Below are 72,089 nucleotides of genomic sequence, written 5' to 3' on the forward strand. Positions count from 1 at the left end.
TGTTGGAAGAAAAATCCTACACTATTTCAACAAAAGATTGGCAGTAAACAGATCAGTCCAGAGAAATGAGAGCAGAGTATAAACTTCCTTCCTTACTTTTATCCAAAGATGCTCATGATCTGCAACTTTTGAATACACCTAGCCATCTTCTCTTTTTTATGATTTGGTCCTTGCTTACAATTTTATGCATGTCTGCAGAGTATATCTGCTCACTTAAACATAGAATATAACTCTCTTAGAAATGTCCACTTCCCTTCCTTGGGTGGAACTAAAGGGATTATCCTCTATTTTCTCTACAGCTACTGGATTTACTTTCTCAATTCCATGGCCTTTCAATGATATGGCAATAAGACAAATGGAGAAGAAAAAGGAAAAATATTAAATACAACATTTATCTGTAGCAATTTCAGCAATGGAGACCTTTTTCTGGACAAGGGCTGTGTTCTGAACTAGTAGACTAGATTAGTGATACAAATATGGGACAGCTGGCCATGATACTGAACTCAATACAGTAATACAGCTCCTTTTCTTTGTAACTCCTCCTTATTCCCTCCCTTCCAGTTCTGGCATTTCTGTCCTCTGCTCTTAAAGAGGAGTTCCTCTGCAAAACCAAATCATTTTCAGTGAAAAAATGTATTTGTAATGAAAGGTTAGTTGTTGAAATGTTTGATCAGTTTTAAGGCTGAAAAATGGGTATGCATTTGTGCTCTGTGCATATTATGTCTGAAGTGTCTGTGAGGAAATATAGCAATTCTATATGTGTCTGGTATCTGTCTCACCAGGTATAAATGGTCAAAACCCACTGGAACAACCTTCTCATAAAAGTCAAAGAGCAAACTAACAACAGTTATTATGCTGCTGTTTCCTATAAAAATTTGCACTGAGATTGCATAGAAATAAAAGAGGTGCTCAATTTGTAAGGGGTATTTTGCTTTCAGTCTCTTTACCCAATATACTATAGCCCAAAATTGAGTCACTGTACATTTTTGATTACTATTTTGCCTTTTCTGTTTATCTCTGCTTTGCCTGATGTATTGGCTTTGCATGGCCTGAATTTTTTATAGTGGGGGAGCTGCAGGGGTGGCTTCTGTGAGAAGCTGCAAGAAGCTTCTTCGATATCCAGCAGAGCCAATCCCTGGTGGTTCCAAAGATGGACATTCCACTGGCCAAGGCAATGAAATAAGAACAAAAAGTGGGTGCACAATTTTAATTGATGCCAGAGAAGAGTGGAGTGAGGACATGTAAGAGGAACAACTCTGCAGACACCAAGGTCAGCACAGAAGGAGGGGGAGGAGTGCTCCAGGCACCAGAGCTGGGATTCCTCTGCAGCCCATGGGGATGGCCAAGGTGAAGCAGCTCTGCCCCTACAGCCCATGAAGGTCCATGGGGATGTAAGAGATCTGCCTCCAGCCTGTGGAGGAATCCCACACTGGAGCAGGTGGGTATCTGAAAGATGGCTGTGAGCCCATGGGAGACCTGTGGGGAGAGGGGCCCTGCTCCTGTACTGGAGCAGCCTGTCCCTGAAGGACTGCACTGCGTGGAAGAGTGACCCACACTGCAGCAGTCTGGGGATGGACTGTTGTCTGTGGGATGGACCCACACTGCAGCAGTTTGGGGATGGACTGTTGTCTGTGGGATGGACCCACACTGCAGCAGTTTGGGGATGGACTGTTGCCCGTGGGATGGACTCACATTGCAGCAGGTCACAGGGAGCTGTTGTTCATGAGATGGAGAAGTTCATGAAGAACTGTCTCCCACAAGAGGGACCTGATAGTGGAGCAGGGGAAGGACTTTTCTCCCTGAGAGCAGGAGAAGCCGTGGGTGAGGAAACGACCATAGCCCCCGTACCCTGTCTCCTTGTGTCGCTGGGGTAGGAGGTAGTGCTGAAAGGAGGGAGGGGTGGGGGGAAGTGTTTTTTAAGGGCTTAACTAAATTCTCATTATCCTGCTCTAATTTTATTAGAAAAAAATTGATTTCATATCTCTAAGTTAAGCCTATTTTGCCCATGGTGGCATTTGATGAGTGATCTCTCCCAGTCCTTATCTCAACCCATGAACCCTGTGTTATATAGTCTCTCCTCTTTCCCGTTGCAGAGGGGAGTGAGTGAGCAGCTTTGGTGGGTGCCTTGCATCAGGACAGCGCCAACCCACAACACCTGATAATGCAGTCATTATTATTTTTAGACAGCACATATTGACAATTAGGGGTATGGTTTAGTTGTACACTTGGCAGTGTGGAGTTGACAGCGGCACCAGATTCACTTAAGGATCTTTAACCTAAATGGCTCTGTGATCCTCATAACCCTGTCAGTCAGAGATGGCTAGAGAGGACAAAGAGGTGGGAGGTTGCAATGGATTAAGATGGTTGAATGGAAGGATAAAGAAGCAGAAGACGGGTTGGAAAAGGGGCTGGTGGGACTGAATGTTAGGAAATAAAGATTGAAGTTTGATAAGTGCAGAATTTTTTAACATATTGAGAGAGAGCAATGAAGAAGACAACAGGAAAAAGGAAACCTACTTGTAGAGCTGCACAAGTGAAGCATTAATTCCGCCTTATTTAGCCCACATACAGAAATCTGTGGAAACTACATGGTTTAATGTCACAAAAAATGCCTGCAAACATAGTGAAGCATTTTCAGATTTTTTTGGGAAAAAACTCCTGATGACCACAGTGATAGCTTGCCTGTCTCCAAATTAAGCAAAGCAATGCCTGTAGCTGCAAAATCAGAGTTTTGGGCTGCTCTGATTAACAGCTTTGTGGTTGAGGCCCATGTCTTACAGAACAGGGTGCCCTGTATTGCATGGGGGTTTTAAATCATCATTACAGTGGCTAAATTTCTTCATGATCTGACGTTAAAATAAACTTGCAGTCCACTTCCTTATCTTTTAGACAGCATAAGATCCATAAATCCTCCCTTTTCTGCCTCACTCTGTAACATCTGTATAAGGATGCCTGTGTTCTGTCAGTTCACCAGAAGGCATTGAACATGCTCCAGCACTGAACACGCTCCAAGCAGGGAAACTGAGTCCAGCCACTCAGAGCTGGCATACCCAGATGTGGGGACACTTTGAGAGTGATGGTACCATCATTTGCCTCTGTTTTCAAACTACAGCTCCCTGAACTGTTCCAGGCTGCATGATGAAGTGGAGCACCTGGAAGTGCTCAGGATCAGCAGGTGCCTGAACACTACCAATCTAAACACTAAGAAATGGGGGGCAGTAATTAAGCACACTTAGAAGTAAGAGTGGATTTAGATACATCCGGGTGGAGAGACATGGGCCTCCTAATACTGAAGAGAGATTTGCTTCCTTACTCCCTTGCCATATTCCTTCAATCATGTACTTTGGGTCAGACAGGATCAGCATGATAGGCAGCAGAAAAATAACTGGGATAATTGTCTGCATTGAAATATTGAAGTATGCACATCCTAATAAGGTTCTTTTCAGTATGGGAGTCAGTGCTGCTAAAATGATGGCTCCTGCCTAAAAGTCCATCTTGTGAACAGAGGAGCTACAAACACAATTCCCTAATACAACTTCCTAATCTTAAAATGAACAAAAATTTCTGCAAAATGGAGAATTATTCTTCTATTTAAGAGAATGTTAGAGGTCTATTTGTGTTATTTGCTAGAAAGCAGTGAAGTTTGGAAAAAGTTTTATATGTGAAAGTCACTTAGTAGGGAACTCATTAAAACTGTTAAGATTAGTCCTTTTGGAGTTGGGACATGTTCTTATTGTGTATAATAGTCTGCAAGCACACAGTCCAAGATATGTTGACACTGAAGTACCAGGTTTTTGTGTTTTGCTGCTTGGTTGTTTTACACTGGTTACTTCATTAACGGATCAGTGCCATGTGCAACATACGCACCTTGAAAGATCATAGCTGGAGGGAGTGGCAGTGAATTATAAAATTTGTTTTGACTGCTGTTATTGATATCTCTTCCAGAACACAGGTTTAAAGAAAGGTGCTCTTTAGACTGTTAGATTGGGAAATAAATCAACTCATTTGTAGGTGTGCATCAAATTTTTCCTACTTTTTCAGGAGCTCAGTTAGCCAACAGGTTTGCAAAGTCAAACTCTGTTAAAGTACTTTGAGCTCCAACACATATATTTGCATTCAGTGGTTAAAATTGCATATTTAAAAGTATTTTTAGAAGAATCTCTAAGGAAAAAAAGGTCTTCGTATTATGTCTTATTTCCTCATCCATGAAAGAAGCTGGTTAGTGTTCTCACATATTCCAGGCAATTTTTAACCAACATTTGTATATGTGCAGCCAGCAATTACAGAAAGTTGCAGGACATCCAGAGACACATAAGAAAGCCTCTGCCTCTTCTAGTAAAGCAGAAATGGACTTCAACAAACAAATATTTATTCAGATCTGTGAGTCACAGATGCTTTTACTTCAGGTTACAGCTTCGTCTTCGAGCCTGCAAAGTTCATCCAGTTCATACTTGCCAACTGCAGCACTGCTGTGTGTGCTCTTTTGCTTTCCTCCAAAAGCATGAACTCTATGACTTAATTCCATGTGTCTTTTAGGTAAAGATATAGGAATCATTTATATAGAGAATTTGATGATGTACATTTAAGAAGGTAGTTAATTTTTCCAATATATAATATAAGGAAAAAGAGCAAGATTTAGCCTGTTTGTTATTTCTGTGCCTGATCTAAATTTGACATATTCTTGTACTCAGGGACTGATCCAACACTTACTGAAGTTAGTGGAAGAATTCTGTGCTTTTCCCATAATAGATGTTCTCAAATTATTTTATTTGTGATGTGCTAATGTAAAATAACTTCTCTTGTGTTCATTAACAAAGAAAATTACTATATATAGAAACAAAATTCTTAAAATGTGACAAAATTTAAAGTTCATAAATCCCATGTTTGCCAAGGTAATTAATATACACACTCTTCAAGAAATCAGTCATTTAAAATATTCAGATGGTTGAGAAGACATGACTGTGTTCACAGGATATAATTTTTGGTGATGTGGTATGAGAGTTGTTGTCCATGGGGTATAATGATCTGTGACCACAGACAAACTGACCCCAGGATCATCAGCCAGCCACAAACACAACACTGGGATTTAAATGTGGCTTCCAAAACCACAGGCCTCCACCCAGCGAGCTAAAACAGCAACTCTACTAGATCAGCTAACAGAGGTCTGACGAGCAAACACACGAGGAGATGCATCATGTTTTCACTGCAGCACATGTGTACTTCAGTGATCACATCATTAACAGGTACCAGGTTAAGCAAAATAAAAGCTTCTCACACAGATCTATATTTGACAGCAGCCTTGGGATATGCTTGGTCTGTTTGGAAATAGATGAGCATTCTTCTTGGCTAATGGCTCCTTTGGAGTCTCTTCTCAGCCCTGCCTAATTCATAATGGTTCAGTGTTTTCTGCCTCTGTAACTGGAGGTGGAGTGCTGTGATAGAGCCAAATAAACACGAAAGTAATGGGTGTAGTGTAGAAAATTGAAGATTCAAAAGGCAAAGCAGCAAGTCTGCAAAACCCATGACTCTTGTCTGATGGAAGAAGTTAAAAAAAACAAAAACTAAAGAAGGAGAAAGGGTATAATTTTCAGTATGTCCTATAACATTATCACCTCCAACAAAGAACTCATCCCCTAACAGGATTCCATAAGAGCATATTAAAACTGGAGAAAGCGAAATGCTTCTTCTGAGTAGCCTTTGTCAAGAGCCTTTGTCATACTTCTCAACTCACTTGTGGAACTATTACAATAAAGTTACCCAAAGACAATATTTACAAATATTCAACATCAACATTAAATATGAAGTGAGAAGGAAGGTGAAAAACAAATAATATTTGGTGGAAACTCTGAAAGAGTAAAAGCAAATTGTGCCATGATATTGCAGAAGTGTGACTGGCTGGAAATTTAAAAATATTTAAAAGTGTACTCATATTCTCCTTTGATGTTTACATTAAAAGCTGTAATCCCAAAGGATTTGGAATGAATTTGTTCATCTTGTTCAATTTGCTCTGTACTGAATTTTGTTAAGAGACATCTGTGTTCCTTAGATAGATTTTTTCAGAAAGTTTTCAAGTAATTTCAGTGAAAAATGTATAAAATCAACAATAGCTAGATCTTCAATGGGTATAAAATCAGAACTCTATTAATCCCATCATTCTGGATCAGGAGAAAAACTACTGTTTAAAAAAATAAAAACTAATATGAAAATGAACTCTAATTTTTTTTTCTCCATACTTCCCAGTCTTTTGACTCCCTGTTGTTATCCAACCATTAGACATTAAATGGTTTCTTAAGCATTTAAATTCAATAAAAATTTAATTTCTAGTCAATTCTGGCAATCAAAAACCTAGGACTACCAAAACTTATCTCACTTGGAGCCTGTATTTGCATTGCTACTGTTGCTATGGTACTGAACTCCTTGGTTCAGTATACCCCTTGGGCATGTGTATATCTGCTTGCAGTCTGACAGCAGGAGACTTGAGTTCCTCTCTCATAGCTCAACTCCTTCAGGGCTCATAAAATGCACATTCCTCCACTTCTCCCAAAATACAGTTTGATTTGGTAGATGATCAGACTTATCAACACTTGCCCATGTCCCCCCTTCCTGCACATTCCCAAGCTAGCTGAAAGAGTGACTCCTGTTTTACTCAACAGGCCAGTCATTAAAGTTCTGGATGATTTTTAGCATTTTTCATCCCTCCTTCACCAGAAGTTTCTTCCCACTCTATTAACAGCCAGGCTGTGGTATATTCCAGGATTATCTGTGTGTCACTACGGCAGAGCCTTGCACTAAACTCTTGCATTACCACAGAGTCCTAGAGCTGAGGTTTTGATCACTGTTCAGACAGGGGCAGGGACTAAACTTTGAATCCAGTCATCACGGACAAAACAAGGACACTGAGAAGTGGCATTGATCTCTATAACTAAAACTGTATCCTGAGCTGCTGTTTTGGAAAGGACTGATCTGTTTGCATTATCCACCAGATTAAATATCAACCAGAAAAGTCTGGAGAATTTATAACTTCGCCTCCAGTTTATATTTAGAGTCAAGTTATTTATTCCAGTAACAATAATTTTTTCCGGCTAATGGAGATAAAAAAGGCTATTTTTGCTGATTTGAACCTTTATAAAAACAGGTCAATGTAGTAATTTAGTTTGGATTTTGTTTTTGAACAAAAGTCTCTACATCAATCACTGAAAAATATGGAAAAATATTTTATATACATAGAGTAATATATTTAATGTGTGTATACTGAAACAAAATAGTTCTCTAAAACATTGGACACAGGAGGAGCAAAGGCAAAATTATTTTTGACCATACTTCTGGGTTAGCAGAGGAAAACAACAAAAACATTCCTTTGGAAGTTTTGAATGATACCTGAGAAGTTCCAGGAATTTGCTATCAAATACATTCAGTATCTTCTGAAAGAAATTAATAACATAAATCTCAGATCAAAAGTCTTTCTCCCTCAGGAATGGTCACTGTCTATTCCTAAAAGACCATTAATTGTGCTAAATTCTGCTTTTCTACCTGTTAAGCCACAAAAACATGACTAAAATACTCTTCACTAGTGCCTCTATAATGAGATAGTAGTAATGTCTGTGAGACATTAATGAGTAGGGCAATGCCATGGATGGTTTGATATCACAGATGGTTTCCTGTCCCTACAAAGAGGTTTAGAGTTTTTTCAGTTGATGGAAGGTCTTTCCCCCTTTAATGAGCATCATGTTTATGATGCCCTTCCATCTCCAAGGAATGAAGCAGCTAAAGATTAATGTCATGTTCTCCACCAGAGGTGCTGAAGTAATATTAAAAGAAGCTGCCTCCTTGATGAGACAATGAAGTTGCATGGTGGAACTGCTGGGCCTTTTCCATAGCTTGACTGCCTGGAGCTCCCTCCAGTCTTGTGGTGAGGGCACAAGGCAATTGCCAAGGAGCTAATGAACTTGGATACAAGGGGAGGGACCAGTAAAAAAAAAAAATAAAAAAAGGAAGTGTTCAATTAACACCTATTTAGCTTTTATAATAATTATCAGACATAATTATACTGTCTGGTGATAGGCATATGTGTCTTGTTAACAGCATTATATATATTTATGTATGTTTTGGCAAGAGAGACTGAATCCTAGAATTTTTCATAATGACAACCTTGTAGTTGTTAACTTCACACTACATTCTTGTGATGGCACTTCATTCCAATATTTTCATAGTTTCTTTCCTACAAATAACTCGGTTGGAAATACAAGATTGTTTTGAAACCAACTGTTATTTTCTGTTGAAAATAAACATCTCTTTGCGTTTCTCAGTAGGAGACTTGCTTTGAACTTACACATGGTTTTCAAACTGTTCCTTCAGAGTGCCTCAGGTCTAAGCTTTCTATGCCTTCAGCTTGATCTTCAAAAAATGGAGCACTTTACAAGCTACACCAAAAAAATGCAGTTTCAAACTCCTATAGCAACTGCTATGGTACAGCACATTTTCCCTGCAAATTCACACGTGCTCAGATGCAATGACCTCTTCACAGAGCTGAACTGATGCTAAAATGTCCCTATGATGCTCTTACAGTGATTTCCTAATTCTGTACCTCGTGGCTTCATCAAGCCACACATGTAACAAGCAACCATGAGAGGAAACTAACAGGATAAAGTTTAGCAAAAACACTGGAATTGAAGAAAGAAACATCCTTGTTTTCATTTTTTTACAAAGGTCCTATAATTATTCAGATGGAATGTGATCAGTAAGAATTTCATTTACTCTGCCTTCTTAAGGAATTTAGACCCTGATTAAGCTCTTCTGTTCCTTAATATTCTAGGATGGGCTTCTCACCTCTTATGTTAGCATTTCCGGGGGACATGGTTTAGCGGTAACCTGGTGGTTTGGGAACAACAGTTGGATTTGATGATCTTACATGTCTTTTTCAACCTTACTGATTCTATGATTCTTTTCTCAATTGACATTTCACATCCTCACCCAGCACAAGCTGTTTCACACTCTCTATGCACCTGAAACCTAGGCCATAAGTTCTTCAGGCAGATGTTAAAAACATAAGTTTGTGATTTTTGACTTCAAAGGATTGCTCTTTGACAGCATCTTTTAGAAGAATCACCTGGGCTTTCATAGAGGACTGGCAGACAAATTGTTCCTGTAAGGTGTTGACAGGGAATTTCTACCCGACTGCTAAAACTACTCTCGTAACTCTTTACTCTTCTACCAAGTTAACAGAAATTCTGTTTTTATTTCATGAAAAATGGTGTTGTTCTTACAGAATAAGTATTAGAGGTTTTACAGTCTGCCATTTTATAGGATTTTGCAATACTTGATTATAAGGTATGTTAATAAATAATGAGAGGAAGTTTAAACTAGTGAAATTTGAAAATTGCAAAACTACAATGGCATAGTTGGAAGACACTCAATCATTAACACTGCAGGAGTAGTACAAAGTAAAATACATTGCATAATCTCAACCTTTTGTTAGTCCAAAAAAAATATCTCACAATTAAGCAGCAATAAAAAAAATATTATATAGATCTTGGCAAATACAGCTTCTGAAAAGATAATTCATATATTTTCTGACTTGAAGTGATGACAACTGCAGTATTCTATTTACATATAGTTGTCTAGGACACTTTGTTTTAAGGAAGAAGGGTGGGTGGTGAAATTACCTTTGTTTAGTCATACTTATTTTCACATGATCTTCGAGATACTCACCCCTCATTAAGTTGAGAACAAGAAGGCTCATTATGTGGTGAAACCTTTTTTTTTTTTCTAAACCTAAAGTTTAGAAACTTTAGGATTATTTTCTTAACATTTTCAACTCATACAAATGTGATAAACACTAAAATGTTCATTAAAGATGCAGCATTAAAGCTCTCACAGATGGACTCATGCTAGCAATACAGCATGAGAAACTGGCCAGAATACTCAAAAATAAACTGGAAAACCTTTTAAAGTTTAGCTGTCTAATAAATAGCTCTTTTGTTTAAAAATAGCATATGTATATAAAAAATGTATCAGTGTATGTCCCACAGATTTTAATGACACTTTTTTCAAATGTGTCCACGTCCACTTCTCCAATGTTATGGTTCTATTCTTCTCATTCCTATAGTTTCCCCAAAAACTTGAATGTCTTTTTTAAATAATTGATTGGATTCAGTTTACAGTGGTTGTTGTTGATATAACTCCTTCTGCCTATATAAAATGGATCTTATTGGTTTCCCTTTTCAATGTATGAACGCAGACAGTGGAGGGAAGGTTTTATGTAGCAGACCATGTCTAGATGTGACTGTACTATTGATGAAAAAGCTGTCAGCTTCTCCCCTCTGCTTCAAACAAAACACAGCAACATCACATGCTGAAACTGTAGGATTATGAATTTTCCTCCTTCCCTGAAAGTCTTCTTTGGTAGGCTAACATCTGAAAGTTCAAGTTTGACCTATGTTTTGTTTTCTAAAATAAGGACTCATTGATTCATTGATTCATTGAATTACTGCTCGAGAGAATGAATCTATCACCTCTTCAATAAAACTCTAATGACTACAAATTGCCATAATTCATATCAAATGTTGAATAAAAGCTGGATCTTGTTTCTATTTATCATTGCCATTTTCTGAAAGTTGGCCATAAAGACTCTCTTTGTCCTACCAAGGACATTGACAAAGCCCACTTCAGTAGTGATAAAGAGGTGAGAAATACAAAACATAAGAAGATAATAATGAAAAGTACTGGGATGAGCAAAATATCCCAGACTAGAAAAAAAAAAAAAAAAAATTGAGTATTCTTATTTTAAGGTATTCCATTTTTCAATAATGAGTAAAGGCAGAGAGGCATTCTCCATGCCTGTAAGGCAGGACAGAATCAGTCAGGACCAGGGGCAAGACACATGAGTACTTGAGGCAATGTTCCAGCTGTGGGAATTAATGACAACTGCTTTCTGTAGAAGAGAAAATGGTTGTGTGAGGCTTGACCAAAATGCTGAATATCCATACTCAGGCCCCAGAAATATGTGCTGACACTGAATTCTGCAGCAAAAAGATCAGTAAGCAGAGAGGCAGACAAAATATCTATATCTGCTCATTTTCTTATCCTACAGGTGTGGAAACCAGGGACCTTTTTGCCGAAAGGAACAGATTAATGCTTAGTGGTATAAAAGTGGTGTAAGATGAGAAAAACGTGAAATGAGAGTGCCAAAATTCCTCTACATTCCTTCCTTAGGGGAAGGAAGCAAGCCAGCTGCCTGGAAAAATAGTGAGATTTCTTAAAGATAAAATTAAGCAGCAATACATGTTGTCCAACACACATGTTGAAGGAAGCAGAGGCCAGGCCACGTCCTTTGCCCTTGGTGGAGGGGGTGGTGGGTATACATTGCAGTCTTACTTTGTCTTCATTTTTACCCTTAGATGTTTTTCTCTTAGAAGAGGTATAAAGACTAGAAGTTAGAACTCCCAGCACGGGGAGGACCAGTTTAAATATTATATATATATATGTATATGTATATGTATATAACTTTTTTCTTTTGTTAGGTACTGTCACATGCTTCATGTGACCAACTTGTACCTTCACTGCATTTGGAAAAAGTATTGTGTGTTGGAACTACTCTGCTGAACTTTTCTTCAGTACAGTTTGGCTTCTATGATATTTTTTTTTTTTTTTTAAAAAAAAAAGGATAAAATAAATCTTCTCTCCCTGACTGGCTATTAGAGGGCTGAATGTTTTTCAAAAGGAAAAGTTGAAATAACAGTTGTAATGACAGAGTGATATAGAATGTGGGGGAAAGTTTATTTTGGTATGCTAAAGTGGGCCATAGAATTACAAGTTACAGGGATTAAAAATGATTTTACCAAAAATGGTTTATCTCTGCCAGCAGATAATAGAAGCTAGAGGTTTCTTTTAACTGTCACTCCAGTTAAATCTAATGTGTATGTTTCTATCATCTTTGTGTTTATTCTGCCTCTTACTCTTTCCACAATTCCTCCTTCTCTCACTTTCTCTGATTTCTGCCTTCTCTTGGCTTTCTGCTATATGCCTGCTTCACTCTCATCTTACTTTGCTGATCAGATCCTGCAGTCATACCCCTGCTTCTTACTTCTCCTTACTTGTATTGATCTACCAGATACATTTTTAATGCAAAATCTATCAGCAATTCCATCTATGTACAAACAGCTCCCAAATCTTATTTTTTTTTATTTCTTCCTCAAATTCTAATCCCTATATCCAGTCAGATTTATATCTTTTATTTTTACTTTAAAATCACCTGGTTCAGGGACTCTGACAGAAATCACAGAAAATATTCTGTAGAATTTTAATCTCCCATTTTTAGAATATGTAGAGTCCAGGAGCACAGCTCAGATGTATGCAGATCTTAAGATTCTGAAATATAAAGGGAAGCTACTTGCTGGAGGAAGTGGCAGTTTTTGAAACATATCTGAGCATGCTCATGTACAGTCTCAGAACTGATACAAAAGTATGAACAATACGATTTCCTCTACTGTGTGAGTCAGTTTATTTTCTCAAAATATGCACAGCTCAAAAATACATTTTCATTTTGATGAAGGAGCCGAAAACAAGCTATGAAAAAATCTGATCTGAGGGTTGTTTGGTAGAGCTTTGTCTGTTTAATTTTCAGTGGACCATGTCAAGAATGAGACCAGACAGATGCTAGGAACTGTCATCTCTTTATCTATGTAAGTTATTTATCCAACTGTATTTCATCAAGTTTGCTTTATTCTGACACTTTCTTAATGAATGTGCTTCTTTGCAAACTATTTCAGCTGCTAATACTGCCATTATGTCATTCACTGTACCTACAGTCAGCTTACCTCCTAAAACAAAGTGAAATGACTGATACAAAATTGATTTTTTAAGTCAAACAAATTTACCACCCCATGGTTATGACTAAATAGAAGAGTGAGAGCACAAAACAGAGAAATGGGTTTGGATGCCATCTCTTCTAGCATGCCTTTCTCTCTGTCTCACACAGTTTAGTAGAGAGCAACTGTTTCTTTCTTCAGTACCCCTAAACGTAATAGTTTCCTCAGGGTATGAACTCCCTGACTTTTTGAACAATATAGTTTTCAAAAACTTTGATTCTGCCTAATGATTAATTCTGGTGGCCAGTGGTACGTTTTGCTGTTGGAGATAATCTGGCAAATTTTTCATCTTCCTCACAATGTCAGGTGTGCTGTTTTAATACCAGCAGGAAATTAAACTCCAAATCAGCCACTCCCCTTCCCTCACCCCTTCCAATAAAGGAGGGTCAAAAAGGATTAATTATGGGTTGATATAAGTGTTTACTTATTATAAGCACAAAGCAATGGAATAAGAGCAGGGAAGAAAAGTCCAAGTGCTAGAGACAGCGAAAAAGGAACTTTGTGACTACAGAGGAGCAAGATGGCAGCCTTGCTCAGGACATCTTCAGATATCATTAGTGTTTAGTTAGTGAAATTCTGGCCTTCTCCATCTATGCTCTGCCTTCTTACCAGCTTTCACAGGTGTGGTGGCATGACATGGCAGCACAGGAGAAATCTTCAGTGCTTCTTCCACCACACACACTGTTGGGCAGATCTGAACCAACTTCTACTGGAGTGACTGGCAAACTTTGCTTCCTGGGATAGTGCCAGATCAGACCTATGAGACTGAGCTTAATTGAAAGCCATTTAATTTAAAGGATGAGTGTCCTAGTTTAGGGACATGAGACAAGTAGTAGGACAAGAAAGAGCACCTCTGGTTATTAAACCAGAGTAGCTCTGGTTATTAAAGCATGTATAAATGCATTAAAGCATTAAAACAGAAGCAAACTTAGCTGGTGATATAAATCAAGTGGCAAATAATGGCAAATTTTTGTTCTAACTGCAGGAAAACCAAAGTCATCCTGTTTCAATAGTTGTTTCAAAAACAGCACTGATAGCACTTGCACTTAGATTTTCTGACAGCAATTTTTTTTTCAATATAAACTCTCTTTGTGTATCTGCAGCTTTCATAAACCTAGGTGTCAAGAGTAGCACTGGAACAAGCCTCAGTGCTTTCATTGTGCAGCTTATGGGTAGGTAGAGACAGACAGTACTATTTTCTTTGGGTTTATCAGACCATACTTTCATTTGGCATCATTTACAGAAACAGTTCTCAAAGTGTTGCTTGCGGAACACTCACTGGTGGTCCATGAAGAATTAGCTCATCACATCATGCACATTTTGCTGCCTTTCTTTTCCTTCCTTCTGCTTTCTAAAAAGACAGCTAAAGCTGGATTCAGTGCTTTGCTAGCACCCCTTCTCAGGGCAAGAAAATGCTGTACTACTTCCTGGAATGTTACAGGTTTCTGAATTCATTGGTTTAAAAAAGTTTATCAGTCCTTCCACTGGCATCTCCTGAAAGCTAACAGCTGGCCCTCCTTAGCTATCTGGCAAGCACCTGGTGCACAGCAATAAGAAATTATAGTACTTGTGTTCTTTTTTTAAAACATGACAAGGAGGCAATACAAAAACAAATCACGTTAATGCACAATTATTCCAGCCTTGGTTTGTGCACAGTCAGCATGCTGAGATAGTCCAAGCCAAGAGGATTTTTTCCTTGCTTTTAAAAAAAGATTTATTCATAAGGGTGAAGAGGGCAAATTCCCAACATTTCAGCCCTCTGCTGGCTTTTGTCAAGGGTTTCTTATGCACACACATGGTGAAGCTTGGCTAAGGTGCAGGGGGAAAAAAGTTATGAAGTAAATCCTATGGAATAATATATACTCTTTGTAGTAATGTTAAGGTTTGCCAAACTTTTCATGGATGAGAAACATGAAAGCTTAGAAATATATGCAGATCCAAATATACTTTTACATGCACAGATAAATACCATAGTCTTTGTTTTTCTAGCACGATTTTACCATTGTATTATCTTACTTTGCTATTAATCCCACTACATAAAGTCAGTAACCCTTTCAACTACACAGCTGGAATAAAAGTAGCAATATCTGGCCTTCTATGACCCTAGCACTACATGGCTCACATCCCTACCTCCCCCACCCTATCTGTGGGGTAAGATCCATGCTTATCAGATGAGGCTCTCTCTCACTTTAAGTTCAGAAAACATCCAAGAGACTGCACTCATGATGCTTAAAAATCATTCAAATTTATGTCTACTTCCTTTTTTGAATTTTTTTCTTCATGGAATATTTTTTCTGCATGAAATAACACACACTTCAGAGTTGGCTTCTACCTAGTGACTCTGGGGAATTGTCCAGTCTATGTAAGGTTTAGAGATGAAGTGATACCCCAATCCTCAGGTAAGACATACACTCTTCCAAAGCAGGTGGTGGATTCTAGTCTGTGTTCCTTGAAATGATGCATTTTACATTCTATCTTTAAAAATAAATGCATAATTTTAGACATTTTGCATACCAAAATCACTGTCTACAGCAGCCACAGTCCTGAGAGCAGGGGCTGAGGTTTGTAACTCTTCTAGTTAGGTATCCAAACCACCACTTTTGTTTTCCCTTGGGCCTCTTACTGTACACTGCTGTACACCTGGCTGTGCAGCTGTAGATCCTTGCCAATGATTTTTGACAACGCTCTTCTGCACTTATAGAAAGCTTTATTTGGGAGTCTATGGAAAGTGTGATAAAGGACTTGAATCCCCTCTGGACAAGGATGAAAGTAACTCCGAGGCACCTACTTCTCATAAGGGTTATCTAAAAAATAATACACAGTATATAAAAAACCTAAACATTTATATAAGCAGCACTTTCTGCCAAAACTTCAGCCTCTTCTTTCTAGACAGCAAAAGGAACAATCTCCTTGCTCTGTAGCTCTTCTGAGCTCTGTTTCTTCCTAGGAAGAAGGCTCTAGCCCTCAATACTTGAGATGTCAAAATTCAGTTATCATTTTACCATTGAAAAGAGGTGAACATGCTCTGCTTCTATGGAATGTCATTTATATTAGGACATTGCTGGTAGAAAGCAAGAATTATTAGTCATTTTCTTAGATGTAGGTACTTATATTCTGTCTAAGTAGCTCTTTAAATAAACAAATTACTTCTTGAAATTTTGCCTTTTTTACCCAGCTGTTGTACCACGTGGTGCATGAACTACCGTTTCAGTACCTCTCACTCTTTGTGAGGAAGTATGAGATTTTTACTAATATAATGGTAAGAAATTTTGAAAATATATATCTATAAAGAGAATACTGAACTATTAGTTAAAACTAATACATAGTGTTTTGAAAGCACATAATTTATAAGAAAATAGAGAGAAAAACATGTACTGCAGTTTTAAGTACTGCTATTTTCTGACTGGCAAACCCCAAAGACTGTTTTAACATTGAAAAGTACATACCATAACACTAGTTAATGTAGATGAAAATAATTTAAAGTCATAGTTAAAATTTAATTGGAGAAAAATTGTTGAATAAATTCAATACTATTGTAGGAATTTAGAGTAGAAATTAATTTCTAATGTAATTTGGTTTACAGTAAATAAATAGCATTGTTTACCTTAAGAAAATAAGGGCCCTTAATGAAGAAGTTAATTTTTTACCCAAATCAGATATTTTATTTATAGCATCCTTTTCAGTTTAAGGACTTTTACTAGTTTTGTTTCTTCTGTAAATGCAGCTGTCGGAAATAAAAGTATTTACACTTAAAGTGAGTTTGACAGTATGAAATCTTCAGAGCACAAAATCAGCATGTGCTAAAGTAGAAATTTTCAAAGATTCCAAGTTAAAATTATCTTTTCCATTTGTATAGTTTCATGAAGCTGGGATTTTACTCCTTCTGATGGATTTTCTCCTTTTTCTAACCCTTTTCTCTCTGTTATATGCTCATGCACCTTTTGGAGAAGAATATAAAACTTGTAGGTATTTTTTAAGTTTCTTCACTTGCTGAGGGAAAGTGATACTTCTTAAAATGATTTGTGTGCTGGTTTTGGCTGGGATAGAGTTAATTTCTTCATAGTAGCTGGTATGGGGCTATCTTTTGGATTTGTGCTGGAAACAGTGCTGGTAATATACGGTTGTTTTTATTATTTGTCAACATCAAGGCTTTCTCTGCTTCTCACCCTAGCACTCCAGCAAGCAGCTGGGGGTGCACAAAGAGCTGGAAGGGAACACAGTTGGGACAGCTGACCAAAGGGATATTCTGTACTGTTTGGTGTCATGCTGAGCATTTATAGCTGAGAGAAGAAGGAGGAAGGGCAAGTGTTGGGAATGATGGTGTTTGTCTTCCCAAGTCACTGTTGTGCAAAATGGAGCTCTGCTTTCCTGGACGGTTGTGGAGTGTCCCTCACCGGAGATGTTCAAGAACCACCTGGACACGACCCTGTGCCATGTGCTCTAGGATGATTGTGCTAGAGCAGGGAGGCTGGACCAGATGACCCACTGTGGTCCCTTCCAACCTTGCCTATCCTGTGACTCTTGACTTCAAAAGATTGATGTTTGAGCCCATTGCTATATATCTACAGAGAAGCACATGCACCTAAACGACATTATTTCAGAGGAGAGTTCCTTCAAAGGTATCACTACATGGGCCTCTGCGAAAAAGTTATTAGCACCCATAGACACCAGGATACTAGCTTAAGATAAGAAAAAGAGACAAAATCAGATAACATGATGTCCTGCAGGAAACACAGAGAAAGTTATGCAATAATATCAGCAAAGTTCAAAAATATCAGCATCCACAGAGCATGAGTAACAAGCTGTGAAGATCACACAAAAGAGAGATGATGTGTGAGGGACAATTGGTAACCCAGCTGTGAGAGTGGGGAATTATCTGCCTCAAAAGCTGTATTGGCCACCATAAGCCTCTAGAAAACACTTGAAGAAGAGAATGACATAAAAAGAAATTAAAGTACCTTTTATGGAGGAATAAAAAGCTGAAAAGAGCCAACTAAGTTGAAAACTTATGCATATATCAATGATTGCAGACCATAGTTAAAACATTTTCTTGTCATGCAAAGATAATAAATGGATTGAAATAGAGGGAAAGATAATTAAAAAATTTGGCTTCTTTTTATCCTGAAACATTCCTCACATTATTCTCAGAGGACCTACAAGTAATAGAAGATGAGTGGATACAATTCAGGTTGAGTTTATTCCCACAAAAGAGTAGAGGAATTACATGCCTGGGTAATTAAATTATGGGAATCATAGAAACTTCAATAGAAGCTGAGTAAAGAGCTGGGGTTTTTTTCATTAGAAGTATGTCACCCCATTGGTCTTATGAAGAAATTTCATAGAAAAAAAAAGAAGCTAAGCAGGTGAGGAATTTGACATTTTCAAAGAGGGGAGGATCTTTCACTGCTGTGCATTCTCCAGTCAGGCTGTTCCAGAAATAAAAGATGCTTCCCACCTATGACTCCTGAGTTGCCATAGGAATTACATTTAGATCTTTAGCTGATGCTTTGTCCTACAAGCAACAAGGCTGCTTCAGTGTGATAGTTTCATGATATGACTTATGGAAAGCAGCGAAAGAGACTCTGGAGATAGAAATATCACAGTGTCATCATGAAGTCCAGCTATGAGGCCCATGTAGACTTGTTTAGCAAGGAAATAAAAGTATTCCAGGACTGCTAAAGACATCATGTGTTCCTGAGCTACTCTTGGAGGATCCCTTGCCCTCAGCTTACTGATCTATACTGTTCCCAGGCATTAGATTTTGGTATACACCTCCAGGTGACTACACTGGGGTTAGAATAATGGATAAAACAGATACACTCACTTAAAACCAGTGTGCTTATTTTTGCTTTTGGACATACCCAAAATAATCAAACAGATAAGTAGAAGAGGCATATTTTCCACTACCTGTGACTGGAAAAATCCTTCAGGGGATAGCTAATGGCAAACATTTTTCCATGTCTGATATATCAGCAGGATTCTGGCACTGCCTATAGGAAAAAACCCCACATGTCTGTGCACATTCAACACACCCATAGGAAGACACTGTTTTTTTGCAGACTGCCATCACAGTTATTTTGGCACATATGTTTTTCATTGGAAAATAGAAAATGCTGGTGGTATACAGCACACTAAACAGTACACTTTCTACTGGGAGGAGAATGAAATGAGAATGACTACAAGATCATGCAGCTATGGGAGAAGCTGGAGATTTTGGGTAAAGCTAAAAAAGCAAAAACCACTTCTGTGTACTGAAAATAGAAAATATGGGGAGTTTACATGCCAAGATCTGCAGGTAGATCACAGTTAGTATGCAGAATTTATCAACACATCTGATCCTGCAAACAAGGAGTATATAGACTCTTTGAAGAATGATGCAGAAAAAATGGGCCCAAAATAAAATCCAATTTAAAGCAGCCAGCCAAGGGCCCTACAGCACCTAAACAGATGTAGAGATATTAAAAGTTCACAGAACACAGAATGTTACTTAAATAATGCAAATTATTTTTTCACCTTCTACATGTATGTTAGTACATGCCTCTCTTTGTTCTGTTCTACGTCCTAGTACAACAGTATGATCAAGTATAGACTCAGTTGCCACGGCTGCTAATGAAAGTGAATTTCAATACATTCACTTAAAGAGGAGAATTCAGATGTTACCTGGGTGAAAAAAATCTCCCATCATGAGTCAAGGTCCTTGTTGGCTGAAAATAACATCGCCACAGTGTTGCCAATGTCTACAAAATGCTGCGAAACAGCACTCCAAGGCTGTTGCTGCAGATGTATGGACTGCAAACTGGCCAAGCAAGTCCAGTGCTAGATTTCACAGACAATGTCAAATAACCCTGTCCTGCCTCAGATGAAAAGAGGATTCAAAATGATGGAATTAGAGCTCAGGATGAAATCCCACAGAAAATAAAAGAAAGCCAAATAAAATAAATAATATTTTTTATTTATTATTTATTTATTATTTAAATAAAATTTAAAATATTTTTTATTTATTTAGCCAATAAAAGAAGACTGCCAAGTTGAGAAAACACACTCTCTATTGCTATTATCTGTTAAGAACTCTTCATGTTGTTTTCCATTAGATGTTTTCATGTTTCTGTAAAGGCCTGTCATACATGTAAGAAATGCAACTACTACAATGGTCCCCCAGTGAAACACAAGGTAATATGTTAAAGATACAGGAAAAACTCATCTGGAGGAAGAAATAATTTTCAGGTTATTGTTACTAATAAAAAAAAACCAAACCAAAACAAAACAAACCTAACAGGAAAAAAAGCACCAAATTATAATCAATTAATACCTCTGATGTCAAAGTCATTGGGGATTTGGAGACTTAAAGATTAGGGCAAAATTTGTTTTAACTAGACTCTCAGGCACAGCATGATTGCACAAGAAGTGGTCTGCCTCTCTCCTAGGTTGTAAATGGCTATGATGCCACATTGACTATCTGTATACATACGTGGTTATTACCATGTGGACACATGCTTACCCAAAAAAATAAGGAAAACACAATTTCCTAGTTCACATGAGAGGTTCTCAGCCTGACCATAACCAATGTGCAGTGACATAAAGGTACACCAAACCATGGCACCACAATGAAATGTGGACTTGATGCCTCCTGGAAAGAGTGATGCAATTTTTCCTGCTGTAATCACAGCTTAGAGTACCTCCATTACATCTGAACTGTGGCTTCCACAAGTGCTTTCAAACTCCCATCTTCATCTACTCCCTGTATTGGTGTCTGACCTACATACACATCAGCTTTTCCATGTTTTGGGTCCTCTTGGAGAAAAATCAAGGTGTGAAGGCCAGATGGAAACCATGATTAGAAAACTGGAAGACTGAGACTTAGTACTAAGTGGAAATCTTCATTCTCAGATCCAGATAAAAGGACAACAATAAGAAAATGAAAAATACTCTAGAGGATTGATGTCTATCAGCATTGTCTTTCCAAAACTTGCAGACCAATTCATAGATCATGAAAAAGAAGGGATAGAAGCAAGATAGAAAGAGAAAAAAAGAAACAAGTCTGTTGAGAAATAAGAAATTACGCAAAATCACTTTCTTCTTGTCACAGTGCAAACAATACTGGGCTCAGATGAGGTGGAGACTTGCAACAACACTGAATATTGTTGCTCGGATACTGATATTTGCCATAATCCCATTACAATTGCCCAGAGACTGCCAACAGCTTGTGCTGTATTTATTCAGTTGTTCATAATATTAATCCCAAATTTCTTTAAACTTCTACATCAGAAACAGGTGTGATAAAAATCATAAAATGTCATTACACACAAAATAGTATACTAGGGAAAATGCACGGTGGCATTCTGAAAGAATCTGCTCTCCCTTCTTTTCTTTCCTATATTCTGTAAGACTGTGTCCTCCTAGCTGAATGTCTAAATGATACATAAAATAATTAGTGTCACACTGAATTTTAAGAAAAGTAGTTTTTGTCCAGCTTGTGATGGATGAACCAAAGAGAACCAAGGATTTACACACTGAGCTTGAATAGCTTTTGTGAGGCTATGTCTAAGCATTTTAAAAATGCCTTTTCTTCCTCCCTCTTTTCTCCCTTGTCCTCATGACACAGCTTCCTTTTTATTTTAAAAATGTCTGAATTTTGATTCCAAATGTAGTTTTTACAGATTTGGTACAACCTTGGGAGGAAGAATAATCATTCAGGAACAAAGAACTACTATTTTTCTGCCTGTAGCATGGCTCCTTCCCTGGAAAAACACTTGGCCAATTGACCATCATTCCTCTGCGATTTTCTGTGGATATCTCCTTTGGTCACAGTTCAGATTTTTCTTCTTGGCCAGAGGCAGATAAGAAAATATACCCTGAACACTAATTCTAATGAAGAGTTCCATCTCTCAACACCAAAAGACAGGCTCCTATCCATATGGGTGGATACATCGAGACAGATTTCAAGTACATCATGGAGCTCCAGTGTAAAGCATATGCACTTACACAAATATATTCAAACTGATTTAAAATTCAGTTTAGATCTGTCCTTTACTGTCTCCCTGAAAACTTGCTGTCTTTGGGGTACAAATGGAAAAAAGAAACAACAAAAGATGTCTCAAAAGAACATAAACTGTAAATATTGATGATTTTTACTTATTTATTTAAATGCATAGATGCTACAAAATAGATCAAAATGATGTACAGTTTCATAGCAATAGAAGTTGAAACAGGGATACAAATTTATATCTCAGGTATAACATATATATAGAGTCATATGACAACACAAATGATACATTGGTAAGTTCACTGCAACACGTGTTAGACAACAAGCTTTCTTCTTCAAAAAACCAGATACAACCCCACCCACACAATTATCAAAAAACCTAAACAATAAAAATGAAAAAATATAATTTGCGGGGGAAAGAGCATTTCACTCTATAAACACTGAACATTTTTTTTGACATGGGTTCAGATAAAAAAAAGCATAGAAATATACTTATTTCCAAATCCCCAGCATCTTTAAGCCTCAGAAAAATCTTTCCTTGTTGCACACGGAAAAAAGCATCTGTAGATGGTTTGCGTCTTAAATGAACCCTGCCTTTAAGCACCATTTCAATTACAACAGAGTGCCTTACATGAAACAAAGCTTTTTAACTCCTAAGAGCTATTGATTCCAATATTACCACTCACTCTTCAGGAAAAATTTTATTACTTTAAACATCACATCTAACATAATTCCTGACTTGCAGGATGGTCTATCAAAGCTGTAGTGAGTTAGCAGCATGATGAACAGACAGTGATTTGAATGACAATTGCTGTTGTGAGCTAAACATATAACCTGAGAGAGATTCCCTCTCTTTCCTGCTGGCCAAAATAACCCCAAGTATAATTTATATGCATTTTCAGTATAAGGCACTTTAAAGAATTTACAATCTTATTACCCAATTATAATGTGTCAAAATCTTCTTCAACTCTGAATTTTGTCTTTTGGCAGAAAGAGATAATGAAATGAAACCATTTCAGTCTGGATTTTTCACATATCATGCTCAGAGGAACTCTGCAGAATATGGATAACAATCAAAACTTTCTATCTCTTCCACTGACTTGTGTGAATTTAAAAATGCAACACCTTGTAATTCTTTTCTAACAGAAAATAATTCCACCCTGAGGGAAAGTTGGGAAATGAAGTCTAAAAAGAAAGAAAGTATTCAAATTACCAACAGTAGTCAATCTTGTTTATAATTTCTTGAATTAAAAAGATAGGCTGTTGCCCACCTGTTGAATTAATCAGATGGGTAATTGTTACTTTTTCTTAATTTTTTCAACTGTTTTCTATTGAAAGAAAGCAGTTTGAGAAGGTTATTGCTATTTCAGGCTTCTATTGATAAAATTTCAACATTCTTCTTGCAAATTTAAACAAGAACACTTGTACACTTTAGGACCACCAGATCAATTATGTATGATCTGAGAAGCAGAGCATACAAATTTTCAATTCTGCAGTTTTAAAAAGCACCACAGTCATTTTGGATGCTTGGATTCCAAGATCGTCTCATTTTTGAATAGGAAAACAAGAGTTTTATCTTGAAAATTTAGCAATAAAGGGCAGATTGCAAGAGCAATTTGGGCCTTTAAAATTTTATTAGGGATCATCACAGTTCAGTATCTGAGTAATGAGGCCTCCCACACCCTGGTTTTTAAGAACTATATCTGACTTAACACTTCTAAAAATTCTCCTGACATCTGAATAACTCTGTTTTACCTCATACTCATAAAATTCTGTATGTTAGGTAGTCACCAGCTAATAAAACTGTAATTGAATTCTGTACTTAAAAATCATGCAAAACTAAGAAATGGAAGAGCTGTGCACTGCAACTCTTTTCTCAAAGGAAACAGATGAAGTCATGCCTCTAAAATCAATGCAAAAACTTTAGATTTTCATTTGTTTTCCAAAAATCCTAAAACCTCTTGAATTCCTATGTATATGGGTAGTGGCATTCTAACCCACAAGAGGGCATCCATGTTTGCAACCTGATCCTCAGAGAAAATGTATAAACACATATATCTACCTACCTATCCACCCACCTACAGCTATAGATATGGATATAGACACAGATATATTTCTGTGCAATCACAGTAATTTTGCTCTGGGAGGTTTCCTCTTTCAAAGCCACACGGTATTTCCCAGTATTAATAGGGCATGGCATATGAAGTCTAATTTTGTTGTTCACAAAGCTCTCATGGAATCCAAATTTTTCATTCCTGCAGAAGTTATATTAAAACTCCTCCTGTTTTTCATTGATCAAACTCACCTCAAATTCGGAGGGAAAAAAACTGATCTCAAAGAACAGATCACAAGGGTAAGTGTGCAAGGTCAAGCCCAGGTTTTCTGAAGTAATTTATTTTTCAGAGAGACGATCTGGAATCCGAGTCTAAAACTTGCTCAGCATCAATCTGAAGTCATGAATCTCAGAGGTCTTACTCTCCCCATAATTTGTTCCACAGGCACTTGGCCGTTGTGATGAGGGGAGGGTACTGTTTGTTTTGGTTTTGAACTGGAATACATTTTCCTCTCTGATGCACATAAAACTCTTATTAGAGCCTGAAACAGCCATAAAAAGGAACCCTGAAAGCAAATCTGACCTGGTGGTAAGTTATATGTTTAGCTGAAAAAGATCTCTCAAACACTGAGTTCATATGGTAATATTTCCACAAAAAATAATCTGTAACTTCAGCACCAGAACACAGAGGTTAGCACCAAAAGGTATCAACTGCTACCCATCGCCTTAGATGTTTAAATGAGGCAAAAAGTCACAAGCAGGTATTATTATAAACAGCTGCACTCAATAATTAATTACAGAAATTTTGTTATATGTAATTTTTACTCTTATGCATCTCACAGTATTTTGACCAAAAATAATTTTTGCCTTATTTTAACTTCTGCATATTTTTACAATTTTATATTTAGAACAGAAGTCTGAGCTTATTTCTCTGTCTTTAAAGGCACACCCCTCTACTGATAAGAAATTAGTACCTCAAGGCCATCAGAATAGCAACTGGAGTTGGTTTGCCTTAGCATGGCCTTGAACTCTTCAAGCTCAGCATGTATTAGAGCTGCCAAAGACATCTGAAGTCTTCTGCACATTTCAGTGCTTTATCTGTAGCAGCACTTGGTGTCAGGTAGTCAGTCAGGAAGCACTGGCACTGGCAATCAAAATAGAGCTTTACTGGCATTGTCATTACCTGGCCCAAGAACAAAAAGATAATAGAAATTGGGGCAATTCAAATGGGCAATACAGAAAGGTCTTCTACTTTGAAGTGGAGATTTCATGTGGCAATCAAATTCCTGAAGATCTGTAATCCTCTCTGTTAAATGAAAAATATTCAGCTAATGCTTGAGTGCTTGTGGCTGGTTTTATCAGGAGCTGCTCGTATGAAATAGCTTATTTCCAGATCATATTTTGCTGCTGTCAATTACAGTGTGATTACAATATTTAATCCCTAGCACCATTATGGGATGTTGTGAAAAAACCTGTATACCTGTTTGTTAAATGCAAAGTTTTCTATATTCACAGAAAACAAAATATTCCACAAAATCAAGGTATTTGTAGCAACTTAAAATGTAACAGATACGATAACATATATATACCCGTGATAATAATTTCAGCTGAATTACAGAATCATAAATTAATTTACAATGTCTAGTCCTGTTTGGAAAGTGTACCATACAATATACAAGTTGCAAGTTTCAAAGTGCATAGTCATTTATTGTTAGACCTACTGTTGAAGGCTCCATGGCTTAACCTGAACTTTCTCTTATGCTCTGCTTCCTATTTGTATTTTAAAAATAAAAATACATGAAAATGGCTAGATGCACTGCTTTAACTGTGCTGTCTTTACCACTATAGAAGATTTCTTATGCAGAACAAAAATGCATTTTTCACCTGCATCTTTGTCAAAAACTATGCTGGCTGAGGGGCTAATGACCCACCAAGTAGTTTTGTCTCACTCATTTATTTCAGTGTGTACACAGATAATGCAAAGAGGTTGTCTTTCACTCCCAAAATAGGACTGGCTTTTACTCTGCCAAAGTATTTGACCGATTGAGTACTGTTCAAGTCCAAACTCCTTTGAAAACAAAAGGAAAAATGTTTATATTGTATAAGAGTTAGTAGAATATTACAAAGAGTTATCCTTTTACAACATGGACACATCTAAAGGTAAAATACCTGTCTAGTTCTTGACCTGTCAGATACAGAAGTGTCACTGACCAGAAATATCTGAAGAGCCATAGATCAGCTGCTGACGTTCTCTGAGGGATCAGAGTTTGGACAGATAGAGAAGGGCTGCTACATTTCATACACTATACTGCCTGTTACAGATATCTTGCTGGAGAGAAAGAATAATGTGAAGAATTCTAATTCTCATCTTTCTTTTTATATCACCAGCATGTTACTTCATGTTCTGGTGACAGACTGTCTCAAATACCCTAAAAAGACCAAATTAGTGATTTAAAGATGCATACATATGTAGCTCTAGTAAAATTATCCTGTTGTTCCACTTGCTCTACTCAGTATTGCTTTTCAATGCTCAAAAATTTCAGAGGTCTAAATGCAGCAGTGCAAGCAGACTAAACATTTATATTTAAAGTAGGGTACATTCTGCCATGTAACAAAATTCGAGGCTATTTCAATTATCTAGTAATAGTGGCAAACATTGGATTTCTTCCTTTTAATAATCTGTTTTTTCAAGAAAAGTACCTGTATAATAGTTTGGGGTTTTTTTTTGTTTGTTGTTCTACTAGGAACCCATAAGGCATTCAGGTTTTGGCAAAAAAGTTTTTGGCAGATTTGGTTTTTAATAATGGACACGGATATTTTCAGGAAATAGTGCAATAAATTTTTAATGGGCACTGGCAAATCACTTTAGAAATTTGGAATTTTTGCAAATCTATATTGAATTTTAAAGCTCCCTAATGTCTTTTATTTAGAAATCTTCCTACTTATTTTTAGGTCTGATCTCTCCTGATTCTCAGCTGAATTTCAGCCAGAGGGATAACATATATACCAGTAAACTTAAAGTGTAAAAAACACTATGGATGTCATGCATTGATGTATATTGCTTTGTAGCAATATATTTCTTCCTGTAAAAGAATAAATATAATCCTGAAAAGCACCATTATAGAACTATGGCTGTGTTCAGAAATACAGGAAGGTAGAGCCAAGCTGAGCTGTTATACCAGTATTTTTGAAGTGATGTAGCAGTCTATCTAGGTGAGACTTTAGGCATGTGAGTTAACAGCCACTGCATCTTTGTCAGGGTGGTTCCTCATTCCTTTAATATTCCTGTCTGCACACAGACATGTGATAGCAGCAGCCATGTGCTGAACTCTTGAAACACCATAAATGAATTGATGCTGTGCATGAGGTAGGTAATATCCTGCAGTTTCTCTTGCACATATGTTTTCCTCTGCTCAGTGTCCCATTGACATTGCAGGTGAAAGCACAGGTGTAAACAGGAGGAACCATCAGGAGTGTGAGGACAATTTGTTGCTTTGCATGTCACACTCCATTTTTAAAGCACAGTATTAAACAATGACCCTTCTCTTTCTAGAGCTATTATTTTTTAAAGGAAGTAATATTCCACTTTCTGATGTGCTTTTAATACAATCTAATCTTCAGGAAGCTACACTTGCTAAGATTAAAATGAGTTTGCTCTCCTTTAACAAAATGTTAATCTAAAAGGGATAATGCAAGCCTTAAATCCCAAAGTGTTAAAACCGAATTATACTGTACTTTGAAAGCTAATTATACAAAAGCATACAAAAAGAAAATATCAGAGTATTATTACAATATCTCTCTATATATAATATGTGCAAAATTCAATACACAAGGTTCTTGTTACTCATCTGTGGGTTTTCTTTAAAATAATGTTAACCTTAACTTATTTAAACCAGTATAAGTAGTTTGATGTTACTCCTGGGAAACAAAGATTGTCAATACAAGAACCTCCATAGCTTGGAGGACAAGTTGAACATGGAACTCCTACTTTATACGGTGCTTCTCCAATCCAATTCCCCCTGAAAATAAAAAATGAAAAATAATGCTTAATAATTTCAGAGTGGAAGAAAAAAATCATTAAACCATACTTGTTTTGAGTGATTAAAGTTAACATCTCCACTGATATCCCATAAACATGACATTAGTTTATTTCTGTAGTTTATTGATAAACATTGATCTAGCAATTCCCAAATAAGAGCAGGAAAATGACCATGTGAATCTAGGCCAGTAATATCCATTCCATATCCCTTAGTCTCAGTGGTGCAGTCCCAGTCCTCTTGCTTTTGCTACAACCAAGTGATTTTTGTTTCTCTGATCCCACGACAGAGTATTTTTCACTGGAGGTCTACATTTACAAAAAATAGCAAAATAAGGATTGGTGCAAGGTTTTCCTTGAGCACATTTTTGTCTGGCAGTTATCTTAGAAGCTTGTGCTTGGAAGATGGAAAAACAAACCAAGTGAAACCATACTATTAGGTTGCACCACCCTAGGTTCACATTGTGAAGCTCTGAGGCTGAATTCATTACTAGAGAAAAGGCGAGGTTAAAAACTATTTGCACCAGTAATATATTAAAAAGGAATTGGATTGGGGAATTTCCAGAGGTCTGACAGATGCAGGTGAGAGGAGAAGGAGGGCTTCTGTCTGGTGGACAGAAGTGTGCAATAGACCCTAAGGGGAAAGGGGTACAAAGTCTGGAGAGTGATCATATGAAAAGAGGCAACTCTGAAACATCTAGGAACATCTGAAAAACACATCCAGACTTTTAGGGGTTTATGTAAACCACAGACTTTTAGAGAATCATGTAACACTCATGATGTAGGCAGAAAGTTAAAATTAGATTTTTATTTAAATGTTATGTCTCACAGAGCAGAGAGCTTTCCTTTAGTTTGCATGTGACGTGGAATAGCAGTGAGTAATGCAATTATTTATGAAACATTTTGTCATCCCCCACCTCCCAGCCAGTAACACTGAATCAAAAGCCCTGGTCTGGGTTGTGCCTTGGAAGAAAGTAGGAATCTCAAGTAATTTGCTCATTCTTACCTCTCTTCCAAATGGGTACAGCAGACTAAGTGCTCAGGAAAAATATGTAGTCTGATAACAGATATGGAAATTCAGAGTTTGCTGAAAACTGCTTTCTGCTTCATTTTCTGTGCAACACATGGTGGATTTGTGTTAGATATTCTGGGGCCTTACTAAACTGCAACTATCCTTCTCAACTTCAGGGGGTTTTCACTCATTTCAGAAACATAAATATTTTTCATTGTTACAGCATGGCACCAGTGAAAATTACTGGAGTTATAAATACTAAATCTTTGCCAAATTCCAATCTTAGTAACTCAGATTGGGGCTGCAATATTCACTCTCTTCCTCTTTAGAGGAGTTTCTGATGTGCTAGTTGCTCAGGACAGAGATGTTACTGAGTGGCAAAAAGACTTTTAAATGTCTGTGCCCAAAGACTCCAAGCCTAATGTACTTAATTAAATCTAGAAAAACCAACTAGGTCCAGGGAAGACTGCTCAATGTAATTTTTGTGACCCTGCAAGAACTAGATGTGACAATCATGATTCTACTTCCCGCGACTGAAAGGTCTACTCAAAATCTCACAGAGAAAGAGCTTGCAACTTCAGGCTTGGTTTGCTGTTTGAAAAGCTGTGGGACTTTTAGACTCAGAAAATATAAAATGTCATTAATTCATTGCTACCTGATACACAAATACCAAATCAGTTTCCAAAAATGCCCAGTGTATAAATCCATTTTATTCCTATATATGAAAATAAGTATTCCAGAAAGTTTATAATTTTTAATTTTTTTTTTCAAAATAAAGATACATAAAAGTTCTCTTAGAAACTTTGATTTCATCTTGTCCGTGTTGTGGAACTGTAAGTCAGATACATTTTTTTACTACCAAATTTTTGCTCCTTCACATTCATTTCTTACCATCCTTTTCCAGTAAATACTAAATACAAAAGGACAGAGAAATCTCCTTGATTTCCAAAGGTGGTTTTTTTCCCCAAGTAAACTTATGAAATCCTATCTATTTTTCAGTTGCAAAACCTTTAAAAATTCTTTTACTCATGTAACAGCTAGAGTAATGACATATTCTTGCATATTCTTTACCACAAATGGACCTGTGCCACCAAGAGTTTATGGAAAACATGCTCAATTAATCATACTCAGATTCCTATACAGAACTATGTCTTTGCCTAATGCACAGTCAGAGAAAGCAGCCACTTACACTGTCTGTGCGGCTTCTGCAACAGTGGTGCAAACCAGACCGCAAACTGAAGCTCAGTCTCCCAGAGCCACACTTCACTGACTCATTCTGCACCCAAATGTAAGCCTGGGATGATGTCTAGGAAAATTAATTTCTGCATTTCAACCTAACACAGGCCTCTGCAAGTTATGGGATATAGGGCCACCTATGGGTGTCTATGGCCTGTATTTTAACAGACCCTAATAAGAAAGGCAAGATGAGATAGATTGGCACACATGGAGCTTATATGGAAGCAATGCTAAGGATTATGTGGCATGGTCATAAGCAAAGGTATCCTGTGGGCAATGACATATATCATAGAATGAATCACAGAATGGTTTGGGTTGGAAGGAATCTTAAGGACGAACTCGTCCCAACCTCATTGCCACAGGCAGGGAACCTTTCACTGGACCAAGCTGTGGCTGCTCAGAATCTCATCCTGTCTGGTCTTGAATACCTCCAGGGATGAGGAGTCCACAACCTCTCTGGGTGAACTGTTCCAGTGCCTCACCACCTGCACAGTAAAGAATTTCTTCTTAATGTCTAATCTAAACCCAGCCGCCTTAAGCTAAGGCCATTCCCTCTTGTCCTATCACTACATGCCCTTGTGAAAAGTTGCTCTTCAGCCTTCTTGTAAGATCCCTTCAGGTACTGGAAGGCTGATACAAGGTCTCTCTGGAGCCTTCTCTTTTCCAGGCTGAAGAGCCCAAATTCTCTCATCCTGTCTTCATAAAAGAGGGATTCTAGCCGTGATCAATTTAGTGGCTCTCCTCTGGATCTGCTCTAGCAGGTCCATGTCTTTCTTGTACTAAGGACCCAAAAACTGGATGCAGCTCTCAAGGTGGAGAGCAAAGCAGAGGAGGAGAATCACCTGCTGGGCACATCTCTTGATGGAGCCCAGGAAATGGTTGGATTTCTGGGCTGCAAGCATGCCCTGATAAATCATATTGAGCTTTTCATCCACAAACACCCCCAGGTCCTTCTCTTCAGGGCTGTTATCAATCCATTCTCTACCTAGTCTGCACCTGTGCTTGGATTAACCCAATCTAGGTGTGTTTGGCCTCACTGAATTTCATAAGGTTTACATAGGCCCACTACCCTGTCAGTAAATCAAGACCCTGATCTATGGTGGCATTGCTTACCTGAGGAAGTCTAGTTCATCACACCTATGTATAAAAGAGTGAAGAAATAAGGAATTCAAAGTAAAGTAAAGTCAGCACAAAGAAGGAAGAAAAAAAAATAGTAACAAAAATAAAAGAAAACAAGTCTTTTGTTCTGTTCCACACACATCAAGTTGATTCTTTTTCCTCCTTGTATACCGAAGTCATACATTTCTGTATGTTCAGATGGAAGGCTTGAACAAACGAGCAGCCCACAGAAAAAAAGCACAAATAGAGGTCATGCTGCAGAAAAAGGAGTAAGCAGTCCTATGAGAGGACCAAAACATGCACAAAGTATAAAAATAAACAAAAATAAAAGAGAGCAACTCACTTTGGGGCATAGTTGCATACCAAGTAAACAGCTCGCCGCCAAACAGATCCCCAGACGTTCATATTGTGGCATGTGTGGATTGCGCAGCCTATACGATTGGAAGTGGCCCAAACCATCTGAATAAATATTTATTATTGGTGAAGTCCAAAATGAAAAGGAATATACATATACATTGATTTATAGATATACACATACATTTATTTGAGAGAGAGGGTTATAAATACATCATAGGAAAGTCCAGTTTTTGGACATGAGTTTTTGAATAGAGGAAAATAATTTATATAACCTGTGTGTAATGGGTGCACATGGGTCCGTAACATCGCATCGGGCACCTAGGGTTGCAGTCTTGAGGATAAGGGAAAGCATAATCCTTCACCTCATCATACCATGGCTTTACCAGCTGGAGAATAGATCGATACCTGGGTTTGTTTAAAACACAGAAAGAAAAATGTGTCATTTTAGATTTCTCCTCAGATCACTAGGGGTAGAGTATCAAGTAATAATATTCTTAAGCCAAATGAACACTGACAGATACAGAACACAGAATACTGGATGAAATTTGCACCAGTCCAACATCTGGATCTCAGAGACTGTTCAAAGGCTGACAAAATAATTGCTTTGTAGGGTATCTTCTTACCTTCCAGTTCTTACAGACAGGTTCTGGCCCAAAAATCTCAGAAGATAGGAAGGTCCATGGTCCCAAATGCATGTAGCAGCCCAAGCCTCAGCAGATTTGGCAAGAGTTTCATCCCAAACCTGACAAAATAATGTATCCTTAGCAGTAGAACAGAAAAGAGCAGATAATGATCATAGTGCTAGAACAAAATAAGCAAGTACCTTAACCCACAAATATAATATCGGAACACATCAGATCTGGAAATAAGAAGGGAACTGGGGAGCAGCATGTACAGAATCCAGCGGGATTTGCCCTATTGCTGGACAGAATTCCTGCCCACATCATTCAAGGAAGCCAAGTATTCCAATCTCTCCCTTTTTTTCTGGAAAAGCCCTTCACCAACCGGGCATTTTCCTACCTTCCCTTTTGTGTTGATGAGATCCATGTGTGGAGAGGAGTGAAATGTTGGCTGGGACTCAGATAGAAAGTGAAGGAGAGGAACACAAAAAAGAAAAAATCAGCATAGGTATTACATACCCCACATAACTCCAACACATTTGAAATAAGATCTCAGCAATATCTATAGCCAGAGACAATGTGTTTGGCAGCTCTTCACAGTTGAGGTTGCAAGGTCAAGAAAGGGATTCCACAAAGGCAAAGACTATGGGTAGTTTCCAGGTGCAGTATGGATTTCACTACTTTATTCTGCACAGGAACTGGCATTGCTCACTGCCTGATATAAAAAGATAACAGCTCTGTAAGAACAGAAAATTGACTTCTTAAGTTCTCCAGTGTTTGGAACATGACAAGTGAACCTAAACACTGTCTCCTTTATATGCTTTTCCTGCTCAATTACACACCTGATTTGTAACTCTGCTGTTCTCTCCACAGCAAAACAGGTTTGTCTCAGAAATAATGGAGATATTGGCAACAGAACCTACTGCACCACTAGAACACCTGATAAAAAATATCTCACTGTTACATTACAAATGCACACAAAACTTAATATAACTTAGTGTTTTAAGGGATACCCAAGTAGTCTGTAGATTCTGGAATTACATGTATATTTGGAATACCCTGAGTGGAGTGTTTGGGTGCAGAATAGTTGAAGTGAATTGCAAGTAGAAAAGCAGAACAGAATGTGGTAAAATTGCCTATGTAGACCATCAGTGCTTTTTAAATAAACACAAACTCATATATCTTGAGTGGCTATGAAATAAAGAGTATGCTCTCTGAGGCAAGAAATAAGTGGCAAAGTCAGAAATAAACTTACATAGGATAAAGTGGCCCACATCACAAATATCTTCTGTACTATGAGGTAATAATTATTTCTAACACTGAATTTAGTTTTAATTTCACAAACCTGAAGAGTGAATAATTGACTAGAGCAATAAATCATGCCCTAATTCTAGTACTTTGTGAAATTTCTCTTAGTGAGAAGGACAAAATTTAGTAAATGTTATGAAATTGCTAGACCACTGAACCAAGCTTTTGTAAATATGGGGTAGATAAGGTATCTCCTCGATTAAAAGTGAAGAAGCACAATAGAGACCAGTAAGGCTCCTTAACACAAATCATTTTCCATTCAAGCAGAACCATCTTAGGGATGGTAAAATGGGTGGTGCTTAAAGCAGAGAAGATTTATTTTACACCTGCTCAGAAAATTTTCCAGAACAAAGTCAAAGCAAATTTCTACTACAAGGACAAAAGACATGTTTCTTAAGAAGCATGCTCTTCAAGCCAGGGAACACTTAGACTTCAGCTCTGAAAAATTATGGGAGTTTCTTGGACGAGTTAAGAGATAAAAAATTCAAAACCCAGGATATGCTTACAGCTTAAGGCAAAGAAAACTGTGCATAGACATTTCTTCCGCTTTGTATCTCTGCCATTAAGTTTACTAGCTGCATGTAGCCAGTATATAAAAACCCCTGTGGTACAGCAGTGGTCCCAAAAAGAGGACTTAAAGAGTAGGTACAAATATAAGAGAGTGCCTGGGGAGTGTGCCTGAGAGGCTGGGGCCACAGCCAGTGTTTGGAGCCTGCCCAGGCCCAGGGGAGCAGAGGAGCTCACAGATCCAGCGCTTGGGTCCAAACACAGCTGCCTGGTGTGCATCCATACGGGGCTGCTCTGCCAGGACTGTGACACCCCATAAACACCCTCCTTTGCTGGGATTAATCACGCTTCTGGCAGGAGTGCTCCTGCCAGGAGGCTGAACATGAGGTTTGCATGCTCGCTCCCAAGTGACCTGTCTGCACTCCCACAGTAATCTAAATGTGTACTGTATTCGCACAAATAGCACCAACATCCTGATTTCCACCCAGCACATTTCTGTGTACTGAACTGCCTCGCAAAACAGCATGTTAGGTGTTTGAAAGAAATGTCAAGAATGGACTAGGTTTTCACTATTAACACTCTTTAAACTAGGCATAGCCCCTGCCTGGGACAGTGAGGGCATTTCTAGTTCACTTTTGCTTCTCCTCAGCTTCACTTCTGGTTATCAGAAATCATCTGCAGCATTGGATTGGTAAAATTTTGGGGTATTGTTTCAAACTCAGTTAAAATGTTGTGAGTTTGTCATGTATAGTGCACTCTGCTTTCCATTGATCCCTCTCTGGACACATTAAAGTTTTGGCAAACATAAAAAAAATAAAACAAAGAGAAGGAAAATAACTATTGACTAAGGAATAAGGTGGGGGGGGAAGCACATATGGCATCTTTAAATTTCCTCCATTCTTTCATAGCAGGCTGGTGGAAAGTCTCTATAGAGATTCTTTCTGCTATGTAACTCACCTTCCTTATTTTATTTACTTCATTTTATCAGATGAAAAGGTGGTCTCAGTCCTTCTAGGACTAGATCTAGATGATCACCAGAAGAAAAGAATGCATAAGGGAGACTTTATAGAAACTTTCAGCCCCTGAAGTGAGCCTACAAAATAGCTGGAAAGAGACTTTTTGCTCTGGAATCAAGTGATAGGACAAGGGGGAACAGCTGAAAGCTGAAGGAGGCTTGGTTTAGATAAGATGTTAGGAAGAAATTCTTTACTGTGTGGGTGGTGAGGCACTGAAACAGGCTGCCCAGAGAAGTTGTGGATGCCCCATCCCTGGAAGTGTTCAAGGCCAGGCTGGATGGAGCTGTGAGCAACCTGGCCAAGTGGCAGGTGCTCCTGCCCATGGCAGGAGGGTTGGAACTGGATGATCTTTAAGATCCCTTTCAACCTAACCCATTCTATGATTCTATAAAAAGGCAAACAACTAATATAGGCTGAAGGTGAAAAATACTATCTCATAATGACCCAAAATATTGCAAGAGACTGTGCCTTAATTCACCCTTTCAAAACAAAGTCTGATCCTGAGTCCACAGTTGTACTAATTTTTATCACAGTTCAGTGTTTTGGGTATGTAGCAGTGAAAAGACATTTGGATTCTGAAGCCATGTGGCTTCATTGTTGTACACAGATAAATAGCATACCAAGAAATGCAAATATAGCCTAAAAAGAGAAACTGAAGTAACTGAAAGTGAGAGGGACAGTTTCTGTACAAGGAGTGTAACTTTTCTCTAATAAACCCTTTTTCTCTTTCTCTGTTTCTGCTGCTTTTTTCTATATCTTTCTTTTTTCTCCTGGCTTTCTCAGTCTCCTTTGGACTGAATTCTTTTGGGATCTTCCCTCGTGGGGAGTCCCACTTATCTCAGTTCTTATGATTTGAAGAAAACTCCCAGGCTCATTAGAATCTTGTTTCTTGTGTTTATTAGAAGGTCATTACAAAACCTGGCAGGTCCATCCAGACTGACTGCACAAGCTCAATTCACCACAACCTGGCTCATTTCGGTCTGATGGTACAAAATGGCCCCAAACCATGTGGTCTCTTCACCTTTATATCTATTTTTACCCTATTAACTACAGACACGTGTATTGCTATTATATCTTAACAAACAAGTTTTCTGTATCTACTTATGTAATTAAAACTGCGACTAATTCTAAACCAATCTTTCTTTGTGCTCCCAAAAACTGCAGAATCATGGAGAAGAAGGAAGAAGAAGAACTAAAAGCTATACCCTTCTTCCTCCATCTTTACTCCATGTGTGAAACCCCTCTAAAATCTGTATTTTTCACCTCAGTGATATATTAAGCATTTTTCTACTTTCTACTTAATCTCTTACAAATCTTGGTTTGCTCAGGAATATTTGGAAGCCCTTCTGTCAACAGCAAATTGGATTGATGCTTTTTTAGACAATAGAATAAACAAAGAAATGTCACTACATTTCTGGACTCCTACAAGAAGAAATTAAAAACTCAAGCTAATTAACAAAGAATTTTAAAGAAACAGTGATAAACAAAATTACAAACTCTGACACATGAGCAATCATATTCCTATTAAACACATCCGATAAAGCTGCCTGACATGAACAAAAAACTGTAAAAGAGAAAAATGAGAAAAATTTCCATACTCAGCAGGTTAAGATCTAAGAAGGTGACTCATCCTGAAATGCTGATCATGCAAACTCCCAGTGCCAAACTATGATCCATCCACTCCCTGGGGACAGCTAATCTTCATTTGCTGGGTTTCAAGTAGTTGAAGAAGAAGTCGCCTTCTATCCAGTATAAAGATCCCACCCAAACTCCAGATCACTGATTCAGTCCAGCATGGAAACCTTCCCACTTCTCAGCTGGGTCTAACTGAGCCACGATAGAGTTAAAGCGTGTCACCACATTTCCACTGACAACTTGAAATGAACATCCTTTGGCCAATTTATTTTTCTTTCTTGAGCCAAAGATTATTTTCCTAGAAAGCTCTCTGACTGTGCTCTCTGTACTGCTCCCTGCAAAACAACACTTCCAAACTTTATCTCATTTGAAAATTGTCAAGAGGGCTGAACACAAGGAACAGGACAGTGCTTCTACATGGGGAGCCTCAACACCTGAGACTATTTCATGAGGCAGCTCTGGGTTGTTCTCTACACCCACACAGCATGTGTTTGCTGAGAGTTAGGAGTAAGATCTTAGCGTTAATAAAGTCAGCAGGAATTTTGCCAGTGAGCCAGAATTTCATCCTCAGTTTTGTTTGTTTCCCTCTGCAAACAAATAGTAAAATATTTAATCCCTAAAATGTGTAATAAGCAATAGAGAGTAAAACAAAATCTCTTTCATGTTGAATGTAGTTTCTTGAAGCCCAAAAAGTGGGCTTCCTTCACCAAGGAAAGCCTTTTAATATTGTGGGTTACAGTTTCCTCATACATTCCCTTTTTATAGCTGTTTCCATAGTGGTCTTGCAGTTGTTCTTAGACAATTTCCATGTAAAAAGGATAAAGTTGTCCTCTTGTGCTAGGTCAGAACAGAAGGTCCTGGTCACAACTATGCTCTTAGGTATTAAAACAATGGTGAAGCTGAATAAACATTCTGATGATGAAAAAGAAAAGAAACAACTACAATATTACAAAGAACTGTACATGACATTTGTTGAAAAATAATTGGCTGTTCCCTTCCTACTTTGATACCTATGTTTTGAGGAATTGCATACATAACAATTTTTAACTATAACTTGAACTTAGGAACACAGTTTTGCTCATTTTCATTGCAGGCAGAATTGCAGTCCTCAATCACTACAGCTCAATCAGTACAGCTGAAGTGACAAACACTGGGTAGAGATGTGAACACAAATCCAGCTCAAACAGGTGAAGCTGACTATTTTAACCACTCCCTTCTGCAGCAGCTTCTTTAACAAAGTGCAGCTACATGAAGAGATGGCAAATGAAATACAGGGATATGCAATTTGAAGAGAGTTGCATGGTGAGGCTGCTACATTTTGAAGCAATAAAAATGGCAATTTGTTTTCTAGTCTTGGCATCTTATTTTTTCGTTTATATATGCTTAGTGTGGAATCATATTAGTGATATTCAGATTGTTATTTCGCGCAAACCAATCTACAGCAATTCTTAGGCTTCTCAGAAAGATGGCCAGTATGACCTTCTTTTAGCAATGATCAGTTAAAAAATTAGGCATTCCACCTCAAACATATTATTTTACTCTCCAGTAGCCCCCTGCTTCTCTTTGTTTGCCTAGCTGAAGATCAAAAGCTCTTACTTCCAGAATGGCAGCAAGCGAGAAAGAAGAAAACCTTGGCTCAAGCAATTTCTTCCTCCGATAAAAACACTGTGAAGCCAAGGGATGAAATTCGACATGTCCAGCCCATCTGTGCAGCTGCATTCCACAGCTGCTAGTGCAAGTCCCAGAGCGGATTAGCAGATGTAGGCTGCTACCCTCCAACACACAGGTCTTGTCCTCACGGGTCACTCAGCCTTGCACTGCTCACACCACTTGCGCGTGCGGTGGCTGTCTCAAATCCCACAGCAGCGTGCAGGGCACACAGGAGTCCTTTGCTCCCCTTCTCTTTCATATAGCCAGACCTGTAGTATTTTCAGGTTTCCTACTGAACCTTTCTGTAGGACCCCCCACCATGTCCACTACCCCAAATCTGGCAGAAAGCTTAATAAAACAACCCAACAGCCCTTCTGCCTGCATGCTTTTACAGCCGAATGATTGAAAGAGCCTCGTCTTTTTGCTCTCACTTTTTTCAATACATACTGTGTGATGAAAACATATGAGCTCATTGGAACTTACAGAGAGATGTCACAAACTTTATATATTTATTTAGGCTCTGAGATCATTTGGACTCTAGACTCTCTCCCTCTAAGAATATGATTTTTTTCTTTTATCTCAACAGCCACCTGTTAAAAATTTATGTATGCATATTGTAATTGGTGCCTACCACATATGCAAGTACTTTCTCACATGTAGTAGGTAATAATTAGAAAATTTACACAGAAAATTGCCAGTCTACCCTCTGGAGAAAAATATTTTGATGGGAATCGCAGTTCTGTATGTCATTCTTTTGCAAATAAATGGAGGGCTAATACATCAAGCTGCTTGTCCAACAACCCACTGCAACTCAAACCAAAACTGTGCAATGTTTTATAGTAAATTTACTCTCATATATCCAAACCCCCAAACATCTGAGTCACACTTCTGAAGAGCTCAGTATTAGAAAGTCTGGCTTAATCCAGGCATCACCGGACATATTCCCAAGAAACCTCATTGCCAGAAATACTTTCCTTATGAAAATTCAAGTCTGTGTTTTACATAGGAGTTTATATTCCTGGGTGTCTCTGTGGTACAAACACAAAGTGCTATCATTTGAAGTTTTATCACTGTTAGTAGTCAATGTTTTTTTCTTCTAAAGGTTGTCTGCACTTCCTTTCATGTTTGGCATCGGGCTTTTAGACAACAAGAAATAAATAAAATTGGTATGCTTTCAGATTTAATAACAATAAGCTTCTCTGATATGCTATTGTTTAGCTTTTGGAAAAGTTAAATATTGCACCTATATATCTTAAAATATTCAGTGCTTTTTTAACCTACTGCAGGACATATTTTAATTGGCAGCAGCTTATCTTAGAAGTGGTAACAAAAAGGACCAAACTCTAGTTCCATGTCACCCTGACAATTGGTCAGAAGTCTGAAAAGGAGTGTGTCTGACCTCTTTCATTTTAAATATGATCAGAACAAATTGTATTTTTTTAGAAACACAAAATGTGAATGAAAATGTATTTGTTTTGTTGTGTTTCATTCCTCTTATATATAGAAAAAAATCTACACTTCGCTTTTCTTTGTTACTAACCACTGAAGCTTTCCATCAAAAGAAAAATTGTTCTTAATTTCTTTAAAAGTTTTCAAAGAAAATACTTACTATTTTCTAAGTAGCTCTAGCTGAAAGATATGGCAGCATGACATAAAAGAAAACACATAGAAGCTCCTTCTTTCTGTAGAATAAAGAATAAGAACAATAGTTCTTTATTCTCAGAAGAAGAAAGCTCAATTTAAGATTCTTTCTCTTGATACAGATTAACAGATATCACTGACAGATACATAGATGTGCAAACCCAGTTCATTCTCAGTTTCATTAACACAGACCTCAAATCCCATCCCAGGTCACCTGCAGATGCATTCATATAAATCTGTGATAGACTACTTATCTTTCCAGGTAGAAAGAGAACAAAAATGTTGAGAGGTTTAAGGTTACTATCATCTCCATTCATGTATGAAACAAAGTTCTGTGTACTTTGGATCAAGATTCTTGTGAAAAATGCCCTGTCTCTGTTTTTAGCCAAGAAGTTCAAGAGGTGCTACATTTAATAATAAAGGAATGTCTAATTCCGAGGCCTCTGGGCAAGCTGCTTTTCTATCTGAGACTTTACTAAGTTGTTTTTTGTTTGTTTAAACTCCTAGAAGGCTCTCTGCTCATACTAAATTTAAATAATGTAAATATTCTTTTCTAAAACACCATCAAGATGGATCTTTTAAAATTGTTAAGCATAAAACATTGGAACAGAGCTCTAGTACCAAAGCAAGTTTAACACAGTCATTCTTTTCCACAAAATTTATCAACAACAGCATTTTTGAAAGAAGTTTTTCAGACTTTTCAAGGAGTGCTTTCCAGGAAGTGTCTTTTCCATTTAACTCTTGAATGCATCTTCTACCATTCACTCTGAACATAACAGATGGCTTTTGTACTTGTTATCAGTAAAATCCACTTGGATTTGACCCTAGATGCACACTGGTTATTGAGACAGGCTTTCCTAGCTTTCTGTCAATGAAACTGCTGGAAAAATGGGCAACACTCTACATCTCAGTGACAGCCAAGTAGTTCAGTGCTACATTATTGACGGTGGTGCACTAGGAAATATGTAAGCGGCTAAACTCACCTCTGAGGCAAAAGAGAGCTAGGTAAATCTATTATGCCCAAATTAGCAGAAAGTAAGCTCCATTTACTCCTGCTTTCTCTCAGCTTGCTGCCAGTTGCCATGTTGTGCCTCCACTGCAGAAAAAGACTGAGTATGATGTAAAACAACTGCTTCCTTTCCAGGCTGTGATGCAGACAGATGGCATTAACTGTAGCCATGTGAACCACCGCAATTCCCTCCATATTATTCTAATTTTCTGAGAGGATCACTATTGCAGAATTCATTTTGCCATAGTCTTCAGACACTTCTGGTGCTGGGTTATGGTATTAGGCAGAAAGGATATACTCAATTTGATAAACAGAAAAATGAGTGGTAGGAGGCACAAACTGGAACCAGTGAACACATTCCACCATTATACCCCTTCCTATTTGTTCTTACCTCACTTGTGAATTCCCAGCATAGAGCAAGCTAAAAGCCACGGCAGACTGGGATAGGAAGCCCACACTGCGGAACCCCCAAGTATCTTCAGCTCTCATCTGCCAGAAGACTGGGGTGGACTATACTTACGTTTATTTTGTGCTCTGGCATGATGAAAAGCATATCAAGAACTTTGTACCCTGACACGTCATCTGGTTACTTTATTTCAAACTTTACCATTCCGGATTTAAGGGAACAAGGCTACTGAGTGGAAAAAGTAGGCTGCCAGTAACTTCTACAGCAAATTCTTCATTGCTTTATGTCAGTTGGGTCTTTAGACATGCACAGTTAAAAAGATGGGCCTAATCTTCTTTGACATCTGAGGGTCTTGTTCACCAGTTTAAGAAAGGAACTGTAAATGGAGTGCAACTGTAATTCTATCCAATATGCGGAAGTATTGTAATGGCATGCACATGCAAATTAAGGAAAGATAATATGTGTCTTAATGCCAAGAAAACTATCAGTAAATATGTAAAGGGTAATTTTTGAAATGAAAAAGCATAGAAATTCTATTGGCAGTTTAAAAATGCATATAAAGATTAATTATCTGAGGTTTAGAGGGAAATATTTAGGTTAGACATTTGGAAATAATTTCTATTCCTAAGGTAAAGTATTTGCCAAGAGATGTGACTGAGACAGCATCACTATATGTGTTCAAGAGCAGACAAGATGAAAACCATATGTATGTAATGCAGAAGGAAGTCCTGCAACAGGCCAGGGATAAAGTACATGAATTAAGAGACTCTATCCAACACATTAGACATAAATCTTGAAGGAACTAGCCCTGCAATCCTTACTCACAGACATGTATGATTTCAGTGGGACCATGTAAATAAGCCAGGGCAAATGACTCAAGAACAAAATGTCCTTAAAGATTCAGAATGGTCTGTAAGAAACCATACTGAAAACAGTAAAAAAATAAATAAATAAAAATAGGTAAACAGATTGAGAAGTTTATTTATCAGAAATGCTACTGAATTGGAGAAAACCTAACTCGCTCCTTCCATGTCCATACAAAAGGCCTTTACTATTAAGCAGAACTTTGGAAAACTTGAAGTAGGTTTGCTGGGGTTTTTTTTGTCTTTGTCTTACCCATCATTTACTGCATATTCACAGAATATTTTTAGGATCACCTTGACAGCAAAAGAATTTTATCAAGACTTTCAAACTTAGAAGTGAAATAATCAGGCAGTATTTGCATTTGTGAGCACTACCACACTTGTGCTTATACCTTCCTTCTTTGACCTGACTGCAGAGGTTACCTGCAAATTTTCTGGGACAGGAAGTATCCAAATAAATCACCTCAGCAAAGACAGTCATTTCTGGGCCACACAAAGCACACATATTTCCAGCATGACACTCATGGACTCCTTCACAGGACTACAGGAGCTTCTTTTGGAACACAATTACTGTTCTTATAACAATAGGTCGTTTCCTTTGTTTAGTCTATTACGGTCTTTTATGTGGATTTACTAGAAATTAATATGCTGAAGTTCTCCATTCTCTTCCAGTTCCTCTGCCATCAGCTCATGAGAAACACAAAATAACTTCTGGGTAGCTAAACAAACTCGTTTCAGGATAGTCTGGAAATCTTTTACTACTTTGAGTTCTACAAAGTGAATCAAAGTGACAAAGTTCAAATAGGGGCAGATTTTCCCAAACATAAAAGTTTTATATTTCCCAAATATGAAAGCTACATATCACTGAACAAAAGAGAATTGAAACTGTGTCAGAACATCTTTGGTACATTGGCAGGCTCAAGTTTATCTAGAGCACTTTTTGCACTTAAAATCTTCGGACAGCATTCCACAAACTTGTTTTTGAGCATGCAATCCTGTCCTCTCTATTATACTTCAGACATGCTACTGCCAGTCCACCAGTGTGAGCCCATACTGGGCTCAGGACTCATCCTTGCCAAGCCAGCAGTGAAACTACCCATGGCTTGTGTTTTGCTACGGCTCTTCAACGAGTTATTCAGATCACCTTGGAGAACTCTTAAATAAAACATATTTTTCCATTTTGCATGGGAATTCCATGGAGGCTGGTGTTCAGTGTTCACCAAGTGTTATATCAGTTACTGCTTCTGCATGTAAAGCTGTAAAGAGCATGTCTGTATGTAAGCACCTGCTCAACCAGCTTTTGCACAGAAAGAGATGTGGGATACAACAAAGACCATACAGACATTGAAGAAACTGGCCTCGAGTGGGGGTGACTGTAAGAAAGGTAAACATAACTTCTAATCATCAAAGGAACAGGTATTTAATGAATGAATGTTTTGGAAGCCTAAAGATAGTACCAATGCACACTAAAAGACATTTTATGAGACTCAGATTTCAGTTGGCAACATCTTGCAAATATTTACTGGCCTAACAAGTAGCTGAGTTGTTCCAGAAAGGCAACACAGGTCTCTATAGTACAGAATCAGCATTCAGGAAAAGGGATTTCTTTGTTCACATGCTTCCACTGGATCTACAGATGTACATACTTTTCATACTAGACAGCTGCTGGCAACTCTACACCTCATTTTTCTGAATCATGAATTTTATGGAATCTTTCTGCTTTCTCCACAAAAAATATGCAAAGAGAAGTAGATGATTTTTACCCTTTGGCAGGCCAAAAGTACGGTGTTTTCCTTCTTTCTGCAGGTATGCCCTCAGCTTTTAAAGGACAAGCAAAGAATTTCTTAGGATGAGGAAGAAAAAGGTCCAAATTAAAATAAGGACTCATCAATTCTGCATTATAGGCCTGGAAGTTCTTGTTCCCTTTCATTTTCCTTCACATATACACTGACTAGATTTGTACTTGTACAAAAGCTTCCAGCTGAAGACATCAACAGCTCCAGAAGCAGAACCAAAAGGAGGACTACTTCAAAGACTAACACACTGGGTGCCAATGTCCCAACAGGAAGACTTACCAAAATGTAACTGGCATGAGACACACCAGTTTCTTTCTCTGGGGACTGACACAATGCCTCCCCCATGACTGAATCCCCAGCTATCTGCTTCCATGGGGGGCTGCAGACAACAATAGGCTGGGACAGCACGCAGACCCACCTCTCCCAAAGAGAACTAAAACACTTCCCAGCTCAGTTTATCTGAACTTACCTGCCTAACCCATGTGCATTCAAAGCTGTTCTCCCAGACCTCTCATCCAAAGTCCTACAGTACATAAACCTTCAAGACAGTAAGGGCAAAGAGAAAAATGCCCAAGGAGTGTGAAGTATCAGTGAATGCACTGAACATGGGAGAAGCAGACTGTATCAAGGAGAGGAACAGAATGTGTCAAGTAGAAAAGCCCCAAAAAAGGTTGGGTGTGGAAAACTGGAATCACAAGAACCAAACCATGCAGCCAAACCCTAAAGGGGTTTTATTTCCACCAGGGAGGTGGAAATAAAAGCAAATTGAACTGCACAGAAGTGAGAATGTGATACAGTAATTAATGAGAAGAACAGCTCCTAACAGAATTAAGAAAAAACAACAAAACACAATTTGCTATGACAGTGAACAGAGAAAATATGAAAAAATATCTTTTTCTAGTGCTTCAAAACTGCTTCGTTTTTCTCTATTTCAACACACTTACAAAAGATTTCCACAATCTACTGCATCTGTAAGCAATTCCAGCTCTCTAACATGTGACATCCGTTTTAGTCATTGTTAGGGAAAATGGGATAGGCCACTTTCTTCACTACCCCAGCACTTTTCCATAGTATTCAGGAAAGGAACACACACTCTGTAAGGTTCTTTCAAGTACAAATGCATGCTGTCCGCTGGTAATGATAATGTGTTCATTCTCTTATTTATGAAAGTAAGTATTGAGAAACATAACATCTTTTTCTATATAGCAGCAGCAACCTCATGTCTCTGCAAGATACAACAGATGCTGCGCCACACACCAAAATTATTCAGACCAAAGAATGGACAAGGAAAATTCAGTTAATGATAATGGTATTTCCAGCCTTGGTATGGCTTACAGCACCATATCATCTTCGAGGCCTCCCTGCCAAAATTCTTCTGTAGTCAGAGAGGTAAGAAGTACCAAAGATGGTGCCATGACCACAACCCAGATGGCAGAGCACACCATGTGTGATGCTGCTCAGTGAGCATTTTTTGCCCTGTAGTTACATGAGACATACTCAGACTTATACAATCTTAAAAGAGAATTGATGGCAGAGGGGTGGCTGCCACTTGGGAATTCAAGCTCAAGTTGCACTCTGGATCATTTCCTACATAGCTTTAGGTGCTGATCTGAATTCTGCAGCATGAAGTCACAAAGTACTTTCAGACTGGAAAGCCAAATGTAAAAGAAAGCTTTCAGTCCTTGCACTTGACACTAGTGATGGGGCTGATCCTGCCAGGAACACAGGTGCATCCTATGGCTGGTTGCTACTGGCAAAAGCAATAGTAAGAAAGGCAAGGAAAAGAACAGCATGCCAGCTGTAAAGAGCATGACTTCAATCTTGATTTTGTATCTATGCTGCAGCAAAGCTGCAGCAGATCACCCACCAATATAGATAAAATCTTGGCAGTTTATGTATATGAGTTCATTAAAATAGATTTCATCCAGGAAACTTGCTTTCTATTTACAAGGTTTTTTTACTGAACAGGCTAAGAACATAGCACATACAAAACCCTTGGGAATATGACAGAGCGCTGGCTTCATTTAAGCAAACTGCAGGAGCACATTTCTAAAACACACAAGCCAAGCAAGGGTATGGTAGGCTGCCATTCCCTCAGACATTACAACAAAGTTTATTTATGCAGAATCAAAGGAAACATCAGTGGAGAGTACAGCAATGAAAATGATGACTGAGCTTGACTTCTGACCGCTCTGGTTTTTCTGTCTCTGACCTTTCCACTTAACCAGACTTCAAACTCAGCCTATGGTCTTCATCCTGCAATATTCTGAGAGCACTCAACATTCTGAGGTGCTGTTGGGATGTGCTGAACAGATTATATGATGAAATACAGATTTAGGTAACATCTGTGATAGAAACATGTCCAAATTGTTAATCATTAGCTGCTACAAAGGAGGAGCTGTTATTACTGATGCCCCCTTTTTATGTCAAGCTGATGGTGTCCTGTTTCTCAAGCCTATTAACGGTCTGCTGTCATATGAGAACCTCTGGGACTTTAAGCATTTATTATGGTGCTGAAACAACTTGTCTGTACATTCAAAACAGTGTGAATACCCTAATTACAATGAAAAAAAAAAAATTGTTGGAAAACCTATGTTTAATATTAGAGGCGCACTTTATGCATGCTTGCAAAGTTGGAACACGAAGTAGCAAACACTGCTTTAGCCAGTAGTGCTAAGTATGAGATCACAGTGAATGTGAAACTTCTATCATACCTGCAGGAACAGGTATTTCCTAAAAGTATTTTCCAATAAGTGGAAAATGTGCCTGCCACATAGTCTTTTTGAGCACATTGAAATCCTACATACTATATAAACATTAAAAGCAGCATTGTATTTGATGGAAAGATAAAGGTATTGGGTGTACACAAACAATATGCAGTAAGTAAAACACATGAACAGGAGACAAACTGCATCAGATGAACTACCTTGCAAACACAGTCTTACCATATTGCTTCCATACATACTGTGTGTGAAATAAATTAGAAATGGTCATTGGGTATCTTTTTGCCCACATCAGGGCAATGACTTTCAGTGTAGTCCACAAAAACTATGCGGCTAATGATCAGCACTTTAAACACTTTGGTTCACATGTGATCACATACTATTCCTCAGGCCAACAAGCAGTTAACTCACCACTTCACTTCATTGGGACTACACATGGAAATGAAAATTGAACAGGGCAAGTAAAGAGTTCATTTAGTTCAAATTTAGGTTTTGCTTGCTGAAGTTAATGCAGCTTGAAAAACATAAGGACAGAACATTCTAGTAAGCAGTAACAGATAAAAAAAATTTATTTAGTTAACTAAACCATTACAATTTGTTTAAGAAAATCAGAGCACTGATTTACAGTTTGTTTTACTCTGAAATAAACAGTTCACTTACCATATATTCCATGTTGGAAGCAGGTGGGAAGACTTTGCCTCTGACTTGATTATGATAATCAAGAATGGCAATCATGTCATTCTGTGAAATGTAGCGCTTCCGCCTGGCTTTGGGAATTTTTGCAGAGTCCAGATGAGCTGCCAAAGCTGTCTTGATGTCAGTGAAATTATTGTCTGACAGGAATAGGTCAGTGGAGTTGGGTAACACAAATGCACTTGTTTCACAGAGAATGGAAAGTAAGAGAGTACAACTGATTGCAGCAATTACTGTCATTTTGGGGCCAAAGGACACAGATAGGCCACAGAGGTACTCTGCTTTAAGTCAGGGCAGCAGAAAACAAATCTGTAGAAGAGAAGATACCAAAGATGTGATTCTGTACATCTGGGTAGCAAGACAAAGTGAACTAGCAGGCTGTGACCAGAAAAATCATTTTGTCTGTCAGCTCAATCATAAAAACAATCCGGGCAGAACACGTGTTGCTGAGCAATTTTCAATAACTGTATTAAGTGATGATGGTCTTACTTACTACAACACACCAAACTGAAGTATCATTATACCACTGACGACTGATGGTCAGAGCTAGTAGTATTCCTGAAACAGTGGCAGTGCTATCACACCCGATCAGTCCATAAACCACAATATAAATCTTAAATGGGGAGACTGCAAGAAATCTCACATCACGTTTTCCACTGAAAATTAAAAATACATCCTAGGCTATGCCTATCCCATAGGCATGGACTGTTTTGACACAATGTGGCAGAGATAAACTAGTAGGCAAAAGAAAACATAGACAGCATGAAAGCAGGACATCTTAGAAATAGCATTCAAATCTTAAGTTCACCAAATGTGATGAGCATTGATAAAACTGCATGCAAAGAAACTTATGGAACTGAATGGCTTACCTCAGGATAATATCAAGAAAAAAAGAACACAGTCTATTGTTCTCCCAGTATATATAGCACTCTCCTATGTGATGATATGAACCTTTGTGAAGAAAGTGTCTCTTATTACAACCCCCCAAAGAAGAAAACCGTGCTGGTTGTAAAGCTTGTGGCCAGAGGAGCTGCTGACAGCCTTTATATGTTGGAGCCGGTGTGAGGCAGCGCGGGCAGTGTGGCGGCGGGCCGCGCTCAGCCGGGCCGGGCGGGAGGGGCTGTGCCGAGCACCGGCCGCCATTGGGTGGCACCCCGGAGGGTGGGTGCTTTGGGGACTCGGTCACACCCCTCCCGCTGCAGCACAAAGGGCCAGCGTGCAGCACTCTCTATTCGGCATTTCCTACCTTTTCTCTTTTTTCTTTTTTTTTTTTTTTCTTTTTTTTCTTTTTTTTTTCCCCTTCCCTCCGTGGCTGTTTTTTTTCCTCATTTCCCGAGCATCAGGCTGGCTCGGGAAGCGCTGTTTCACGCAGCTCCACGAGCCCGCACGGCGCAGAGTTTGCAAACCCGTGTTTGCTGTCCCGGTGACAGGAAAAGGAACCCGTGCAACGCCGTGGCCCCGGCCTGGCCCGGCCCGGCAGCGCGGTGTGCCCGGGCCCCGCCGGGCAGCGGGCGAGCGGCAGCCCGGGCCAGCGGCCCCGCTCCATCCATCGCCGGCACGGCAGCTGCCCGAGGGCTGCTCCGCCCTCCGCTCGCCCCCTTCTCCTCCGGCCTCGGCACAGGCAGAGCTCCGGGCGGTCGCGGCTGTCCCACAGCAGTTACCTGAACGTCTGCCAGTGAGGAGTCCCGGGAGCGGCAGGACCGAGAGATCCCGCCCGTGCCAGGGAGACATCTGTTCCCCATTACCTAGCCTATAGCTGGAATTATTTAAGCACAGAATGGTCCAGCCACTCAGACAGCAGAGCTAAGGGCATAACACTGAGGCCATGACGAAAGCGACCAGAGAAGCAGCAGCAGCCAGCGATTGTGTACTGGGGACGGCGTATGGGAGCTACACAATGTCAGGCTGACTCCCCACCAGGGCTGGGCGACCTGGGGCAGCCTGCGAAATGAGACCCTTAAAAGTGTAATTATAGTATTTTGTGACATCATAAAGGAGCTGGGAGGGAGAAACACAACAGGTTTGCTATTACACCAAAATTTACGAGTGCTCAAAAGTTTCAGTAGCTCTGTTAGAGAAGTAATATGGGATTTAAGTATTAAGGAAGTGCAGTCCAGTAGTTGGAGCTCAGGGCTGGAAGCCAACACTCACGCTCTCCTTTTGGCTCTGCTGCTCACTTGCTGTGTGGCCTAACCCAAACCATTTAATCTCGGTGTGCAATCTCTACAACAGGATAACAGTCTTCTACACACATGGCGTAAGGATCAAATGACTAGCGTTTGATAGTGTACTTTGTGATGAAAGGTGTTAAGTATAAAGTGTCATAATGAGTTACATTACTATATGTATACCCAGCGTGTCCAAAACTGCTACTTAAGCTGCAGGTATTCCTTTGCATGATTATACAAGAAACTTGAAGACATAATTTGTCCTTGCAGGACTAGATGTTGGATGATTAGTTTCATTCCATCTGCTTTCTTCTGAAATGAATCTCGTATTTGTTCATGTTAATGTCAGGAACTGTCTTCCCATTGTATGAGTACAATAAGAATTCTCAGCTTCTTTGAATTGCTGCAGGTCCTTTGATTTCATCTAAGCTTCAATAAGTTACCAAAAGGAAGACACCAGCTTAACATGTCAGGAAGTTCAGAGGGTAAGTTTTACTACTTAGCCACATTTTAGAGTGCTATAATTATTTCTTTGTACCTTGTGGCAGTACTTGAAGGCTCTTACGATACAGGACACTATAAAGAAGAGCAAGGATATACAAAGAAAATGTGAAATAGCCATAGCCTTTACATCTATAAAAGTACAGTCAGAGCTGTACATCTGAGGTGTACTTCCCTGAAAAATAGACCACTTTATGAGAAAATTCTTTTATTTCCCTTACCATCTAGTTCTTTGTTTCTATGTAACTGGCAGTCAGTGCAACTACCTAAATGTAAAAAAAAAAAAAAAAAAAAAAAAAAGTTATGAGCAATGCTAATAATCATTATTGCAAAAAGTGTATTATGAAGGTGAAAGGCCTTAGAGCATGAGAGTATCTCAAGCCAAGCGTGTTGTACTGGTCAGTTGTCAAGAAGTTGCAAATAGTGAAATATGATAGTAACTCTCAGGCTTGATAAGTAAGATAGTGAAGACAATCACACGCACATGTGTGTTCAGTTTTCTTCTGAAGGAGTCAATCACCAGATACACGATGAAATTTAACAAGCAAGGCCAATGAAGCCACACTAAAGTTCTCATGGTCTGTGCCAAGGAGAGGAATGTCTAAAATGAAGAGGAATGAAGAAAAAACACATCAAAGATGTCTCAAGGAGAAAAATAAGAAGTGGATGGTACCATCTGCAACATACTCAAAAAAGAACTGTTCCCCGACTCTTCAGCCATCTCTGAAAAGACAAAGCAAACAATCTGACCTGTGATAAAAGACCATTACAGGCCAGAGACAGAGCATTAGTGAAACTTTGAATAAGTCAAAATATCTGTAAACCTAATTAGGAACAGAATGTGCCAGCCGAGATGGCCACAACGTGGTTTCTGAGCAGCCTGGAAAAAAAATAAAGGACAATAATTCTTCTACTTAATGTCAGCAAATGTTACCAGTGAGAAAAGTTATATAATCAAGAGTGAGAAAGAAGGTAGAAAAAAAATAAGAAAAATAACTCAGTTTATCTTCTGAATGACTCAGTTCTAGGAAATGGACTAGATTTCAAGGTTTCTCTATAAAATATCCACATTTTACAGAACCAATGTTCATGCATAGGAAACAAAAGGAGAAATAGCAATATAACATACTACCATAAGATCTAGATTTCATCTGGGCCATAGGCTGTACAAAGTCATGGGTCAAAAAGAACAGGATATGAGTTTATTAAATGTAGCATCTTTACCTTCACTGTACAATAAAAGTGATGACTCACAATAGTCATTCTGCAGTGTACTCCTTTCATTAAGACTATAAATTCTGAATTTCTGAGTAATAGGTGATTACCCCTTGCTCAACAATGTGGGATGAACTTCATCATGTTGAGTGACATTTATTTTAGTAAATTAATTAAGAATTTATAAAAGCTGAATCGTTGTAATTTAAAAATAGCATATTTACAGCAAAATAATTTTATGCTGATTGTTAATAGTAGGCAGTTAAGCTTGAAATATTTATTATAATTTATTTTACTTCTGAATAACTTGACCATACCTGCCTGGGATTTTACATACTTTTGATATTATATCTGTAGTGGCGGACAGTAATTCATATAGTTGAAGGCTAAAATGAGAAGTTTTTTTTCCCCCTGTCCTGTATCTCCAAGCAGAGTAAAGTTCAAAAAAACCTCACACATTCATATTTCTCAGATCATATCAGACACATATCCTGGAAGATTGCTTGAATAACTCTAAACATCATTGACTATATTGATTATATCTTGGTAATTACACTGGAGTTGTAAGCACTCAGTTTATATAGAGACAGAACTTATGGTGTTTTCATCTTGAACTGAATCCTATCCAATATTTCAAATTGTACCAAAGATAAAAGCTTCAAACAAAGAAGACGGAATAAGTATGATATGGACAATCATATTCTCAGCATTATACATTTTTTCCAAGCAAGCTTAAAATATAATTTTCACCAAACACAGACATGAATATCCTTAATGGCATAGGATTGGGTGGCAACAATAACAAATCTGGCATATGGAAGACTCATAAAACAATTTCACAGAATTGTTAGTGTTGGAAGGGACCTCTGGAGATCATCTAGTCCAACCCTCCTGACAAGGAAGGGTCACCTAGAGCAGGTGACACAGGAACAGTTCAGATGGGCTTTGAATGTCTCCAGGGAGGGAGACTCCACCCCGTACAGAGCAGCCTGTTCCAGTGCCCAGGCACCCTCAATGTAAAATTCTTCCTCATGTTGAGGTCGAACTTCTTGTGTCTTAGTTTATAGCCATTACTTGTTGTCCTGTCACTGGGCACCACTGAAAAGAGTCTGACACCATCCTCTTGACACCCACCTTTGTGATATTCGTATGCATTAATGGGGGTCCCCTCTCAACCTTTGTTTCTGGACTAAACAGGCCCAGCTTCCACAGTCTCTCCTCATAAGAAAGATCTCCCAGTTTGCTCAGGTTTGTCTGTTGTTACTGGAAATATATCAACAGCCTGGAAAAGAATTAGTAGAAAATGAGGAATAATTATTTATAATGAAAGGAAATTCTAATTAAATGTATCAAGAACTCTGCTCTGCCAAGCAATTCCTGCTGAGTGGATGCTGAAGAGCTGTTGCCAGTCATAATATAACATTTCTTAGAAATGAGGTAATTAGCACACTTTGAGGCACTGATAAAATCAGTATTCTTCACACTGACACATCATCAGAAACCACTGGTCACAGAGAAGGGAAGCAGAAGGGTTAAGAATTTACTAGGCTAAGTGTACTTGGCATTTCAAGCATACATTTTCCAGAGTTTCCTTTGGTTATTGTGTCACATTTCACTACTCTGGGCATTGCTTAAGAATCTTATCATAACCAGCATAATGAAAACAGATGAATGCATCAGTACTTAATTTCTTTGGATAGATAAATTATAAAACAAAATATCCTTAAGCACCAGAGTAGGGTCTTCAGTGCTTGTCTTGTGTGATCATCATAACCAAACATAAGCCTTTTTTTTGTTCTGTCATAGCTCCTTGATGATATAGTGTCTTTATATGGTGTTTTAAGCATCTCTATAATTGAAAATGGAGTTCAAAAGTCCAGTTTATACCAATACTAAAAAAAGCAACATTTCTCACTCCAAGTGCAGAAGTTCATGTTTCATTTCTGCTGGATTGAAGCATCCTTTTTAGAACTTTGAAGAGTACTGAAATGAAAAAGAATAATATTTTAGTGGGTGTTCAACATTTGTCATCTGCCAATCAGGTTCTTACTCTAGCATTATGTCACTTTCAACACTTCTAATATTTCTTTTTCTATATAAAGCAAAGATACGTAGCAACTTGGCACTCATTTTGGAGAATGGGTGTGTATACTCTGCAGTATTTCTCCCGACCTTTAGAGTATTCATTTTAGGGTTATAGGATCATAGCATCATTTTAGGCTGGAAAAGACCGCTAAGATCATCAAACCCAACTGTTAAACCAGCACTGGCAAGTCCACCACTAAACCAGGCCTGAAAGTGCCACATCTACACGTCTTTTAAATATTTCCTAGGATGGTGATTCCACCACTTCCCTGAGCAGTCTGTTCTAAAGCTTGACAACCTTTTCAATGTAAACAATTTTCCTAATATCCAGTCTAAATTGGATATTAGACAGTTATCAATAAAGGTATCAGACAGAACTGACCCCAGCACTGAGCCATGAGAACATGAGTTGTGACCAGACACCGACTGGCTATAATTTCATTCACCGGTACTCTAGGCCCAGCCATCCAGTCAGTTTTTTTACCCATCCAAGCCATGAGCCACCAATTTCTTCAGGAGAATGCTGTGGGAAATGGTGTTAAAACCTTTACCGATATCTAGATAGACAACGTCTTCATCCTGTCCCATTTTTCATCTTCCAGTTAGCTGGGACCTCCCCAGTTAGCGAGGACTGCTGGTAAGTGATGGAAAATGGCTCAGAGAGCACTTCCCACAGCTCCCCCAGGACCTTTGGGTGGATCCTATATGACCCCATAGACTTGTTTCTGTCTAAGTGGTGTAGCAGTTCACTGACCATTTTCCCTTGGTTTATGGGGGCTTCATTCTGCTTCTCTGTCTCCCAGCTGGGTACCCAGAAAACAACTGCCTTGCTATTAAAGACTGAGGCAAAGAAAGTGTTACAAGGGGATTTTCCTTAGCCCTCCTTTTGTTGCTTTTTATTTATAGAAACATTTTTTATTGTCTTTTATGACACTAGCCAGATTAAGTTCTAGCTGAGCTTTGTCCCTTCTAATTTTCTGTCTGCTTAACCTCACAATGTCCTTGTAGTCCTCCTGAGTTGCCAGCCCCTTCTTTCAAAGGTCACAACCTCTCCTTATTTTCCTGAGTTCCAGCCAAAGCTCTCTGTTCAGTCAGGCCAGTCGTCTTCCCCGCTATCTCATCACTCAGCACATGAAGATGATATGTTTCTCTACTTTAGTGTTTCCTTCTCAAAGAATGTCCACTTTTCCTGGACTCTTTTGCCCTTCAGGACTGCCTCACAAGGGACTCTGTCAACAAATCTCCTGAACAGGCCAAAGTCTGTCCTGTGGAAGTCCGAGATGGCAGGGCTGCTGATCCCCCTCCTTATTTCTCTGAGAGCTGAAAGGTCTCATTTCATGACTGCTGAGCCCAAGATGGCCTCTGAGCACATCACCCACCAATCCTTCTTGGTTCAAAAATAACAGGTCCAGCGAGGAGCCTTCACTCCTTGACTCCCTCACCAGCTGTTTCAGGAACATATGTTACACACACTACAGGAATCTGAAAAGCTGTTCACCTTCTTCCTTCGTTCTGTGAGCAAAACAACCTTCTAAATTATGTTTGACCTGAATGTGCCCAAATGAACTTTGCTGAAAGAAACTAAATTTCAAACTGAAAAAGTTTCTAGGTAGTGTAGTGACAAGTTCACTGTATTCAAAGCAGAAAATGTGACATCAATTTCTGGATCTGTTGCTGGCCTTCTTTGTGACTCTGAGTTATGAAGTTTATTGCTTGCAACTTCAGGCAAGAGTCTAAATCTGTGTCTTTAAATGCCCTTCTGTGTCTTTTTCAATCTCATCTATTTGCACTAAACAAATAACCTTTTTATGCCTGGAATAGAATAAAGTATTGCTCGACTATTGCAATTTCAAAATTGTTTTCCTTGTGAGAGGTCTGCTTAGATATCTATTTCTCATCTTCACAGCATTTTTATTTTTATGTTGCTAACTGACTCAGTATTATGTTGTCACATAATCTGACACAAGTCTCCCACAAACCACTGTCTAAAGAAATGGAGGAACAGTTTCTTAAAACATGAATGTTGAAATGGTGAGTTATTAAATGCTTAGTAGCTAATAAGATAAATAATTTAATGCAGTAAAAAACTCGTCAGAAATACAGAAGAAAAGTTGAGCATGAATTTCATATCTTCATAAGGATGAATAAATCAATTAAAAAAAAAAATAAGTAGAAGATATTTTCCTTTTTATATATTTACTCTTGGGCCAGAGAAACGTTTATTATTTCAGAAAAGTGAAATGGCGTAAAGCAATTATCAGCCTGTACTACAGATATTTTAGGAAAACAGAACTCCTAGAGAGAAAGAGTCTTTTAAAAGGTATCAGTTTCTTATGAAAACTTAAAGAGAAAATGAAATTTTTCAGGCATTTACAACAGATTTGAGACTGTCGAGTTAAATATGTAATTTTGAGGCTTTATGGAATCCCTCATTCAAGACTGAACTGTAGTAAGAATCAGAGACCCAAAATGGAGAATGAGATTACTAGGAGAATGTGACTTTAGAATAAACAAGAGCTGTTAAAATATCAAAACTGAAGCTAAGCGACACGATAGTTTGCAGAGTACTTTACAAGCTTTTATTCTATATCTTCTGAGACCTTCTTCTAACATCTTTGGGGACCTGTAGACAGTCTTCTAGACACTTTAGAGTGACTGTTGCTGGGAAAGGGGAGCTATTCCACAGTTGTTCTTCTACCAAATCTATCAGCTAAATACTTATTCAGCTGTTTACGCTAAAACGTGTTTACGCCTTTTATCTTGGCTGCCTTCTGATTTGGGAATGTCAAGCAGCTGCATCTGGGAAAGAGGAGGCCTTGTCCCCAGCAGGGCTCTGGAGGGAGCCTAAAGGCTGGAGTTGTGGGAGACATGTCCTGACTTGCAGCAGCCATGCGTTTGTTGAGGAGCCAGGTTGCTGCGTTAAGGAGATGTGGAACAAAGACCAGGAATACAGTGTCTCGGAAGATGACAGCAACTCAGCAGAGAGGCTGAAACCCCAACTGCACAGAAGGTGGGGAAGCCCTATGGTATTTGATTAGAAGTGAAGAATCTGGAAAAAGTTGGAAAAAATTGTAGACAGGTGGAGAAACGTGCCAGAGGGGTTTCAGCAGGGAGACATGCCAAGTCCTTCAACTGGGAAGAACTTTTGATGCAAGCAGGGCCTACTAGGATACTGGCAAGGAGCAGCTCTGTAAAAAAGGACCTGAGGCCTTGGTAGACGAAATGAGTATAAGCTAGCAGCATGTCCTCACATCAAAGGCTGACAGCTTCCTGGGATGTATTAGCAGAAGCAATTATTTACTTCTACTTGACAGTTTTTAGACCACATCTAGAACACTTTAGTGCATCCAGTTTCCTCAGACACACCCTACACAATAAAAGAAAAACAATAAGATGTAGTGACTTGAGCAGAGGGCCATCAGGATGACCAGGGGCTGGAGCATTTGTCTGGAGAAGAGGATAAGAATAGGCCTTTTTCAGCCTGAAGGAGAGATGGGTTTGAGGAAGATCTGAGACCAGTCTGGCAGGAGCTTTGTGGAGGTAACTGAGCAGATGGAGCCAGTATCTTCAGCAGTGCTCAGCAGAAGAACAAAAGAAAATGGATATAAATTGGAACAAGAAGTTCAGCCATAATAAACTTTTCCTTTATGTGGGCAGAACAGCAACAAAACAGGGATTGCCCAGGGATTTTGGATGATCTGTGTTCTTGGAAGTTTATAAGACCCAACTGGCCAAGTCCCCAAGCAGCCTGGTCTGAGCTTACAGATCACCCTGCATTGAGACTTCCAACCTCAGTTATTCTATGATAGCAGTGCAAAGCCAGTTCATTTTCTTGGAAGAAATGAAAGACAATACCACTGCAGTAGTGAACTTGTAAAGCATAACCTCACAGGAATATGCAACATGAAGTCAAATTTTGTGAAGTCAAATATCAAACATGAAGTGACAGTTTCAAAGAGACTGTAAGACGAAAGAAAAATGAAGCAGGAAACGGCTCTTGTTTTCAAGAAAAAGGGCTCCATGTAGTATGAAAGCAAGTACAACCCTAAACTGTGTCCTGCTGTTGAACAGGCATTTTATTTTAGAAAAGTCTAGACTGCAGTTCTAAGGAAATAAGATTAGAAATACTCTAAACATGAAGACGGCATTTGTTCTACCAGACAGGACTGAATGTAGCAGCAGCCAATGTTATTTGTCGAGAATTATTGCAGAGTTACTTCTTGAGATTGGAACAACCGTGATGAGGTCTTTATACATTATAAATGAGATGCACAGTCACAGATCATCACTATAGATGAGCTGCAGAAAAAAAAAAAAAAAAGCTTTAAAATGTCCAAGAATCCCAGAACACAGTTAAAATTTAGTAAGAAAGATGATTCCTACTTACTAAATGTAAAGGTAAATCAAAATCTTAAAAAGGCAAGGCTATAATTAACCTTATAGCCTTATAATATATTAGGCTATAAGGCTAATTATAATAATAAGGCTATAATGTTTCAGAATATCTACATGAAAGGTTTATAATAAAAATTAAGGAGGTAGGGACAAAAAGTGTGAATAAAGGCAAGCAAAACTAATTAAAGCTAGCAAGTGAAAAGCAAAAATGGGAATGGCATAGAGGAAATTTTACAAAAATGTCAATGTCAAACCTTTGTACCAACAGAGAAAAATTCACCCTGAAGAAATACTTGTTTAAACAAATGATAGAGTAGATGAGGAATCAGCATGGAAGGATAACTTCTCAAAAGATTTTCCACTTTTATGATATACGGACATAAGCCAAGAACTTTTGTAACTATATAATTATTAAATTTGTATTTAAATTTCATAGCTACAAGACTGAGAAGATCCAAATCCTTCCTTCTTCATTTTCCATGTCCATGGAGCTACTCTTGCCACACTAATGCATTGTCATCGTTCAGTTTCTGAGCTGACTTAAAGTGCAGTCTTCCAGCAGTGGAACAAGCTTACCCTTGGAAAGGGAGAGCAAAGTCCCTGACTCTACCCTGTCCTTTAAGAAAAACATTCATTGCTATTGAATTGTTACTGACACTCACCATTAGTGTTTGTTTTGCTTAGGGAAGGTCAAATATATTGACTTTGTCTGACTTTGAACTTCATCTCAACCCAATGACACTAGAACCCAGGGGAAAGATCCCTCTGTCCACAGAAGGCTTCTTCCCATTTTAGGAAGAACTCATCAACTGTCTTTGTACTTAGGTCAAGTTACTCTGATTGCTGACATGATTTCATGTTTTGGTTCCCAAAACCTTTGAAGAGCCTGCTATTCTTTGCTTTCAAGGCTATGCTTCAGATGGTATAATTATTTGCTCACAATGTGTTATAGTTTAGTTTTGTCCATAGGCAAAGTAGTCAAATGACATTAAAAAACATTGATTTGAGTACTCTACATTTCAAACATCACTCCCATTTACTAGTTGTCAGTGAGGAAATAGGGAGTATTTATCCAGATGCAATTCTATTCTGGGAAGATGCCATCTAAGGCACTTTTTTATAGAGAAAAAAGCAACTCTGCATGTTTGTTTGACCCCTGTGACTCTAATTTAACCTGGTACACTTAAAACAAAGATGGTGAGAAATGCGAACACTTACCTTTTAGAGAATACTCTGTGCCCTGTGATAAAGAGCAGATTCATGCAATTTTTTCTTCAGTCTCCCTCATTCCAAGGAGAGATTAGGAATCAAAAAAAAATTTGATTTTTTGTCCAGTTCTGTGGTGGTATTGTCTATGCTTTGTTCATTCTCACATAAGGATAAGATAAGCAATCATAAGCCTTTCAGATGAGGAACCCCCCTGTGTAGATGTGTGAAGGATAGCTGTCTGCAGCTTGTACTACATGTGCTTTTTCCCCCTTCGTTTCATCTTCTTCCCATGGTTCAACAGCCACTGTGATGTGAAAAATATAGCAATATTCAGCATGGTGTCAGATTTACATCAGAAGAAATGACCCTCCTATTTTCCTTTTGCTGCTTGTGGTTAAATATTGTCTTCTGTTAGGAAGGGCTGTTATAAGAATTTCAAGCAAGTCTAACCCTAATGACATGGAGACAAAGAAAAAGCCACTAGCATCAGACCAATTTTTTATATTGATTACCTCTGGAATCTTTGCCTTACACAAGTTTGTTCTTGAGTGTTGACGGTTTAGGTGCAGGTATGCCATTCACTTTGGATCCTGGATAGATCCAATTTTTCCATTTGTTTTGTGTTTTCTATATAATATATAAACTGAAAAATGCAGCTCCTAGACCAAATGTGATTCATAAAATGTTCTCTTAAACTGTGCATAAAAGCCTTACTTTCAACACAGAAGTGGAATGTACACCATATAGAGAGCAATCAACACATAGTGCTACACTTGAAGAGTTCTTCCACATTAAAGAACTTTCATATGTATTTCTATGTTTTTGGGTTTGTTTTTTTAAATTGATAAAAGAAATGTATCTCAGTCCTGTGATCTACTTTTAAAAAACTTCAATGAACTATCTCCATTTTAGGCAAAGTGTGAGGGAGTCACTGGCTTTTAAAAACTTTGCAATGACTTGATACAAACATTCATCAGGGAAGAAGGATAAATGGCACTTTTTATTTGTCAGTGAAACAGTGACTGGAAGAATTCTGGGGAAACCATATCTCAGGAGGCAAGCAGGATGGGTAAAAGGCATTCCTTAGTGCTGAACAGAATGATGGCAATGCTTTTATTAAGCTTGATCCTTAGTTAAAACCTTTGACTTGGGCAAAAATATTTTACTGTTAATTTGCTTCAACTTATTTTGTGACACTTATTCCTTGATGCTAAAAGAGTTTAAGAGAAATTAATTTAAATTATTTATGTCATCTGGATTAAAATTATTGTCACTGGAAGGGCTACTCTTGTACGTCCTCATTTTGAGATCATTCCTGTCATCACTAGTTTTCCCCTAAATACATCTGCATTCAATCTGGAAAGAACTGGCAGACTAAAGGAGACACCTTCAACTCATGTCAATCTTCTATGTCCTGCTAGATTATTTACCCTTTTATGAATACAGGCAATACAATGGCCTCTTTGACCTCAAGCAAAGATCTCTGACAAAGATCTCTGGTAATACAACTAGACAAAATATTTTAAGAAAGAGGAATGGTGGTGTTGAGTTTGTTTTTACAGCAGGTTTGCCAAGTGATGCAAATGCAAATTGGAATTCCACATTCTGTATTAACAAAAGACAGAGCACAATATTATTCTTTGATGCCCTTATGAATGTTTTTTGCCAGCTGTATACAACAATTCTGATCTTTTGGTAAGAAAACTACATTCCTTTCTTCATCAAAGTCCAAGTTCATAAAATATAATCAATTCTGATGTTAAAATCCTTTTAATTTAGTAAAACAAAGTCACTGTTTTATCAGACATTTTGATATAGTGCTAATCAAGGTGATTTCACAAAATTATTTTAAGCACTCACAGAAATTACTAAATGGAGATAGAAACAGCTCATATGAAATCAATTAAGGTCCACTGATTACACTGAAGTTTCATCTGGACTCTGTGCTTTCATTGTTGCTGTATGTATTCTTTTCATTAATAACTATTTTATATTGCATAATGACCCTAAACTAGGAAGATTATCTAGTGTTTTATGTGCCATATACACGAATAGTATCTCTCAGCACAGAGATCTTGTTCAGTGTTTAAGAGTCATCTCAAAGGATGTGTTCCAAATATCTTAACTCTCAGAAAAATTGTTTCAGCTGCAATTTTGCTTGCAGTTTCAGTTAACTCAACACCACAGATGTTCACATCACCTGAGACACACTAAAAATTAGGGAAACTGAAATTTGTAAGTCAGACACCAGGAGTAAATGACAGCAACCAGATTTGCCAGAAAGTCAGCTATTGGCCAACAGTTACTTGCAGGTGCAAACTCCAGATACAAATAGGAAGATGAGCATCTAATTTTCCCATATACTGAACTCAAATATAAATCTGACAATCCATCACCACTATCTTGAACTGATTTTTCATCGGTATGTACCAGCAGAACAAACTACTTCTAGCAGCTCACAGCAGGGAAAAAAAATAAAGCAGTACCACAAAAAACCGTAAACCAAACAAAGCAAAAACAGAAAAACCTTAAATCAATAGATTAAAAACTAGAGCATTTTCTGTCAATTATCAGTGGAAATGTAAGAAGGCTGAATACAACCATCCAAGTTAGGATACAGCTAAAACATTCAGGAAAATAACTCCACTCCCTTAAAGAGTCCAGTGTGATCTTTACTGACTGTACTTAGTCAAGTACTCAGTGTCAAATTTTATAGGAAAATCTAATCCTCCTGAATGATGCTGGGTCAGTGATATTGACTTTCAAGAAGAAATATAACTGATTAAACAACTGTTTCATGTTCCATTTAATCTTACTTTGAACCTTTTATCCTGCCTCTGCACTTTCTCTAGCAGAGAAAAGCATTATACTGGAAGCTATATGGTGACCATGCAGGTTCTTTTAGTTATTGTAAACGTAGGGCTGCAAGTTGCTGAGCAGCCCAATTTAGAGTCAAGGGCCTCGTTTCTCAAATAGGCACAATACTGGTAGATTGTGCTGTGTCAGCTTAAAGATGGTACATTTAAGGACATCTGAGGATGAGTGAAATCATTGCTGATGGGAATGATTAAGCTCTGACTGTTGTGTTTATAATCACTGTACTGTGCCATCAGTGAATGGTGGTGTCATAAATATAATGATATACAAAGTGATATTTTACGAGTATTTTCCTAACAAGATTTTCCATTCCAAAACATCATTTGAAATTATGTACGGATTCAGAAAAGTGTTTCTAGATTTTCAGCATGTTTCTTTAGAGCTATAAAAATAAAAATGCTGCAATACAGGTGCAGAAAAAGGTAATAAGTTTTTGCTTTTTTTATGTTTATATGTTGTAACATTTTACTTTCCAAGACATGAAAAAGTTCCATTTTCTCAGAATAGTCCTCAGTCAACAGAAAGATTAAAAAGACAGTGTGAAAACAAGGAACACCAACCCACAGACAGATAGTCTCTTCCTAATACAGGCCTCAGTCTTTGTCAGTCAGGATCTGATCTTGCATCCACCTGCACCTGGTGAGGCTAATTATCAGCCAGAATAAATTTGCAATTCTAAAAGATTTTCCACCAAAATGTTGTTGTTGTCACCCACCCATACTCACAAGACATTAACCTGAAAGTAATTATTAACATAACCAGTGAGTTAATAACCAGTGCTAGCAGAATTTTTCCCTAGCAACAGAGAAGACTGTATGTTAGTGATGCCATCAGAATTTGAACCATGTCTGTTCTTTAAATGTGACCATAATTTCATTGCAGGTGATATACACTAAGTTTAGATATGGTACAGGGTAAAGGAGATGGAGGACATTCATTCCCTTCTTTATGGCCAAATTAGCTGGATTTTTCTCTCTCAGAACTTTTAAAGAAACTTATCAACCCTTACAAAACAGAAGCCCCAAACACTGTAAATCTTATATCCTCTCAGCAAGATTTGTTAGTTAAAACTCTCAGAAAGTCATATTATGTTCACAGGACTGTTTAATGCAAGGCAGTGAGTGCTGGTACACAGAACAGTGTACTTGTTCATAAAGTAAATGTACTCAACTGTCCAGAAATCCTTGCCAGTTTTATATCTTGCCAAGAGAGATCACTTCAACAGGTCATCATTTATATTAGCAGTTGGAAAAATGAATGCAGTGTGATGTGTGAATTGTCTTAAGGAGAAACACCAACCTCCTACTAAGATTAACTGGAAATACCCCGGTCATTTCATTCTAAAATGAAGGAAGAAACTAAAACGTTTCTAAGTAGGTAATTTAAAATAATAAAAGCATATTAGCAAGCTGAAAAAAAAATAAATGTAATTTATGTCACACCAAGTTTCACACTCAAAATTATTTCTTCTGTTCTTTCGTGATTTTATCTCTCTTTGAACTGGAGGAAACCTGAGACTTTCAGCAAACTCATTAGTTTACCATTTTGAAGAGCAGTACTGTTGTTCACACACCTGGGGTAGCACTAGTAAGAAAGGTCATTTTGCTCTTGTTTTTGTACATAGTTGCAACTTTGCTGCTTCAAAAGCTGAAAATTACTTGACAAGATAAAACACATTCTGTAGTGAACTTGGCACATGTGTGTGTTAAAATCTGAAAAAAACCCAATTATACCAAACTAATACCAAGGGCCATATTCAGATGTAAACAAAACCGGCATTAAGAAGAGTAAATCATTTGAAAATTACAGTACTACACTAACATTGCCAAGTGAAAACTGGAAAGAGATTTGATATGTTCAAACTCCAGCCCCACAGAGAAACTGAGTGGCAAAAAAAATCTGAAGTTCTTTATTTAAAATTAGCTGCTGAACCCTGGGGAATTGTAGTAGAACATCTCTTATCTATATCTGAACTTATTTAACTGGTCCATCTTTTTTGGTTTTTGTTTACTATAATTAATTCCTCCCAAAATCTCCACATCCTAACATAAAGTTAGCTCCGTATGAAAGAAACTACTGGATAATACTGTTAGTGTTAAAATCTGTATTTCAGGTAAATTTTGTTTCTATTTTAGGAAAACTATTTTCTTTAAATAGTGCCAAAACTGCTGCTTACTATAATGACACAATATAAGTTTGTCACAATCTCAAATTTGCAGAGGAAAAGATAGAACTGAATATGCAGTTCTGTCTTTCATATTTTTTCTGAGAAAATAAAATGTAGCAAAATGTTATTGTTGTCAATAAACCAAGTAGAAATGATTCAGAATGCAAACAGAGGAATCAGACCTATGACTAAGGCACCATTTTTAAATTCAAAGAAAGATATTATTACAATTGAAACTTCATAGCTATTTTTCATCTGCACTGGATGCAACATTTCCCTGTGGAATAAAAAAACAAGGGAGTGAAAGCCCCTGAGAACTAACTAAATAACTAAATAATTAACTAACCTTATCATCACTGTCTTTCACTCACCCCACTAAATTCTGCCTGGAGAGCAAGACACATCTCTTTGACCTTAAAAACATAGAAGTCTGGATATAATTTTACCATGAGGGAGGCATGAATGAGAAAGGATATCATGTATCAACATATCAGTATGTCCACATGGGGTGGTTATGTGACCCAATTTCAGTGTTTATTTTGTAAAGGAACTTAGATGAAGATTCACATGAGGTGTCAGTCTGGTGAGGGTCCCTTCCCTTCCCTTCCCTTCCCTTCCCTTCCCTTCCCTTCCCTTCCCTTCCCTTCCCTTCCCTTCCCTTCCCTTCCCGCACCTTCCCTTCCCTTCCCTTCCCTTCCCTTCCCTTCCCTTCCCTTCCCTTCCCTTCCCTTCCCTTCCCTTCCTTCCCTTCCCTTCCTTCCCTTCCCTTCCCTTCCCTTTCCCTTCCCTTCCCTTCCCTTCCCTTCCCTTCCCTTCCCTTCCCTTCCCTTCCCTTCCCTTCCTTCCCTTCCCTTCCCTTCCCTTCCCTTCCTTCCCTTCCCCCTTCCCTTCCCTTCCCTTCCCTTCCCTTACCTTCCCTTCCCATCCCTTCCCTTCCCTTCCCCTCCCTTCCCTTCCCTTTCTTTCCCTTCCCTTCCCTTCCCTTCCCTTCCCTTCCCTTCCCTTCCCTTCCCTTCCCTTCCCTTCCCTTCCCTTCCCTTCCCTTCCCTTCCCTTCCCTTCCCTTCCTTTCCCTTCCCGCACCTTCCCGCACCTTCCCTTCCCTTCCCGCACCTTCCCTTCCCGCACCTTCCCGCACCTTCCCGCACCTTCCCGCACCTTCCCTTCCCATCAATGGAGGGACAGTAGTCTTGTAGCCTTTCAGAAAGGGAAAGAGAACCTATGAGAAATGGGAGAGAACTTACATAAAATTCACCCTCTTCTACGTGTTCTGAGTCTCCCAGAATATTCAGCAGAGAAATCTGGATTTTTTTAAACTTCACCTAATGTGCTTTACACACAGTGATAATAAAAGTCACCCAGCAGTCATATTCTTCTGTTCTTCTACTGACCCCTGGGGAGGATGAGACTCAGAAGCCCACCAGCCCAACCCAGCCCTATCCTTTGCTTTTCTGTTTCCACAAGACCACCAGGCAAGTGCCTTGGAGGTCCAAGTCCCAGTGGAGGTGATTCAGGAGTTGGATTGCAGGGTGAATTGTGTCATAAACTCACACTGTCTGGTCACAGCACCAACTGAAGACAATCAGAATATTAGCAGAGATTTTTGCCAAGACCTCTTTCATTGTCACATTTCTTCTTCTACATATTTTTTATTATATATTAATCCAAAAGAGCCTTTTTCAAGAATGGTTCTTACTACATTCTCACTATTTTAGACAGCACTAAAAGATGAGGTATTTGAATATACAAAAAAATTATAGCTTCAAACACTCTTTCTTTTGAATTTCATAACTGTAGCTAAAGGACCTTACATTTTTATTAGAGAATGTAGGCTTAAGTATGTTCACATTGAAGTATTGCTGTTATTTAATATCGCTTATTAATGCACCTAACATGTTAAATAACGTAAAATTAATTGACATGAGATAATAATCAACAATGTTAGGCCAGAGAAAGAATTGTGAACAATTCTTTCAATAAGAATTTGGTAGCATTTTTTTGTCCTCTGGATAATGTGGAAAAATTATGTACATATGAAAGACATACAGTTCTTCATGAATATTTTTACCCTCACTGCTCATGAATGGAATAATTATTTAAATCCAGAGTGCTAGAAGTATGAAAAACCTCCTGTGTTGTGCCCTAGGTTATGAGAAAGGAAATGACACAGAGCTCAAATGGCAAATTCTACCTTCTCCTTTTCTTGAGTGGGCTTTGGAGAACTGTCTGGAGAGCATTTGCATGTGCCATATGGTGGCAATCTTATGGAATTATATGTTTAGGAGGGAAAAGCAGGAAGCAAAATGGGCTCAAATGTTCTGCCATTTAAATCACCAATGCTCCTGAAAAATCACTGCTTTAAAAAGAAAAAGAAAAATGAAACAGAAAAGATCAATTTTGTTGCAAACTTCAGACTAGAGCAGACTGGAAAGATAATTTCATCTAAGGTTGTCATCTCTTGCCAGACCAGAAATGCAACTGAAAATATTTGGAATATATTTGTGTCCTCAAAGGTAGAATTTGAGTTTTGATTTGTAGTTACATGAACTAGACCTGTGGATAAAGAAGATAAAAGAATCAGATCTCTAGTCTAGGATTGTCTTAGGGGCTGACTGAATTCCAGACATCTAGCTAAGGAATCATGCAACATTTTCTCTCCAGCTGTAATTTTTCCCTCACTTTTCTAAAAAAGTTCTGTTGAGTTTTTTTTTTAAAAGTGAAAAGGAAGTTGTTATATTTTGAGTTTTATTTGGAAATTTGGTCGTAAGATCAGCTCTAGGCTATGCCAGGCTTATGTATGTTTGGTTTGGCTCCATACTGGCACGGGCACAGGCATTTTTGTCATGCTCTGCCCTAGCCAGAGACATTATCAAAAATCTTCATTAAAGTCCAGGGTAACCATCACTGCACGACATGACCCACTGAGGTATTTGGCAGCAGCTAGGACCTGCCACCAGACCTGATTTCTAAGTAAAACTCTACAAAAGCTCCTTGAAGAGCTCTAAGAAATGTCCAAGTATATAAAATAAATCTAAATCTGAGAAATTCTTTTTCAATATGGGCCATTTCTAGGTTTTTTTCCATGTGTTTTGTTTTTTGGTTTTTGTTTCTTTCTAGGCTGTTATACTACTGCCCAATGCCATCAAACTATCAGCACATATATGAACAGAGCATGTATACCACATGGCATGGGTTTTTTGAAATGAAATTAAAAATTAACGGTACCTATATGCTTACCCCTTTATTTACTCATACTCTAATGATAAACTGTGAGATGGCATTTTATAAATCACCCCTTACTGAAACATCCTTTAAGGGAATTCAGCTCTTCTTTACTACTCCCCTGAACTGTGGACCAATCTAAATTACCTATCCTAAATCTAAGCATCACACTTTCTGCCAGGAATAAGGTTTTCTTCATGCTGACCCATATAAACTGGAGACAGTGGGGAACTGATGTGTCCCTCTATTTATTATGGCTCTGGCATGTTTTATTCCTCCAGTATAGTGGAAGGTCCACAGGAACAGCTATCCTAATTTGCCTCTAAAATACACATCCTACACTCACTTGCACTTCTAGCCTCTGTGAGACAAGGTTTTCTCACGCTCATGGTGTTCCCTATCAGAGATTCACTACTCTGGGATATCCCCCACTCTGATTTTCCATCTGGAAGATTCTCATTCTCCTCTTTGAGCCCTCAAAAAGTGCTTTCAATAGATGGGTGATCTCTCATTGGAGTGCAGTTCTAGCAGTTAGCATATGGGACATATGTACATATGACATTTTGAAACTGACATAAAATTTGATACAGCGATGTGTTCTGTGCTCTGAGCTCCCAGGGGCCCTGTTGATTCAGGATTTTGGAATGGTAGCTCAAGAGTCAAACTCAAAAGAAATTTATTAAAAATAGTTAGCTCTCCTAGACACCCATGAAATACCTAGTCTTAAAGCCAAGCTAGTTACTAAAAATATATATGGTTTTTAAAAAAGTTTGAGAGTAGCTGTAATCAAGCTCATTACATACAACTCGTTGAACTGCGTCTTTAACTCTGGAAGGTTTCATGCACCCTTCATACATTTCTCTCTACATATCTTCTGTGCTGCTTCAAAATGAGAACAGGCATTGTATGTTTTCTCTGTAACATTTGGCTGTCCATCAGAGTGGGAACAACATTAGGTGTAAATCACAAGAGCACTTGTTCCAATTTAAATATTATTTTTGTAATGGGTCTTAGACTATTCGCTCATATATCAGCTGTTCCCATGCAGACCAGCACAAGAACATCTGTTTAAAAACAATCTGTTTATTTTATTACATCTCCCAAAGTTTTGCTTGTGAAAGAATACAACAATACTGGGAAAGGGAGAAGCCACCTTCTTTCTTTCAGTTCACATGTATGACTTAGTTAGATGAAACAAAGCCTGGCTGAATCAGCTCACACTGCCATTTTCTTCATGTGCTTTTTGAAAGCAAAGCAAAAGAAAGAGAATCTAATATGCTATTTCTCGAAATTAAAAAGCCTAGGAAAAATGTGTGGCCAAATAAACACTCTAATGAGCTGTGGTTATGCTTTGCAACTTACTTTTATATGATGAAGTAGGCTGTTTGTGTGTGCTAAAATACTACATAGAATATATGTTAACATGACTTCCATGTTCTGTTTATGGCTGATACATCCACAGTTAAAAAACTGATAAATTTTAAGAATAATCAGTGCTGAAATGTTATTGGTACGATCCTGTAACTAATTATTGCAACTCTGTAGAAATAATTTAGCATATTCATGGATCTTCTTATGTGACAATTTTGAAATACTTGCTTTATTAAGCAATACTTTATTAAGCAATACTTTATTACGACATACAGCAGTCCCAATAATTAATCCAGTAAATCCCTTTTCACCTTGCAGGAAGGGGTACTAAACTATAGGTAAGTTCATTCTTACAAATGCCAAATATGTAATATCCTCGACATAAGAGACTGCTCATGTCTCAGTTACGGAGAAAACAACCTGACCTGTTGTTCAGCAACAAGTATCAACCATTGCATGAGTCTATAAAATTATTCCAAAAGGCTCAGGCTAAATCAATAGAGCAGGGAATGTTAAACAGTTTTACTGTTTCCACAGCGATAAAAATAGGCTATAGAAATATGCTGGTTGCAATGGAGCCTAATTTGATTTTCAGAAAATGCTGTGGAATAAAATTAATTCCATGACAATACAACGTTAAATAGTCACGGTTTTTGCATATATTTATTTGCTATTCCAATCAAATTATCACTTCCTTGCAGTGCAATTGGTATTCCTGTGTCCAGAGCATTTAGTGTAGCTGAGGTTCCAGACCAGAGGTTCTCTAGCTATGGTACACTTGCATCTCCAAGTCAAACATCTCCAGTCCCTGGGTGTACATTGGAGCAGCAGCAGCAGCAAATGTCTTTCCTGCTCAGACAGGTCTCAAACGTGCTCAATTGCTGATACAGCACAGGAAGAACACAGAGCTGTTCGAGCAGACCCAGAGCAAGTCTACAGAGATTATTAGAGGGATGCAGCACCTCTCTTATGAAGAGAGGCTCAGGGAGCTGGGGTTATTCAGTCTGGAGAAGTCAAGGCTCTGGGAGGACTTTACAGCAGCCTTTAAGGCACTTGAAGGGGGCAATAAGAAGAATAGGGACAAATATTTTAGCAGAACCTTTTCCAACAGGACTAGGGGTAATTGAAGGAGGGTTAATCGACCTCCTATAAAAAGAAAGACATTTTGTAAATGAGGGTGGTAAACAGGTTTCCCAAGGAAGGTGGCATATGCCCCATCTCTGGAAACCTTTCTGGCCAGGTTGGATGGGATTCTGAGCAATCTGATTGAATTGAAGATGGCCCTGGTCATTGCAGGGGGTTTGCACTAAGTGATCTTTAAAGGTTTCTCCCAACCCAAACCATTCTGTGAACCTACACTTGGTGCAGTATATGGAAATAATTTTCTTCAGGTCCTGAAGGAACATGGCCATTGCCAGACTTAGACTTCTGTCTTAGGACCTGAAGAGGATCATCAGGGGATGAGTAAGGAAACAAGACACAGAGGGCCAGTGGATTGGCCATCACACAGAGTCAGAGTCCTGTCTCCTTTGGACAGGAGAAGGCAAGAGGAGTTGGGAGTGAAAATAAGGGCATGGAGCTGAATTCTTCTCACATTCAGGTCACTTAAATGCCTTTTCCAGTGGTCTTGATTGAATATGTTCTCTGCAGTGGAAAAAACATTACAACAGATGGATGCTCAAGGACTCAGAAATACTAGATCATTTTGTTAATGTGCTAATAAACATGACTGCCACATCAGTCCAAAATAAACTATTTTTATTGAAAATGTATTTTCAGAACATATCTTTTGGTTGAAGTTTAAAAAAATACACATCACCAGCCTTTGTGGAGGAAATATTTTTTGAGACGGAATCCTCCCTAAACAAACAAGGATTATTTGAGACAGTTCCTGCAACTCGGAACATATTTTATTTGCCAATTTTTGTGATGGGGAGTTATATGGATTCTTTAGAAAAATACCTGGAAAGTCAGGCCAAAGGCACAAAACATGACTTAAGAGTTTTTACTGGTACTGCACAGACTGCTGGTGCTGCTACTAGGTGCAATTTTTAATCCTCGTTTAGCTGAAGGTGGACAGTGTCTATAAATACCATATATGCACACTCTGCCTACCTCATCACTTTTATCTTTTGGTAAAACATTGCAGTGAGGTAGCACAGGGACCCAGCAGTTTCTGACTCATCAGCATATGTCTTCTGGTAGATCATGATTACTCAAGAGGTTTGAACATTTTATCTCCCTCAGAAGAAGTGTCCCATGAGACCCCACCTGGAATATTGCATCCAGCTCTGAGATCCTCAGCACAAGACATGGAGGTATTGGAGCAAGTCCAGAGGAGGCCACAAAGATGACAAGAGGGCCTGAGCAACTCTCCTAGCTCTCCTCTATTATTCTATGATTATTCAGTCATTGCCTTGGAAGGAAAAAGTCATTAGGAAAAAGCTGTTCATCCTGCCTTTTAGCCCTGGAAAGCCAAATGAGTAGCTAAGTGTACTATATTTGGCCTATGAATTTTATATTACATCTGCCTGCTGAAACACCTTGGAGGATGTCCTAAGGCCAGATCTTTGTTACTAATGCCAGGACCTACAACAAGGATATTAGCATGAGAAAAGTCGGGGCTTCTGCCAAAAGACATCAGCTACTACTCTTGGGCCAAAGAACCAGAGTTTTATTCAGAGAGACAGTAAAGAAATCTTGGGAGTTTTAGGTGGGTGAACTTGGAATGAGTCTACTGCAAAACATAATCATTCCCATATGTCTGAGAAAGGGAGTGAAGGATTTGCAGGGTAAAAAATATGGGTAAGAAAAGCAGTAAGTAGGGATATAGTAGACAGGAAAAGGACTTTTCGGAGGTTGTGTGGATAGAGCTTTTTTCAAAATGAAGTTATTGAAACCCAAAGATCTTTATGATGAAGAGATATGTATTGAGAAATTTTATGAAACCTATATATTGTTTTATTAAAGAGAGATAATAAAAATCAATTTTTAAAAGATACAGCAAAGGAGAAAGGAATATCACTGGTTCTGAGATAGACAAACCAAAGAAAGTAAATATTAACACTGACAGTATTTGAAATTCTCTAATTTGTAAAGAAATTACTGTGTGTTGTCTGTGTAGGAAACTTGATCTGGTTAGTGGTATGGAAAAAAACACTTCACATATGTGTTCAAGCCATTTGGGAAACGAAGGGAGTGGAGTTATGGAATGGGATTGGAAAGACACTAACAGAAACACAGAGTCATACATGAAGTATAGCTAGGTTAACCAGAAAAAATAAGAATAAAAACAAAAGAGGTAAAGCATCGCTAAGATTTACTGATTAAGAAGAAGGAAAGGAAAAAAAA

The 72,089-nt window shown here is 38.3% G+C and overlaps 1 protein-coding gene across 1 annotated transcript; it reads right to left on the reverse strand.

Annotated features, from left to right (window-relative positions):
- Positions 1–27,707: 27,707 nt before the first annotated feature.
- PI15 (peptidase inhibitor 15) lies at positions 27,708–48,531 on the reverse strand. Its single transcript, XM_005517082.3, has 6 exons — positions 48,399–48,531; positions 47,497–47,838; positions 32,286–32,404; positions 31,935–32,067; positions 31,649–31,764; positions 27,708–27,921 (listed from the first exon to the last, which is right to left on the reverse strand). Exons 2-6 carry the CDS (start codon positions 47,767–47,769, stop codon positions 27,786–27,788), a joined length of 777 nt encoding a protein of 258 aa, XP_005517139.2. The 5' UTR covers positions 47,770–47,838; positions 48,399–48,531; the 3' UTR covers positions 27,708–27,785.
- Between the last annotated feature and the right edge of the window lie 23,558 nt (positions 48,532–72,089).

Source organism: Pseudopodoces humilis, chromosome 1, assembly GCF_049639895.1.
Source record: "Pseudopodoces humilis isolate 2021_Gansu_Grassland_sample_001 chromosome 1, ASM4963989v1, whole genome shotgun sequence".
Taxonomy (NCBI): domain Eukaryota; kingdom Metazoa; phylum Chordata; class Aves; order Passeriformes; family Paridae; genus Pseudopodoces; species Pseudopodoces humilis.

Excerpts from the sequence above, each read along its gene's own strand:
- PI15 (XM_005517082.3), bottom strand. The coding sequence starts at position 47,769 with ATGACAGTAATTGCTGCAATCAGTTGTACTCTCTTACTTTCCATTCTC. Across the intron at positions 32,068-32,285 it reads CTGTCTGTAAGAACTGGAAG|GTATCGATCTATTCTCCAGC; the intron begins GTAAGAAGATAC and ends AAACAAACCCAG. Across the intron at positions 31,765-31,934 it reads TGTGCACCCATTACACACAG|ATGGTTTGGGCCACTTCCAA; the intron begins GTTATATAAATT and ends ATATTTATTCAG.